The 72,089-nt window shown below is 38.5% G+C and overlaps 1 long non-coding RNA gene across 1 annotated transcript; it reads left to right on the top strand.

The window, feature by feature from the left end:
* The first annotated feature begins 41,036 nt into the window (after positions 1 to 41,036).
* LOC107651813 (uncharacterized) lies at positions 41,037 to 56,754 on the top strand. Its single transcript, XR_001628890.2, has 3 exons — positions 41,037 to 41,216; positions 41,800 to 42,011; positions 56,467 to 56,754. It is a non-coding gene; the product is annotated as an uncharacterized LOC107651813 (long non-coding RNA).
* The last annotated feature ends 15,335 nt before the right edge of the window (positions 56,755 to 72,089 follow it).

Raw genomic sequence — 72,089 nt, 5'->3', positions numbered from 1 at the left:
AACTCAGTACATTAAAATGATTCCGTGTAACAGAATAATATTGAATGCAGTAATATATGAATTTAAAATCACGAAGTTAAATCTTAAACAAAGCAAACAGTAAATGCAATAGAATACAGAGATTTGTATAAACCATTGGAGTCTGAAATGCCTTAAAAATATAACCTCCAGTTTCTTTAAAGTCCCTTGGGTTTTTCCATTTAGATGCCTATTGTCAGAATGCAGAAGATTGGTAAGGGGTAGGCAATGGGGGTTAAGCGATCTGTCCAAGGCCACACCACCAGGAAGTGTCTCGGGCCAGATTCCAACCCAGGACCTCCCGTCTCTAGGCCTGGCTCTCAGTTCACTGAGACACCCAGCTGCCTCCACAAAGTTAGCTAAAGGTTTGTATGGAGCTGAATTTTTTCCCTGACCCACTGGTGAAGTCAATAAAAGGATCAATGCAATTAAAATATATCCTTGTAAAATAGCCATGCTTTTAAGTTCCTGTTTGAAAAAATCACTTTCTTCTTTCCCTCTACTTTCTCCCCTCCTAAGATACCCCCAGTCCAGTGGAGGCTTAATCTTAGCCTAAGGGAAAATTACCCTGTTTTTACCAGCTGGTAGAAATGAGTCCTGGGCAATGAGCATCTGCTCCAAGGCAAGAGTTGTGCTGGGGCCAGTGGGTGGGTCACCAGGTGATCAAGATCTGGGTAGAATCAGGCGGGCTAGGTGAGTGAAAGACCAGGTGCAGGAGCCGCCTGAGAAACAGGCAGGCAGAATGAAGCAGCCGGGAACTAGGTGAGCAGCAAACAGCAAACAGGTCTGGAGTGGGGGCTGCAGGCAGGAATGAACACAGGCAGGGAGAAGCAGCTGAGCCAAGCTGGGCAGGAGGGAAGGGCTCAAGAAAGTCTGAAGTGGAGTTTTCTAAAAAAGCATCTTGGAGAAACATGGCTTAAAAAAAAATTCTAGGCGAAACAATTTGAGAAGTTCTCATCCAATCTAGTGGTCACCATAACTGTAACAAAGCATTCTGGGAAGTGAGTAAGGACTTCTGGGGACTGGAAAAAGTCTCCATTTTTTACAGAAATAAAAAAAAAACTGTGTTTGCCCACTGATATATTTTACTCCATACCCTCCCCCAAAGTGGCTATCATTTTAGAAACTATTATTGTGAAGGAGTCAGGAGGAGTACTTCTATATCTGACTCTGTGAACTCAAGTCTGCCCACACTCTGGAACCAGTTTTCAACCCTAGACAAGTAGTAAAAAGCTCCTTCCTCAGAAAGGTTATTATTAAGTATCATTCTTGCTGCTGGTGCCACTCAACTATTATTTAGACCCTGACTATGGAATACTCAGGATTTTTGTTCTGAGTTATAAGCTTATATGATCACTTAATTTAAAATTTAAGGCTGGGTGAAACCTCAGAAGCCACTTAGTTCAGATTTCTCATTTTATAGATGAGGAAATTGTGTCCCCAAGAAATTAAATCATTGACTCAGGGTCATACAAATTGCAAATAAGCTACATTCAAACCGACATTTTCTGGTTTGTTTTCCAATGGTCTTTCTAGTGGGCTATGTTGTTTCTTAGCTGTTCCTAGAACAAAAGTCCAGGAACTCCAGTTTCTGTCCTTGGCTGTGCCACTCATTTGTCTGACCCTACAAAATCCCTTTATTTTAGAGTCTGAGCTTTTTCCTTAGTAGGAAGATGGTTTCTGGCATTAACTGGAGAATTAAATTCAATTCTTGTTTATCAGTGCTTTTCAGGGGCTAGGAATAGCATTTCTGTTCTCAAAAAGCTTACAACTAAATAGGAAGGATTAAAAATGTACCCAAGAATGTATGAAAAAAATTTAGAATGCAATAATGGCAGAAGAGAAACCCCAAAATACAGGCACAAAGAATATTTGAAGAGATCTGGCTCATTTTCAGCTAGAGGGCTCAGGGAAGGTTTCATGGGGCAAAGGGTACCTGAGGTGGACCTTGAAGAAAGAGAAGGATTTCAACTGGAAGAAATGAGGAAGAATTGCCTTGCTGGCCTGGGGGATGGCTTGTGTAAAGGGAATAAATGAAGGCGCATCAAAGGTTAGAGAGAATGGTCAGGGATGCAGAGTGATTGAGAGTACCAAGTTTCTGTGACTACAAGTAGGCAGAAAAGGCAAGAGACATCTAGTATGAAGGCAACACATTTTATGAAGGGGAATAAGTAGGTAACAAAGCTGAAGAGAAAGCCGAGCCAGATTATAGGGGGTTTAGAGCTAAGCAGGATGTTTGGTCATATTAAAGCCTTAATTTCATAGGTGAAGAAACTGACTCAGAAAATTCAAGTGATTTTTCCAAGATAAAATAGGTAGCAAGTTGCAGAGCAGATTTGAACTCTGATACTGGTATCTTATGTGATGTATTGCAGGGAGTCACTGAAGGGTCTCCTCAAAAGAACAGGGCAGTGAAATGGCGAGACCCATCTGAATGCACAGAAGTTGGAGGATTATTTTGGCAGCTGTGTAAAAAGATGGGTTAGAGAAGAGAGACCGGAGGCAGTCTCCATTACTGAATAATGTATGAGTTCAGAGCATGTGCAACAAAAGAGACCGCCTCTAGTTGCTCTCCTCTCTAATCCATCCTTTACACAGCTGCCAAAATAATCCTCCAGTTTCTGTGCATTAGCACAGGTCTGATCAAGATTGATTCCTATTGCATGCCCTTCCCAACCTTGGACCTTGCAAGCCTAGACTTTTAGCTCCTGCCTATTCCTGCCTACCTGTACCTGCCTGTACACACAGCCTACCCACCTATGCCATGAAGTACCTGCCTGCTGTTTTCTGTCTTAACTGACCTCTTTGGACTTGACTTTCAACTTGTCTGACTTAAAAGTACCTTCTGGACTCATCCTCTCTTCAGTCAGACCCAAGACCGGTCTCTTTGGACTAGTTTTTTCCTGCTAATTCCACAGATGCCTAGTAAATGCTTATTTTGTGTCAGTCTTTGTGCTAATTCCAGCGGATACCAAGCAAAATAGTGAATTTAAAATTTGTGCAGCCCAAATCTTGGAATTCTTCTTGGAATTCTTGCCCTAACTCTCCTTTGCACTGTTGAAGAGTCCCTAGCAGGTTAGCTAATTCCATCTCCCCTCTTGAATGTATAAGGGTACTCCTGAGGAGCAGGAGGAGTTTTCTAATGCTATTAGCTTAAGGTCTCATTCTGGGGTGCTCTCTCCATTTCCAGGGCCAGTCAGTATCTCCTTAACTTCCCCAACACTATTGATTGAGGCCCCAGTGTTATTTTACCAACCACCATCAATTGAATGATAGGATGCTTTGCTGAGAAGACAGAGTAAGGATAAAAAGAAGCACAAGCATATTCCTCTGAGCTGGGGGCAAACTCTATCACTTTGGCCCCTGGGAAGAGAAGGCTTACTTATAGGAGTTGCTACAAATCCTTTCCCCCACCAAATTCACTTCTGAATGCAGCATAGTCAATGGATAAAGTCAAAGGTGCCCCTTTGTTTGCAGAGAACACTTCTGGCCTGGGTTAAGGGAGGTCACTTGGTGCTTCATTCCTCACCAGACGCACAAACTCTAGCATGGACTTTAGTTCTAGGATCCCTGAGGCTCTCTTGGCCTTTTTGAGATTCACAACATCACATTCTGGTCCATTCAATCTTCAATAGCCTTCACTTAACTTAGGGCAAGAGAAAATAGATATTACACAGACAGAAGCAATAGAAAGTCTCTGTTCTCCTGACTTCTTGTAGACTTGGGTGGGGACATTAGGCCATTGGTATTCTCCCCACCAGAAGGCTTACAGCAATTACTGCTTCCTTACTCAGACACAGTCAGGCAGGAAAGAGACTATTGCCTCTGTGAGAGACTTTTATATGTAGCTGGATTCTGGATCAGCAGCCAATCAAAAAATATGCTGTAAGTATGTGCCAGAAACAATTACAGAATACCTGAACATGCTCCAAAATTTGTGTTGGAATTACATTAGGCTGAACATGCTCATAAGGGCTAGACTCTTGTAGGTCAGATTTCTGTGCTTACAGAATAATCACATAGAATGTTAGAGTGATTACTCAATGCCCATTCCTTACTTGACTCTACCTACTCAGAGCAGCAAGCATGAGCCAGTTCATAGACTCGTGCCAGGACATTGAAGCAAGAGCAAATTCATAAGTTTGGACATTGTCCCTAGAGTAGGAAGTATCCTCTTTCCTATCACCCTTAAGAGATAGATGATAATTCCTTTCAGCCATGTAAAGGAAAGGAGAAGAGTAAAAAGGGAGAATCCAGTAAACTGAAAATGCCATCAAGGACAACTGCTTTGAGTAAGATGGGGATAAGACCTGAGAAACCGGATCTGGAAATTCCACTCCTTCCTAACCCTCCAGGGTTAGACTCTTCCTACATGAACACCTTCAACCTTTATGCCATAGGGAGAAACAAATTTGGTTTTTCCCTTCTGTGTGAAAGAACGGAGAAAGATTGTAGATAATGAATGGGCTAAAATATATATAGCAAGAGGTGACTATGTCTGACCAAAGAGAAAGAAAACTAGAAAACAAGTTGGGTATATTCTAACTCGGTGACTCAGAGCAGAGATCTGAGAAAGTTTTCCCTCAAGCAAGGCAGAAGCTTGCCTACTGAGGAGGGGGAATGAGTAAAGAGGGAATGCAAGAAAAAGTCAAACAGAAAAAGATGTACAGAGGAAAAAGTCTTAAGAAAAGTCTAGTACACATACAGAAAAACCAACAGAGAGGAAAAATGAATAAAACTTCATTATCTTTCCTTGACCTGTTTTCCATATTAGTTTTTTTTCCAATGAGATAGTTCACATTTTTTTTTTCTATTTTGTTCATTCTTTTGACTTTGTTTTATTGTTTCTTGATGTCTTATGGAGTCTTTATTATCCAATTCCTAAATTTTGTTTTTGAAGGTATTTATTTCTTCAGAGACCTTTTCTAATTCTTTTTCCATCTGGCTAATTCTGATTTTTAAGGAATTCTTTTCATCAATGAAGTTTTGAGCCTTTTTTTTTTACATTTGGCAAATTCTGTAAAATTCTGTCAAACTTCAGAGAGGACTTAATATTCACTTAGAAAATATTATAATATGAAAGTGAACCAATAATGTCTGACAAGATAGAATATCTAGGGAGCATAGAGTATTGGAAACTCCATAATGGTTCAAAAAGAAATATAAGAGGGAACTTAAATTAATATTGATCATGAAAAAGATGGGGAATCTGTGAGGCAGATGTGAGAAAGGCATTTATGGGGAGACAGTCCATACCAAGGAGTTAGAGAAGGGAAACAGAAAACTGAAGACAGGGAAGAGTATCCAGGCTAGTTTGGCTGAAATGTAGAGTATGAGAGAGTGATATATAATAAAGCTGAAGAGGGAGGCTGGAGTCATATTATGAAGGACTTTAAAAGCCAAGCAAATGAGTCTCAACTTTATTCTAGAGGAAATAGATACCTTTGGAACTTTTTAAGATAGGAGAACAATATGGTTAGACCTATGCATTAGTAATATCAGTCTGGCAGCTTTCTGGAGGGTGGATAGAATGGAAAAGGGTGAGCCTGGATATCAGAAAAGCATTTAGTAAGCTATTTCAAAAGTTCAGGCAATAGTTGATGAGTAACTAGACTAAGATAGCACCTGTGTTTGCACTGTACTCTCTCTTTCTCTCTCTAGGACAGAAAGGGAAGGGAGAAAAGTTATATTGCAGAAGTAGAATGAATGAGACTTATAGGCCAGCTAGGTAGCTCAGTGGACAGAGAGCCAGGCCTAGATGGGAGGTCCTGGGTTCAAATCTGGTCTCAAACACTTCCTAGCTATGTGACCCTGGGAAAGTCACTTTGCCCCAGTTGCCTAGCCCTTATCACTCTTCTGTCTTGGAACCAATACCTAGTATTGATTCTGAGACAGAAGGTGAGGTATTTATAAAAATAAGACTTATAAACTATTCCTTTGATATGGGGACTATTCTGTAAGAGATAGAATCTGAATAGAATGATATCTCCTCAGAGGAGGAGGGGACCTGAGTAATAATGAGAAGGATGGTATGGAAGTGCTCCTGAAGAATGAAAATCATGCCTATTTTTCCTCCTGATTCAGTGTGTTTGGGACATGACTGGAGGTACATCTAGTACTAGAGATGATAGCCAGAAAACAGCATCTTCTGGGAGTTTGAGGCAAGGGTGGGGTGGGAAGAGCCAGGTTTCCATGACTATAAGAAGATGGAAGGAGTGTAAGAGGAAGATATTAGTATGAAGGATAGCAAACAGCAATGCTTCCATAAGAATAATGGGTGGGAAGGAATTCTATGGCTCATAAAATATAGGGCAGACACAGATTGATGAATAGATGGATGGATATGTGGTAGCTAAGGAAGGGAGTTTCTGCCTCATTACCCAATGACTCTGAATCACAAGGATTCTGAGTGGAGCCAGAGAACAGTGAATTGTCATGACACTAGCAAGAGTATAATTGACTTGATTTTCAGTCCTTGAGCAAAAGATAGAGCATGGCAGTAGGAAGGGGAATGAATAGCCTCTTGTTTCCTGATGGTCAAGACAAGGATCAGTTGAGTCCTTGGATCAGGTTGATTATAGAGAGGTGAGGGATAGTGGAGGTACTCAGCTCCCTATTCACCATTAGCTCTGCCCTAGGACTTTGCTGGAGCTCAAAATGTGGATCATTTAATGATCAGCTTTATGATCCAGATGAGCGTCTACCAACTGAGCTAGGCTAGATATTCAGGTTACATTCATAGAAAGCCATCACAAGGTTTGGATTTGAAATAACTACTACTTATGCTCAACTGGCATAACATATAAGAATTTAGGGTTGCCTTTATGCCAGGATGAGGCATTAGGACAAGACTTCAGGGGAAAGAAATATCTTCAAGTTACTATGATAACAAGCCAGGAATAAGTTAATTTGGGGAAATGCATAGGAGTGAGGCAAGAGATTATGTCTATTTGACAGTAAATATCTGGATGAAAAGAAATTCAGTCTTCTCGATATTTAGTTCCCATGAAGGCACATGCTCAAATACTTGGAAAATACAAGTTTTTATTTTGCTTTTGCTTTTCATCTAGATAATGAACAACATAGAGTTGTAATCTAAAGGTTATTTGTAGTAGAATAATTTTAGACAGTTTCATTGAAGTCACAAAGCCAGCCCTCAGAAGTATCTTTATTAGGCATATTATGTACAATAGCTGAAATAAAACATAGAAATTGTTCCCCAAAGAGCCATCTAAATTCAAAACAAACTCGTATAAAAATTGTTTGTTTTAATGAGGAACATGGCCCCTTCATTGTCTGTAACCATTACTAAAATGATACAATAGAATTTTCCCTTTCCCAACATCACACACACACACACACACACACACACACACACACACACACACACCCTAAGAAAGCAAAATGAAATGGAACATGATAACCAATCTGTCGTTAGGCTATATTGAGTCTTCTCAAAATTACTGAAACTGCATTTAAGAGCCATAATATATGCTGAAGTTACTTAGTGTGCAGCCATCAATTGTAAACACATAGGTCAGCTCTGAAGTAGATGGAGGATAACATTTAGTGTTGCTGTTGAGGCAACATAATCACATGAAAAGTCATTCTTTGCAGAGAAGCACATATTTATTTATTTACTATGCATAAATGTTGGGGAACCCTCTTATCGGTATACTTAGTGGAAGGGTGAAGTAAAATTCCAATCTAGGATCTAAGGATGGATATTAAAAATAGAATCTGATTACTTTGATTCTAATGGGAGATGTCTTGTCAATTATCCAGTAGAAAATATTCCTTGGTGCCATAACAAGACAGGTTAAAATTCACCAAAAGCTTTCCAAGACTCACTAGGACCATAGAAGGGCTGGGGGTTTTGGTAGATCAGCCTGAGACCCTGCTGGCATGTTAGTGCAAGGTAAAAACAGGGAATCTAAGTAGGTGCCATAAGAGACTGAAACTTGGGAAACTGTTCTGGATGAAACAAATGATGAAATTTCTTAACACATCTTGCATCTTGCTTTGTGGTCCACTTACTTCTCATCCTAAATCTTTTGCTCCTGCAATTGCTTTCTCATTTACATGACAGCTTCTCAACTTCGGCACTCTGAAGATATTTTGGAACCAACCTGGTCTGGATCAGTCTAGACTGAATCTAGAAAGCATGTGCCTAGTTAATACAGCTAGCTTTGAATCTACCTTTCTTATTTGGGTTGAGCTGTCCTGATTGGTGAGTAAGTGCAAATTGACCTAGTTTACTACCTAGTCATCTAAGGGTCAAGGGCTCAGACAGCTAAAATGTTTTCTGGACTATAGCAATGAAGGATAACTTGTTTTATAAGATATCTCCCATTACAATCCAGGTCGTCAGATTTCATTTTTAAGTCTTCATTCTTAGATCTAGAAAGCAAAGGTACAGAATGATACAGATCTCCAAAGGAACACAATCACTATTGTAGCGTGCTGCCCCCATAATACACAATATAAACTTCGGTTTTGACCAGTGCTTGCTTAAATGGATCACCAAGGCTCAATAACGTCATTTTGGAAAATGTAGGTGAAACTTCAAGAAAAGCAGCTTGGGGTTAATGGAATGTAACTGTGCAGGAAACCCTAGGGAAGGCAGCTGGCCATCATGATGGTTCATAGACATGGAATTTTCATTACAATTGACTTCATCATAATGTGAACTGCTTCTATGTGTTTAAATAACTATTGGCTCTGAGATACAATGTGGATTAGCAGAAAGCACATGTGCTCAGGAGTTCTGGAATTTTATTTTGGCTTTGCCATTGACTTGTGGTGAGACCTGGAATGAATCTCTTAACTTCCCTGTACACTTATTTCCTTTACTTTTTCATTATCTTTTCCTAACCCTTTTCTTCTCAGTTTCTCCTTCACAAAATAATATTACCCCTAAAAGCTTCACTCTTCAGGTCTTTCCTGTCATCCTCTAAAACACTGTTTCTCTTCCCCATAGTGCTTTTATTCTGTTGTGCTCATCACCACTGCATTGAATGCCTTCAAGAGGCAATAATAGTAAGTTTTAGGGTCTTTGAAGCAAAATAAGTCATTCAACTAAATAATACTGAGTATGTTCTTGTCTCTATAATTTTTTTTTTTGCTTTCTATCTCCTATGGACAATCCAGAGTCCAGAGCCAAAGAAGGAATTGAAATCCATTAGGAAAAAGGAGTCAATTTCATTCTAATTCATCTGCACTTAAAAGAAAAAAGCCTAAACTAACAACTATTTATGTGTAGAGAGCTGATATAATAAAACTGATGCTATCCAAATTCATTCAGTACCATACCAATGAAATTACCAAAGAATTACTTTATAGATCTAGAATAAAATAACAATTCATCTGGATCAGTGGTGTTAAACTCAAATAGGAATAGGGGTCACTATTCCATGCATAAGGATTCCTGTGGGTCATCTATTGACTTAATGGTCAGAGAGCCAGGCCTGAAATCAGGAAGTCTTGGGTAAAAATATGGCCTCAGACATGGTGATATGATTGGGGATGTAGACTCTAAATGATCACCCTAGTGCAAACAACAACTTGGATATAGGTTTTGTTCAAGGACACATGTAAAATGCAGTGGAATTGTGCATTGGCTACAGGAAGGGGTGGGGGGAGGGAAGGGAAAGAATATGATTCTTGTAACCAAGGAAAATGTTCTAAATTGACTAATTAAATAAATTAAAAAAAAAAGAAAAGAAAACCTCAAATGAATCACAAAGAGTTGAGCATGACCAAAATGACCAGACATTTTTAGAGTGTTGTTATGCCTGGAGATACATAAAGATCAGTAAGATATTGACTCCTCTCGAGGAGATCACATTCTAATGGGGAAAACAGTACATTTGGAAGCCTTCAGCTACAAGTCATAGAAGGATTCTATGGTCCTTCAGTCCTTCTTCTTTAATATCACTTTCACTTAATAAAATCACATCAGTTTCTGATGTACTATTTAGCAGTGGATCTCTGGATCTTCAATAGATGTGGCTGTAGCACCTAAAGGTGCATATCTAAGCTAATTTCCACCTGGGTTTTCTTGATAGAATGTTGACTGAGGGCACTGGACTGGAGATATTGCTATGTCAAAGACTCTTGGGTTCAGGTCCTGGGCTGTATCACCCAGTCTGGGTCTAAGTGAAGATGTTGGCCAAGGGAGTAGAAGTGGTCTAACTTACCTGGTGCACACTGTCTCCTGTCTCTTCCTCAGGATGCCTTGCTGCTTAAGCTGGTCTAGCTTGCCTACTCTGTGAATGGCAGTTGGATGGTCATCACCTTTTGCATGGGAGCTGCTTCCCAGGAAGATTGATGCTTGTGAGAGCTAGTCTGGAAGCAGGACTGATGATCTGTGGGTGCTATCATTTTGAAGGATCATGTATCTCTCTACCTGCCTATTAATGGCAGCCTGCAGTTGATGGTGATGAAGACGATGGGTCCCTTCTCCACAATGATTTCCCCCCTCAATTATAGCTACAATAACTGGGCCAGAAGCAGGTCAAGTGGTCGAGCGAATATTAACTCTTACGCTCAGGGTCCTAGGCTACTTTTATTAGGATTTGAGAGGCGATGGTGATTATAATGATGGTCATGATGGTTTAACTAACCTGGCATATGTTGCTTCCTGTTTGCCCCTCATAGTGCCTAGTTGATTCAGCTAGACTGGTTTGTCTGCCATGTATGAGGCATTTGGTGGAGATGGCTAGCCCCTTCTTCATAGGAGTTGCTTCCCCAGATGATGGCAACTGTGCTGAGCTAAACCTAGTTTTGTTCAGATTGCTTTCTAGTTTTCTCAGAAGTTTTATCAAACTATGAGTCAAGTAATTTGGATCCTTAGGTTTATCAAATAGCAGTTGACTGTTTTTGTTTCTTTGTGTCTATTTGGGTTTCACTGATTAACAACTTTTTTATAAAGCTAGAACCAAAGCATTTTAATAATTATTGGTTTTTAGGGTAGTATTGAGATCTAGTGCTAATAAATTCATGTTTCCACTTTTGAGATTTTTAACTTTTCATTCCTTGATATTAATTTTACTATTATATTTATAGTTTTATATGTGTGATTTCTTTTATCTTACAATTTTGTCGAAGTTATTCATTATTTCAGCTAATTTTAGTTGATTCCCTAGGTTAGTATTGGCAACCATTCTCCAGATCACATGCCCAAAGTACAACTTTAGGCCCCTGTGAGCTCCACCCTTATTACCCCAGACAGCAGAGGGAGGAAGTACTTGCATTGGGAAATTGAACAGAGAGGTGGGGCATGTGAGAAATGTCCTTGGAGAGGGGGAATGAAGTAGCCTGCTCTGTACTACTCCAGCACTCATGCTACTGCTTCACCAACATGGCCCTAGGTTCTTCTAAGCACATCATTATATTATCTGTCCAAAGGAATAATTTTTTTTTCTGTTTGCCTATGCTTATTCCTTCAATTTTTTTCTTTTTCTTTGCTTTCACTGTCCCTTTCTGTGTCTGCACCTTGCTCTTTGTCTCCATAAAAAGTCTTTAGAGTTAGGTACTTTTTATTGTTTGCTTATTTTTCCTATCTAATTATAGGTAGGCTCTGTTTTCTGGAAAGTTGTTGTCCTCTCTTAAACTTCAATCCTTCCTTGATGTTATTTTTGACTTATTTTCTGGGTTATTACTAGTTTACCAGATGGTCTGAGGGCTGAGAGCTCTGAGCCCCTCCCCCTGCTGATTCAATTGACCCTTGAGATGCTGATAGCTTAAAGACTTTCTTCAAGCTTAGGTGTAAGCTTTTGAACTCAGTCTAAACTTGATCAGGTCAGGTGCTGATCAGATTCTAGCCCCAGGCTTAGGCTCAAGGTTTTTGGTTTCAAGGTGTTCTTGATTCAATCAGGCACACCCTTGCTTGCCCTGTCCAGAGCTCCACCCTTAGTTTTGGGCAAAAAGATCTCAGAGGAGGCTTCCCCTGAGAACTGTGTCCTCACCCCAAACTCAGATTGGGATTCCTGGCTTCACTCTGGGCCCTTTCTTATCCCAGATTGCCTTGGGCTGGGATTCCAGACTTCTCCACAGTATTGTGATTTCAAGGGGGTATTAATTAGTTGGCTTGGATCTCTTTTTGCTCAGGTGGATCTCAGGGTCTGACATAGCTTAGACTCAAGTTTGGAACCTGTGAGAGCAGATGTGTGGGTAGTGGGGGTGTAGTTTGCTCTTGGCTTACTATTCACTGACTGTTATGCCACCTGCCAGTTCTGCTCCCCTCTTACCTCAGTTGCCCAGATGATCTCTACCTACCTTTTGGGTTTTTCCTTTTTTTTGAAGGTTGTTTCCCTCTGTTTCTGTTGGTTCTTCCATTCCTGTATTCATTTTGTGGCGATATTTTACTCTTGATCAGAGATGATTTTCTTGGCTAAAGGGTGAACTGCTGCCCTAGTTACTCCTCCTGTATGGTTCTAAGTGCTGAAAATACAAAGAGAGGCACGACAAGTCCCTTTTCTTAAAGAAATCACATTTGAATTAAAACTACTCCATCCAGCTATATATAGGACAAATTGGAAATAATCAACAGAGGGAAGGCACTAGAATTAAGGGAGATCAGAAAAGGCTTCCTGTAGAAGGAAGGATTTTAGTTTTAGGGACTTAAAGAAAGCCAGGAGTTGGAGATGTACTCATGAAAACACAGCTTGCAATTTAAGGCACAAATGAAAAACATGGATGAAGAAATAAGATCACAAAGGGCTAAGGAACTCAGAGGGGAGAGAAATTATTGTTGGATGGAATTGTCAGGGTGAGCTTTAAAAAGAAGATGGAATCTGAGGTTGATCTTGAAGGATGGATAGCTGAGAAGTAAGAGGGAAGCCATTTCATTATGTGTAAAGTAAAGCTGGGGTGGGGAGACACAAGAGGGCAGGATTTTAGAATTTTGAATGAAAGCAAATAGTCCAGTTTTTCTTCAGCAGAGGGCTAATGTGGCAGAGTTGTAGGAGTTAAGATTTATTAGATGGTTTAGGGCCATATTGTAGAGAGGACTGAATGCCAGATCAAGATGTTTAGATCATATAATATAGATATGCAATGATAAATCTCTGAAGTTTTGGACCAGAAGACTAAAGTGTTTTAGGAAGATGAATTTGGAATCTCTTTGACTTCTTAAGGCTCATGATCCTCAGTAATATTCTTTGTGGGAAGAGAATCTTGCAGATTACATTATGGATGATGCTTTGGTCCCATGTGGTAAGATGACTTCCCCAAGTCATATAGGAAATAGAGTGAGCATTTGAACTCAGGTCTTCTGAATCAAAATCCAGGTACCAAGTTGCTACTTTGACCTTATTTAGGAACAACAAAAACAACAACAACAACAAAAATCTTCTCAGGATGTATGTAGCTGAGGGCAGTTCTTTTTCCCAGGCTTTTTGTTGACCTCATGGAATTTAGGGCTTTTAGTTGTTCAAAATCATGGTCATTCCATTGGCCAAAACTTTTGTCTTGTCTTCAGTGGAAAGACATTTCTACCCCACTATAAAAATGAAAAAGCAAAGCAAAGCAAAACAAACAAAATTCAACAATCCCCTCTCCCATCAGATCTCCTCAACAATCCATCATTCCTCTCTGTTTCCTACAAAGCACTGTGTCATCTTCAGATCTGGGGACTTGAAAGCTGAAGCCGGTCGCAATTTCCGATGGACATATTGTGCATTTGGAAATTTTTTTCCACATCAAATTAAATCTGTCTTGGACCAATTTCCTGGAAGTGTTTTTTATTAGAATAATAGACCTCAGCTGAGAGATCACAGAACCAGATACCACAGATGGGGAAACAAAAACATTGGATCATCAAATCCAGGGACAGGAGGCAAGTGGAGCAAAGGAAGCTAGATGGTCTTCTTTGTTAGTTTTGCTGGACAGTACAAGTTCTCATTGTAGAGCAGGCAGGAAAGTGGAAAGTGGGATTGGAAACTGGGGGATATGTACCAGTCTACCCTATGCAGAAAGAGTCCAAAGGGAGAACATCTCACTTATTTTTTTTTCCCCACTGAAGTCTTAGAAAAGGAAAGTAGGGAGTGGGTCTATCCCCTCTATGGTGAAAGTTTAAGATGACTGGCAGAATCCAGTGCCAGGAAACAAAGCTGCAGCAGAAGTTAACACATCCTCCTGGTATCCAAGAAGGTGCTTTATTGTAATGTGCCTATGGTGCATTTTGTCTGACCTGACTGAGGCCTCCAGAGATGAATTGGGGAAATCCCTCAGAGTTGTGTGTGTGTGTGTTTAACTTCTACTCTCTCTGATTCATTACTTGTTTACTGCAGGCTATTAACAGCCCCAGGATTGGCTTTAATCCTCAGCCAGAGTCTTTAAATATAATACATCAATAACAGGTAATTATTCACTTTGAACTCTTCTGCTCTCTCTTCTTTCCGGGTAGGGGGAGGCCTTTCAAATACTCTTAACAGATTCTTTCCATCAAGGTGTCAAAAGTAGGGATATGAATGTCAGGGAATTAATTGGCTTCCTCTGAACATAGGGAATTATCTTCTACCTTCCCTCCCCTACTTCTTCCCTTGTTTTTGCTTGGACTCTCCCACAGGCATTGAGGATTGTTGAGTTAGTGGATCTTTTTCATTTATTTATTTTGTATTTTTTTGGGGGGGGTGTTTGCTCCTGCGGAATCCGTCTGTTCTTATGGACATGTCCTGTGTGTACCTGACCTTCTTGTAATTAGAGTTGCACGAATGGGAGACTGGTGCTTCTGGCCTCTCATGTGATTCCTGTTTTGAACATGTCCAGGAAAATCCTGTCAAATTTGGAACTTCCTTTTGAAAAAAAAAATCATCTTTGATCTGTGAGGTCCAGGCACGATTTGATGCTGAGCTGGAGTCTACTTGGGCAAATGTCTCCTGGTATGATATCTTTGTTTATGAGCTCCACCAGCATCCAGGAACAGCTCTTGTGATTCCCAGGGAAGCTCTACTGAAAGCAGCCTCTGTGTGAGCTTCGCCCTTTGGAGCTATAATGGGGGGGACTAATTCACTTGCTACTCACTGGTCCAGGGATGGCTCTTTGTTCACACTGGGAGCTAGAAGCTTCTTCTAGTGTGTTTTCACTGGCCCCTGTTGGCTCCCATGCCCTCAGGCATTCTTCCTCTGTGCTTTTCTTCCTCTAAAATCTCATGTACAAGGAAATTGTTCTAATAGGCCAGCTAGATCTATTGGAGCTTTTGATAATTATAACCTTGCCATCCATCCCCTAAGTGCACATCCAAAAGAACTGGGGGGGGGGGTGGCAATTAGGTAAAGTGACCAGGAGAGAGAACAGTTTATTATTAAGCAGGTAAATGACTACTAGCCTGTGGCTACAAACTAGTTAGAGGCAGAATAATAGATTCTCTGAAAGATACAAGAGATCTTAAGAAATTATAAGACCTTTATCCCAGCTTTTAGGTCCAGAAGCAATAACTAGAAATTCTGGCACTCAATAATAATATAATATAATAATAGCTAACATTTATATAGCACTTTAAGGTTTACAGAGAGCTTTGCAAATGTCTTATTTTTTCCTCACAACAATCCTGGAAGGTAGATGCTATTATTATCCATATTTTACAGCTAAGGAAACTGAGGCAAACAGAAGTTGGGTGACTCGCCTGAGGCTTTGAATCTGATCTCAGGTCCAGCACTCCATCCTTGCTGCCATTTTGGATAAATTCAATTTTAGGGGGTGAGGGAGACTATAGTGGTGGTGATAGTAGAAATAGGTCCTAGAAGAGAGTGGGACCATGAATACAGTTGTGCCTCTCCCTTTCTTCTCCAAAATGTTACTAGCTTAGTCTTTGCCTGACTAACTCTGTTTCTTCAATTTCCCCTGAGACTTATTTCTCCCCCAAAGCCTTGTCATGTGATGGGTTGGCAAAGGACTGTGAAGAATTGGGATGATGCCAGGGGAGGAAGCACCACCTAGATCTTGGTTCCTAGGATATTTCCCCACCCTAGTGATGGCTCTGAAGACACTAGACAATGTTTGCTGTTTTAAAATACTACTAGAAAAGGAAAACTTCCCCACTAAACCATCCCAGGGTCAGGAAATTCTCTCGCTCCTATCCTCAATCCATATGACTAAAACATTAACCCAAACCCATTTCTTGTTAGGTCCCTCAGTGGAAATGGGGAAGTCTGGTCAATGGTGATATTCACTATCTTCCTCTTCTTATCTTAGCATTCTTCTTGGTTAGGAAACTGGATCCCTGCTAAACTAGTCATAGGGTTTATGAAGTTCCACCAATTGTAGGATGAGATAATGAAAAAGCTGTTTGAAATCCAACTAGCTATTTCCATATCTCTTCCAAAAATGTTCCAAATCAACTAATAAAATTCACTGGTGTTAGTTGTTTTTTCTTTTTTACCCTTGCTAAGGTTTAAATTGTTTTGAATTAGAAAAAAAGACAGCATAATAAAACGTATTCTGTAGTCCGAGGAGAGAATTATGACTTGGGATCTTGGAGCCCTTCTTCTTTATCTAGCTTTACCACTGGCTGCCTATGTGACTTCTGGCTGATTTCCTTTCTCATCTAAAAAGGGTTAAAACAATACCATAAAGTGCCACTTAATAGAAGGCATTGGGTTATTGAAGAAAGTAGATGAAATTCAGTTTTTCTCTACACACTAAACAGTGAAAGAAAGATTAGCCTGTTGGTTTACAAAGAAAAACTTCATTGAATCAGCTATTTGGGCAATATGTGAACAGTTTGCCCTATATAAAAATATACTAGCAATGAATAAAGTTCAGGGTGTCACTTTCAAGGAAAGGGCTATTTCTTTTCTCAGGAATACATGCTGCATCAGACAGCCTTTGGAGCTCTAAAAGGAATTTGGTTCATACACCCTGTGGAAGGGGGACTTTGGGAACACAGGGATATCTGGAAGAGATGATAGCCATAGTGCTTCCTGTTCCTGTGCTTTGTTTCTCCCATTCCCATCTCTTTGTTGTTCTTTTCCCCTCCCATTTCAGATCCACCAAAGACTGTGTTTCACTGGGAAGTCCTCACAGAATAGGGGCACAATGATAGTATGTCACAGGAGGGAAGGCACTTGGGATCTTTAATTACAGAAACATCTTGTTGATCTGGGGTGATGGCTTAGGGGATCTGACTCTCCACAGCTTTGTTACAAAACCATAAGGAATTTTTAAACCATAAGGAGATTGTGATTTTGGATCCTTTTTCAAATGAAGAATGGAGAAGAACTGGGAACCCATCAGGTTAATTTCTGAAGAAGAATTTTTTTATTTTTAAAATTTTATTGATTAATATAGGATATTTTTCCATGGTTATATGATTCATGTTCTTTCCCTCCCTTCCTCCCTCCCCCCTCCTGTAGCCAATGAGCAATTTCACTGGATTTTACATGTATCATTGTTCAAAATCTATTTCTATATCATTAGTATTTGCATTAGAGTGATCATTCAAAGTCAACATCCCTAATCATATCCCCATTGAACAATGTGATCAATCATATGGTTTTCTTCTGCAGGTCTATGAAGTAGTAATTCTTGAGCAAAAGTGAATAATGCCCACATATATCATCAGATTAAGTTGGTGATATTTAATTACTTCAAAATATGTGAGACTTCTTGATTATACACATGATGTAGTCGGTGGAATGCAGGATAGATCTGGAGTAAGAAAAAACTGGGTTCCAGTTCTAGTTTTGCCACTTAAAACTCATGTAACTTGAGGCAAATCACTTGGCCTCTCTAGGACACTTTCATCATCTTCAAAATAAGGAGGTTTGATTAGATAACTTCTAATTCTATGTACACATAGAATACATAATTCTATGTATTTTGAACCATGATGGGGAGTCATCTCCTCTTCTACATTTTAGCAGATGGCATTTATGAGATGTTATGACAAAACAAAGTTCACCACCTATTGGACAATGTTCTGGTGATATTCCTTTTCCAGTTTAGCCAGACTAGTTTTCACACATAGCCACAATTCAATGCTAGGACTCAACTAAAAGTATTTCATTTTGGAAAGAAATTAATATTGTGTAGAATAAGCTTTCAAATATTCAAACTCACTTGCTCACTACAAAGAGGCATTTGAGCAGAACTCAGTAGAGATATGTCGATGGAAAAGACCTAAACAATTTGTTTATCATTATCTAAGACATGTCTAAGTAACACTTCAAAAGGGTGTTAGGGAAAACAGAAATTTAAGCCAGCTCTTCAGATTACTCAGTCTGAGTAAACTCATAAAGGCTTAGTCCAGAATAGAGCAGTCACCTTTTAAGAGAGGTTCCAGAATGGATTCAGGGTGATCAAATTTCTTCTGAAGTAAAAACTATTGTGGATTTAATGAGGAAAAACAAACATAACACTCCCTCCAAAATCTCTCTTTCCTCTTCTGCTAATGACAAACATAGGAGAAAAAAAAACCCAACAACCTTTGCCCTGTGCTAGAAGGTCTAAAGTTAGCAAGATCTGGTTTCAACCTTTCTTGTCTATTAGATACCTAGCAAATTGTAGATATCTCCAATTCAGGGACATCATACTTAAAAACATCCCTTAGAGAGGATGCGAGAAGAGATGCACTGATGCATTGTTGATGGAATTGCGAATGAGTAAAATCATTATAGAAATCAAGTTAAAATTATGCCAATAAAGTAGTTAAAATTTCATATACTGTGAAACAAAAATTATAATAATGCCAGTCATATGTCTTAAGGTTGTCAAAAATAATTACATATTTGGCATTATGGCAGCATGTTTTGTGTTAGCAAAAAATTAGAAACAGACATGTCTGTTGATTATGGAATTACTAAGCAACCTGGAGATCATCAATGTATTGGAATAATATTTTCCTGTAAGAAATGATGAATGTGATTAATAGAAAGAAGCATGAGAAAACTAACCTAAACTGATGTAAAATGAAACATGGAAAGTAAGAAAAACAATTTTAAAAACCCTAATGACTATGACAATGGAAAAAAAATTGTAAAACAATTGAAAATTAATGTTTTAGAGTGGAAGGAAAAACTTTGATCCCAAAGCAAAATTGTAAGAAAATAACTTCTCTCCCACTGCAAGGGAGTGGGAGGTATTGGGGGATCCATAGGTGGGGAACATTGAATTTCAAGAATGTTAGATTGTTTTTTAATGGAGTAATTGGTTTTGATGAATTTTCTCCTTTTTTGTTTTATTATTTGGCATAAGATAAGACTTTCTGGGATGGCAAAGGAATATGGGAGGGAATGTAGGTGATAGAAAAACAAAAGATTTCAATAAAAATCTATTAAAAATACCCTCTCAGGGGTAGCTAGGTGACTCAGTGGTTGAGAGCCAAGCCCAGAGATGGGAGGTCCTGGAATCAAATATGGCTGTGTGACTCTGGGCAAGTCACTTAAGCCCCATTGCCTAGCCCTTACAATTCTTCTGCCTTAGAACCAATACACAGTATTGATTCCAAGGAAGGTATGGGTTAAAAAAAAATAAATAAATAAAAATACCCTCTCAGAAATCATTGAGCTTAGAAGAAAACAAGTCCAACTATATTTGGTGATGTTCAGGCTTTTTTCGGACATTGTTTACTTCTAGTTGCTACATTTTAAGTGGGATAGTCACAGCTTAAGTGTCCAACATATCAAGAGCATTGAAAATCATCTCATAGGAAGCACTGTGGTTTCCACTGAGGGACCCGGGGATGTTTAGGTTACGGGGCAGCCTGATTTATTTTTAATCAAACATTTGAAATATGGTCCTATAGAGGAAGGAGAAGACAAAATACATTGTGGAGAGAGAGCTGGACTATGAATCCAATAACTTGGAATCTGGGTTGTGCAGTGGAAAGAGTGATTATATTGGAATCAAGAATGAATATGCAGAGACCCCAAGTACTATGGTGTGAGATGTTATGAGGGAACCCAGATTGCAATCTTTCTGACCATGATTAAAGGTCCTTTATATAAAAAAATGACTAAGTTTAACTCTGGACTTAGACACTAGTTGTGGAACTCTAGGCAAGTCACTTAATCTCTGCCTACCTCAGTTTCCTCATCTGTAAACTTGAGATAATAATAGTACTTACTCTCAGAGTTGTTGGGAGGATGTAATGAGATCATATTTGTAAAACACTTTGCAAATTTTAAAATGCTATTTAAATTCTAGCTATTACTGTTATTATTATTTGTCACTAATCAAGTATGTGCGCCCATGAAAGTAATTTAATTTCTCTAGACTTAAGTTTCTTAATCTATAAAATAAAAGGATTGGACTAAATAATAATTAAGTTCCCAGACGTTTTTCATATTCTATTATCTACTGGGTAAAGGGTGGGGGGAATAATTTATACTTGATATTCAAAGAACTTTCCTACTATAATTATCTAGAATAATCATATAACTGGTTGACTCATGAAGAAGTGAGCTCCTTGTATGGAACAATATACCTGTCAGATCTATGGACAAGGGAAGAGTTTATGATCAAACAAGAAATAGCGAGGATGATAAGTGAAATGAACAATTTTGATTACATGAAATTAAAAACCCTATGCAGTTAAAATTAGAAGGAGAGTGGAAAATTTGGGGAAATTTTAGAGCAGATTTTTCAAATCTATGTTTATCAAATACATAAGGTACTGAGCCAAATTTATAAAAATAAGAGTTATTCTCCAACTGATAAATGGTCAAAGGATATGAACAGGCAGTTTTCAGAAGAAAACATCAAAACTACTAATAGTCACATGAAAAAATGCTTTGAATTACAATTGATTGGAGAAATACAAATTAAAATAACAAGTACTACATCATATCTGTCAGATTGGTTAACATGACAGAAATGAAAGATGACAAATGATGGAGGGGATGTGGAAAAACTGGTACCCTCATGTATACTGTTGGTTTATATCCCATAGAGATCAAAGAAATGGGAAAAAGATCTATTTGTATAAAAATATTTATAGCAGCACTTCTAGTGGTGGCAAAGAATTAGAATTGAAGGGGATGCCTATCATTTGGGGAATGGCTGAAAAAGTTGTGATATATGATTGTGATGGAATATTATTGTGCTTAAGAAATGAAGAGCAGGATGGTTTCAGAAAAACCTGGGAAGACTCATATGAACTGATACAGAGTGGAGTAAGTAGAAGCAAGAGAACATTGTATATAGTAATAGCAATATTGTAAAGATGATCAACTGTGAAAGATAACTATTCTGATCAAAATGATGAACCAAGATAATTCCAAAGGACTCCAAATAAAAAATGTTATTCATCTCTGGAGAGAACTACTCAACTCTGAGTGCAGATTAAATCATACTTTTCCATTTTTTATGTTTCTTTTTCTTTTTTCTTTTTAAAACTCTTACCTTCCATTTTAGAATCAATATTGTGTATTGGTACTAAGGCAGAAGAGCAGTAAGAGCTAGACAATGGGGATTAAGTGACTTGCCCAGGGTCCACCCAGCTGTTCCCTTTTATTTTTTTTGTAACAAGGCTAATAAGGAGATGTATTTTGCATGACTTCACACATGTAATTGATATCATGTTGCTTTCCTTCTCAATGGGAAAAGCTGGAAATACAGAGGGAATTTGAAAATCAAAATCAAAATCAAAATTTGAAAAAAATTAAAAATAAAGAAATAATTGCTTCTTGTTATTGTAGTTAATCAGAGAATCAACTGCTTCTTTATTTTCAAATTCTTTCTTAGTAACTTAGTAAAACTGCCTCCTTTTTGTTTTTCTTCATCCTTTTAATTTTATTTGTTAAATAAATCTCTCTAATAAATGTAAATAAAATTATGTCATTTAGACTGTTTCTGATATATTGAGAATAGTGATAGTAGCTTAAGATAGTATCAAAGAAAGGATAGTCAGAAGTTATGAAGTAAGTTTGGAGATCATAAAGAACCAGGGCCATGGACCTCAAAAGACTGCAAATATTCAGAACTCCCTTTCAAAATTTTCCCAAATTGTCTAATATTCTTACTTTCTATTAACTAAATCCACTTTTCCCTCAAAAGAGAATCCATGTTGTCTTCTAGACAGTGACATGCATTTGGCTGGACAACTCATAGACCTCATTCATTAGAAGAAGTATCTCAGACAGGTTTTATGGATGTATGACAAACTGAGACCAGGTTTGAACAGGAGGAAAGGAGCAGACTGGATTGCCTTTAGGGAATTGTGTACTGCTTTTAATAACCCCAAGGGTCTCCCTGAAACAAAGACCCATCTTTTTTTAACAACAATATACTTCCAGTGATGTTGCATAGCCATGAGTCATGAAATACCAGTTTTTAAAGAATTAAAATGGAGGTTCATCCAAAGGGCTATGGAGAGGCACATGGTGGGTGTGAACAGGCTGATTAAGAGCTGTGCCAGAGATGCAGTACTAATGTCCACTGGGATCCATGCAATGTCAAGAGAGCTAGAGGAAGATTCCTAATAGAATGAATGGAGAAATACCAAAAAATATGGCATCTGAAAATGTGAGACCAAAAAAGATTAGTTGGTCACATGGCATGAACAAAGGATAACTGACTGATAGATGGTTAGCACCATTGGGATCCATGTGAAGTAGAAGACCCTTAGCATATTTGGTGGATTCCTTTGAGGGCACTCAGTCGTACAAGATGGGCAAATATGAATAGTAGTAATCTGAGTGATCTGGGAGGCATACACACCTCAATGAGATCACAAATCCATCAAAATATCAGTTTTTCTTCAAAACTCAGCATTCAAGATAAGGAACAATTTCTTATTTTTCAGCTGTTGCCCAAGAAAAGCTTGGTCCCCCACAAAAAGCCAGTAACTAACACCATTGATTCATTCATATTTATAGACAATCTATTGCCCTGATTGCAGATTTAAAAGCCTGAGAAACCACCAGTCAATTCTCCACTTATACATGGACCTCAGTTTTCTCGTCTGTAAAATGAGTGTTGGACAATATGATTTCTAAGGTCCCTTCTATCTCTGAAGTTCTGTTATTCTCTGTCTGCTTAAGTTCATTTGTAAATGAAGTGAAATGGGAGGTAAAATGCCTTTTCAAGAAGAAACAGTATTAGAAATGAGCTAGCCCACTATAAAAAAATAGACTCGAACTCTGGACTTCAATCCTCACAAGCCTTTGCTCCACTTCCCCAGAATGCTTTGTAATCTCACAGAATTCTGAGGTGGGTGAGATCGAGAAGGAATTTAAGCTTATTGCAAAGGCTTTTGAGCTCTTTTTGGGACTTCCGTTTTGGGGCAGACGTGGCTCTTTCCATAATGTAGGTGAGGTCTTGTCTAGGCCTCTCGGCCTAGGCACGTTTTCCTTATCCTGTATTTTCTTTAATCCTTAATCTTCAATAAACCTCTAAAAATATAATACTCCTTGCAGAGAGAAACTAATTTCTACCTGCCTCAGTCTCCCCTAAATTTTAATCTTTACACCACTAAAAGCCCATTTCATTCATAATGAAGCTGGGCTGCTATCAAGTTGAAATAAAATAATAGAAAAGAAATGTTAATAATTAAATGAAAGTGAGTTAGAGATTGCCATTTGAGTGCTTTGGGGAAACACAAATAAGGAAATAAAAAGGGAAATAAGGAGGTAGAATTTTGATCCAGAAATTTTGAAATGAACTTCTGACAACTTTCAAGATATTTGGACATTGATACTATTGATCCCTAACAATCCCCCTCTCCCCCCCCCCCCCAATGACTGTCAAGTTATTTGATTAAGCTCTCATCATTTTAGTTAGTAGGTCAGTTGGTTTCACAACCCAGTCATAAAGGACCTCGGGGGAATAAGAGAGTCATCCTGAATAGATAGCTAAATCTCTCCCAGATCTCTCTTACATAAATGTGAGAAAGATGCAAGAGATAGTATACTTAATTGGAGACAATAAAAACATTATAAAGAAAACTTTGAAGGACTTGAAAATTCTGATCATTGCTTAGCCTTTACTGCTCTTCTACCTTAGAACCATTACATAGTATTGATTCCAATATAGAAGATGTTAAAGAGGAGAAAAGCCCCATCATCCCCCAAAGAGATAATGTTTACTTTCAAGTATAAATAGATACATGGATCCATATTCTGTTGAATATAAAATATAATGACTTACCCCCTTTTGGGGGGAAGAGAAATTTAGGGAAAGAGCAACTTAGGGGAAGAGTATCTAATTATGTGGGCAGCTAGGTGGATAGGGTTCTGTGTCTAGAGTCATGAAGACTTATCTCCTTGAGTTCAAATTTGACCTCAGACACTTAGCCTCGTTGTGTGATCACTGGCAAGTCACTGAAGTCTGTTTACCTCAGCTCCGAGTCTATAAAATGAGCTGGGGAAGGAAATGGCAAACCACTCTAATATCTCTGCCAAGAAAACCCCAAATGAGGTCACAAAGAGGCAGACATGATTGAAAGCAACTGAACTACAACAAAATTATCTAACTATGATAGAATGCTTGGTAGATTTTTTTTTAAATTTGCTTTAACTTTGAACGTTTTCAATCCAGTCCTTACCTTTATTACAGTTTGCTGGCTCTATCTTAGAATACACTCACCGTTACCATAATTAAGCAAAGTCAAAAATCATTTAAAGAAAATTGTAGGAGCTTACAAGCTGGTAAATTGATTTGGACTTTTTGTTGTTGTTTTTAACATCATCCCCTTCACTCCCTTCTACTGCACTGTGAATATCAAGGGACTCATTTTTTTAGACATTTAAAAGAGGGCAAGCACAAAATCGATCTTACCTATAAAACGAGGTACTGGAGAACTTTATTTGATTATCAAAGAGCCCTCTTTGGACTTCTATTCAGAATATGATAATGTGTTGACACATATGTAGAACAGCCATGAAATGCTAAGACTATTTCCAGAAGTGCTTTGGGTATTGCCATCTCTCAAAGAATTGTAGTCATCACCTGGGTATTCTTAAAGCCACGTCTATTTTCTGCTACTGCCTGACAGTGAAGTCTGTTTCCAAAATGCCTGGTAGAACCTCAGCCACTGCTTGGAATCCCATTGACAGCCTCCTGAACTTTGAAGGCCATAGTATTTTGGTCACGTAATTGTATCTGGTGCCAGCACCCTCCCCCCACACCCCACCCCAACCCCCCTTCACATTATTATTAACTCAGCAGTAAAGAGTGGAGACTGGCTGACAAAAATGGCTTGGATCCTTTGAGTTTGGGGTTGTTTCCCCCCCCCCCCCCCAGATTTCACAGCCTTTTTAATTTGAGCACAGAGGGTTAGCTGTTATGGCCCAAGTATGGCTTTATCCTGCCCTGTCAGCTGGGCTCTATCTGCTCAAGAGTCAGAATTGGATTAAAAAAAAAATCAACTACGACTATATTGGTCTGTGTGGGACACTAAGAGACAAACCTGCCCAATGAGCTCTGGATAGGTGTCTATGGCCAATATCTCAGTCTTTTACATCTGTGGCTCTAATGTGGCAGTCACCAATTTGATGTGATTTGACAGTGAGATTGCAAGATTTCAAAACATACTCTGTAATTCTTTGTAGTGAAACCACACTTTTTAGCACATTGGATATAAAGCAAACTTTGGACAGTCTGTTTTTTCAAGTCTAGCTTTGATTTGTTTTCAAGAGGATTTCAATTATGTACATTCTCAGTCCTCAGAAATCTGTTTATCTCTATATTTTGGGTACATTTCTGTACCTTTCATGATATATGGCATAGAGCAAATCTCTGTTGCAGTAGTCCATCTCCACTTGGGAATTTCTGTAATTTCAGAATAATTTTGTTTCTCAGTATGTCATTGGAATTTGCCATCCTAGTTATCAGAATTCATCATTCTTCCAAAGGAGACCAGACTTCTAGGCCTACTGGATAAAAAAAAAAAACAAAAAAAACCCTCAAAACATCTTTTTAGGGACTAGATATTTTATAGCTAAATAAAGATGTCCAAAATGATAAAGGTTTACTTGGTCATCTTCTGACAATTATCTTGGTATAACCTTCAAAGAAAAAGTGAGTTTCATTGGTAAAAAAAAAAATCATCTTTCTCCAGGTTTTGGGTACTTGTGTCTTTGTCTTGTCATGCCAAAGTCAAACTCATTGACTTATAATTTGCAGCCCCTGCTTTCTTCTCTTTTCTCGAAAACTTGGGCATTTGCCCTTTTGCAAATCTTGTGGATTTCTCAGGCTTTTTCTCTGATCTTTCAGAGATCACTAACAGTAGCTTAGCAACCACACCTGCCACTTTTTTGGACCGGAATATAATTAATCTGGGACAGATGACCTGATTTTTTAAGGACCATTAGGTGCTCTCCTACTATCTCCTTACTTGTCTTGGGTATCTCTTCTCTTAGTCATTTGTGTTCTGTCCTTTCTACTGTCCATGTCATTCTCCTGGATAGAGAAAGCAGAAGGGAAATAAGACAGATGACCAGAGTTAAGAACTAAAATTGGGACCTATTTCTTAGTTTGTGGAGGAATTTAGAATGGTGTGAAGTTCATGACCATGGTTCTCTTTGGCTTGGCTTCCCCAGGGTTTGCAGAGATTGGATGGGAATGCCTGCAACTTGGAAGGAGGGTTCTTTTAAGTCTATGAATGTGTGGCTGTATATGTGCTCTTTGTGTGGCTATTTATAAATTCACTTATTTCTTAGTAACTGTACTATATGAAGATATAAATATTTTACTTCTTAGCAAAAATGAAAATAGTTTTCACAGACTCTTGGCAGGCAGTAACACAACATATCCTGTTTCTTTCATCCCTAGATCATAATGTAATAAAAGTATTGATCTAGAGAACAGAATTTGTTTCAGGGCTACATTCCCTGAAAAGCAGAAAACCAGATTGACCAGGGCAAATGGGTGTTTGGCTCCACCTTAAACACTTTGGATTTTTATTAATGCTTTGTTGAGTGAAGCAGAGATATGCAGTGATAACAGAGTGAAAGACATTGGACTCTTCTTAGGTTAAAGGAACCTTTATGGAGAAGGATTTCTTTGGGTTGGTTGGCTGCCATTTCATTGTAATTAAAGAACATATTTTATGTGGTGCTTTTCTGCTGGCTTGTATATGCTATAAACTTTTAATGCCTTCAATAAAATTTCTTTGGTGAGAAACAGAGAAATCCTGTTGCTATGATCTTTCCGGAAAAAAAAAATACTTCCATGATGGTTTAGTGGCTTTAGAAAAGAACCAGAAAGCAGGAGGGGTTCCTGATCCAAGACGAGATGGGCAAAAACATCCAAGGCAAAGGGGTCAAAGAAGAATTCAGAGCACAGGAGACAGAAAAGACTTTAAAGTATTGGTTAGTGCCTCTACCTGAGACATCATGAACACTGAGGAAACAAAGTGTTAGAGGAAGCTTTGAATGCTTGAGGGAAGAAGGAATATCATTTATAGAAAGGATTTTAAAAAAAAGTTAAAGACAAACGTGAAGGATTTGCTGCTTGTGGTTTCCTATAAATGTGTGGGAACTGAGGTCTGGCAAAAATGGTGGGTTGGGCCACACCAAGGAAATGGCATGTGTGGAGGTCAGAGGAGGCTGCAGTGTTGGCAATCAGGCTAGCAAGGAGGCAGCTGTTCCCCTAATGATAAAAACAGTCTGAGACTCACTGATGCACAATCAGTCCTCAAGCAGCTGTTGTTCCCCAAATCCTAGAAACCCAATTTTATCTCTGCTTATTGTATGACAGTCAATTGTCATCTTCTTATGGGAAAGATATATGAGGATTAGATGAATGGAAAGGAAATAAACACATCTGTCATTTTCTTTTTTTTACAAAGATTTGATCTTTATGTGAGGTGAGTGCTATTACCATTCCCATTTTATAGTTGAGCAAACTGAGGCAAAGGACATTTTATGATTTTTCTCAATGTCTGAAACTGCCCTCTCTCTACCGCTTCAGTGTTAAAATGTGAAGAAGTCTCTAGCAGAAAGTCTCAGGGCTCTGTGCTATTCAGTACTCATGTCAATGATTTGGATAAAGACATAACCAAGGTGCTTGTCAAATTTGCAAATGACACAAAGCTGTGGAGATAGCTAACATTCTGAATGACAGAATTGAGATCCAGAAATATCTTTAGAGGCTTTGAGGCTGGATTGAATCTAGTGAGAAGAAATTTAATTTGGATGAATTTTAAATCTTATATTTGCATTTGAAAGAAATCAGCATCAGGAGTTAAAGATGGGGACTGGGGGATGGCAGAAGTGTGGCTAGAGAGCACTTTGGAAAGGAGCTGAGACTTCAGTAGCCTACCTCTAATACATTCCCTGTGTGAATAAGGGCAAATAAGTTAACCTTTCTGAGTCTCCATTTTCCTCCCCTGTTGAATGAGGAGGTTGGAGGCCTCTGACATCTCTTCTCATTCAAGATCTTGCATCCCATACTGATGGCCCTATTACTGAAAGCTCAGTATGAGTCAATAGCATGATATAGTTAAAGATACCAAACTAATCTTAGACTTCATGAAGACAGACATGGGCAGCAGTGGATTGAGAATGGAGTTAGGAAGACCTCAATTCAAATCTGACCTCAAACACTCATTTGTTGTGTGACCCTGGGCAAGTCATTTAACACTGTTTATCTCAGTTTCCTTATCTGTAATATGAGCTGGAAGAGGAAATGAAAAGAAGCTCCAATTGAGGTCATGAGGAGTTGGACATGATTGAAAAACTACTGAACGACAACAAAAGGAGAGGTAGAGGAATGTCTGGTGACAGTCCTGCTACATTTGGGAGGCTAAGGATAGGCTCCAGATCATACGAAGGATCACTAAGGTGGTCAAGGAATTTGAGCATGGCACATAGAAGAATCAGTTGAAATATCTCTAACTATCCTAAAGAGGAGAAGACTTCAGAGGAGGCAGGATAATTGACTGAAGTATTTGAAGGATTATCTCAATGATGAAGGTATAGCTTAATTCTGCTTGGCCACGGAGGATAAAGGTTGGAGTTGCAAAGAGGCAGATTTAGGTTTGACATGAGGAAACAATTCCTAATGACTAGAGTTGTTCAAAAGTGGAATGAGCTGCCCTGGGGAGGTCATGTACCTCTGTCATTTGAGATTTTCAGGTAAAGGTTAGATGACCGTGTCTAGAATATATTATAGAGGTAGCTAAGTAGCACAATATATAGGTTATTGGACCTAGTATCAGGAAGATCTGAGTTCAAATCCAATCTTGGATACTTAGTGCATGACCCTAGGCAAGTTACTTAACTACTGTTCACCTCAGTTTCTTCATCTGTAAAAGGGGGATAATAATAGCACCTACCTCCCAGAGTTGTGAGAATCAAATAAGAAATAAATAAATCATTTTGTCAACCTTAAAGCCCCAACATAAATGCTAGCTATTATTACTATTATTATTATTAGAGGGGAATTCTTATTCAAGTATGTGTTATAATAGAGGATCTTCCAATCCTGATATTCTTTGAAATCACATCATAGATGTTAGTGGTGATTTTTTTCCCATTTCAAAGTTTCCTTTGCTAGTCATCTTTGTAAATCTGGTTCATATATTTAACCTCATTTCACCTATATAACAATGGTGGAGAGGGTGTTCATAGTATAATAGGCTTATATCCTTTCTCTAAGATATATCTTATATCCTTCCTCTAAGATAAAAGGCAATCCTTTTTTGAGTGCGTCTTGGGGAATAGTCAGAGATCAAAATGATAAACTAGTATCTGATGTACACATTGTCCAAACTGTAAGCAAAAGAACTTAGAGCAATGGATTTCGAATCAGAGGTCCTAGATTGAAAGACAGCTCTGGATTTTGCTGCATGCAGAATCAAATTATTTAATCTCTCTAGACCCAAACTTCATCTACAAAATGGATTAGATATAGCTAAGTTTCATTCTGGCTTAAAATCTATGATGTAAAATAATTTGGCATAAAAGATATTCTTGTCTAAGGCTTGTAGTCTAACAACTCCCAAGTGAAAAACCTGCTGCTCCAGCATGAATTAATTTAGTGTGTGTATGTATGAGAGAGAGAGACACAGACAGACAGATAGAAAGATAGATAGATAGATAGATAGAGAGAGAGAGAGAGAGAGAGAGAGAGAGAGAGAGAGAGAGAGAGAGAGAGAGGGAGGGAGGGAGAGAGAGAGAGAGAATTTTGAAAATCAACAGAATTGAGACATTTGAAAGTGTGACTGGGCATTTTGGCAGTTCAGGTAAACCCCTAAGTTTTGTACCTTGTTTCTTTGAGAAAGGTGAAATCAGTTCTCTGCTCCCTCAGGGCATTGCCATGAAGTCTGGTGTTACAGAAATTTGCCCATCTTGCTTGATGTAAATTGTCCACCTCAAACTCAAATGGAAGAAAATTATATAGGGTGTATTCATCAAGCATTTAAATATTTGAAGTAAATACTAAATTTCTTTTAGAGTTTAGTGGATATAAAAGATATAATTTTCCCCATTCAGTTTCCTAAATGCCCTTAACTCCCAATTTTATTTATCAAATTTATCTAATCCAAGACCCTAATTTTCTTTTTTTTTTTAACAAGATTAGTTTATTAACAATGACAAATAGAACTGTTACAAAAGCGGCTCAACTGACAATCTCAGCAAAGCCAGTGACCCCAAAAGGAGGAGAGGTTTTTCTTTATTAATAAACTACAAAGAAGGGGTCTTCTTAGTAGGCATGGAAAAAAGGTGATACATTTTGGGTTGGAGCAGGAATATTATTAATTCTCATACTGAGAATAGTATGCTGTCATACAGGTGAGGTTAATCAAGTCCCTCTCTAACAAACAAGGAATTATTGTTTTATGGAACCACCTACATCTTGCTGTCTTTTCCAGGGGATCACCACTAATAGACTTGCTGTCTTCATGGAAGAGAGTAAAAACTCCCATACCTACATAAAGCTGAGAAAGGACAGACTACATATCTTTTGGGGATGGTAATTCTGAAGGGCTTAACAAACAGATACCAAGGAAGTATCTTAGAGGTGAGCAGCAGTAGAAAACAAAATTGAAAAGGCAAATTTGGCAGCAGAGTGTGAAAACCAATCAGGAAAAAGTACATTGAAATGTAAATGTGAAAAGTACAATGTAAGAGGCTGGGGTCATAGGTACTGATAAAAAAAAGGAGAAAGAAAGAAACAATTCTTCCTCTTGAGGAGTTTACATACTAAAGAGTATTTAATTTATCTAAGAGGCAGTGGAGAGACCTGGAAGTCTCTTGAAATGAAGAAAAGTCAAACTGGGCTTTAGGTAATTAGTTTGGTCACCTTAGATGAAAGAAATGGGGAAGTAGGCAAGGACATTACTACAATAGTGCAGGTATGGGGATGGAAAACAGAAGAAGGACATTTATCTACTTTTCCTCTCTGACTTCAATAGCATTTACCTGACATTTTAGGGAGGGGCACATTGAAAATAAGTCAAATAAAAGCAACCAGTTTTTCTGAAATACTCTAGAAACTCAGTTTTGTCACATACCTAAAAAAAGGTCTATGCAGCAAAAGCTTGAAGAGAAGAGATCTGATAAGGCAAGTTTGCCACACATGCATCAAAGAATGGTAAGTCGGTTTTCAACACATCACCAACCATTACTTGAAGTTTGCTTGCCTGGGGCGTTCCCCCGACTCTTTTGTGAAGTTCAGCTACTAGAAGTGGGTCAAGTTCACTTTTTAGTTTTTTCTAGTAGTTTCACAGTCACGTTTCCAGTTCCAGGACCAACTTCAAGGACTACATCTGTTGGTCTTAAGGCAGCCTTATCAATGATGCTATTAACAATGAGAGGATTTTTCAAAATATGCTGTCCAAGTCCAATATTAAACATGACACCGCCAGCACTATTTTGCTCCAGTCGCTCCCGGCGCTGGCTCCTGGTCACCGACTTTGCCTTCGGCATCTTGCTAGGGGAAGCGAGGTCAAGAGACCCAGCCGAACCACCACTACTCCCGGAAGACACGTGGGGGAGGGGGTCCGGGCAAAACTCTAATTTTCTAAAGAAAAATTGAGGTCCAGAGATTAAGTGACTTGACCAAGACCACAAGTACGTGGTGCCAGGATTCAAACCTGCCTCTTGTGACTTCAGATGCATTGTCCTTTCCTTCGCACCAGGCAGAAAGCATGTCCCCATTTCAGAGTGGTGTTTCAACTTCTACATGAGTCTCATGGGCTTGGTTCCTAGCAATCTCACAGCTCTTAATGTATTCAGTTCCACTTACCAAGCATTTATCAAGTACCTACTGCATTGTAAGAATTGGGGATATTGAGAAACAAAAAAGAATCCCAAATATCATTAAGTTCAAGGAGGACCAAAATGTCATCACAATGTCTGGGTCAATGTACAGTGTGTCTGACTGTGGCTGATCAAGTCACAAAGCAAAAGCCAGAGAATTAGCAAGAATAGCCTTAAAAACAGGCCTCATAGCAAATGAATCTTTTGTTAAATATACTAGGGGCTGAATGAATCAAAGAAATAAATTAGAGGCTAGAGTGCTATTGATATTTTAAGTGTTTTTATTCTATTTTAACCTTTTCCATTTTAATGACAAAAAGAAGAAAATAAAACTTTTAATTTATTGATTAGTCATTTCAGTCCTGTCTCATTCTTTGTGACCCCATTTGGGGTTTCCTTTGCAGTGAAACTATAATAGTATGTTATTTCTTTCTCCAGCTCATTCTATAGATGAGAAAACTGAGGCTAATAGGAATGCTTTGTCTGATGTGATTTGAGTTCAGGAAATAATGACTCTTTCTGGCATTAGGTCTGGCACTCTATCCACTATACCATGAAGCTACCCACAAAGCTTTTATAAGTGTACACTATTTTGGATATTTCAGTACTCCTTTAGTTTTTTATTGCCATACTTTCAAAGTCTGAAGTGTAAAATTTTAATGTATGTTAAATATATTTTATATTATTTTAAATTCTACTTATATTTTATTTCTCTTCTAATTCCAACAAAATGGCCATCCAAACCCCTAATCCTGGCTGCAATTAATAGCTTCAATCTTCAAATACTACTTGCGCCTTATTCATTTAAAAAGAAAAATGGCTAAGCCACATGGGATTGAAAGCTGTAGGGAAAGCAGGATGTAACAGTGGGCTGAGGATGGGGGTAGAGTGATGAAGGTCCTTTGAACAAGCAGTTTCTGGACCTTTCTTGGAGGCTTCTTGTATCATCTCCTAAAATGTCTTATCCATCCAAATATTTCACTTTGGGAAATGTGCTGCCCAAAATAGTTCACTAGTGTTTCTATGCCCAAAACTCACTTAGGCAGGCTTACAGACCTTAAAAGGAACTCTCTGGGCAAGCTAAAATGGCCTTCCTCATACTGAATTTGAAGAGGCACATTTAATGGCTACCAGGGCTACCTCCCCCATCCCCAGTTATCCTCCTTTCTCCTACAGTCCCAATGTCAGACTCAAGAGGGCAAACACAGGAAGATGGCTTCACCGGAGTGCTCACAAAAACACAAGAGATCAGGCAGCTAGCTCCCCACCATGCTGAAGTCTTGATTTCTCTCAGGCCATTTCTGTTCAGTTCAATTCAATAAACTTTTATTAAGTCCCTGTTATGTGTAAGGTAGTGGAGCTACAAAGATTTCATGTCTGATTTCTCTTCTGTGTCTTCATTAATGCTGTGTCCTGACATGCCCCTCCCTCTTCTCCTCTGCCTAGTCATATCTCACTTATCTTTCACCTAATTCAAGTTTCTTCTCTTCTATGAAATCTTCTTTAATTCCTTCAGTGACATTGATGTCTCTTTTTGGAACTACCATGACCCCTTTAAGTTTGTATGTAAATATGCTCTTTATCATGTGTTTATATTGGTCACTTCTCCTATGCTTTTCTTTTTTTCCCTAACTAGATCTTCCCTAACTAGGGTAAAGACAGTATTCTAAAGGGGATGTTATAAGGAGAACTCACTGTAGGAATAGTGAATAGGGAGTGGACCTATGATATTTTAGTAGAGAACTCCTGGATGAGAAAATTTCCTCCACCAATGTAGGCCAATACCTTTTTGGTGACTTAAAATTTCAAAAAATTGCTTAGAGTCATGATGGTGAACATATAGCACATGTGCCAAAGTGGTCATATGAGTCATAACACTCTGGAGCCACTCCTTCCCCTTCTCCACCATGCCTCCCCACCCCTCTGCCCAGCAGCCCAGTGGAAGTACTTACTCCCTTCCCTGAACAAAGTGCTGTGCAGATGGAAAATTTGCCACACCTGAGCTACATTCCTAGCATCCTTTTAAATTAAGTCCTTATTTTACATAAGAATGCTTAGGAGATAAATTTAGCTGAGACCCACAAGGTGGGGCTCTTTTTTCAGAGCTTGTACTTTTTATAAAGTGTTTCACCTGTGAGTCTCTGGCTCTCTTTGCTCTGCTCACTTGACTGAAAGAACTTTTTTCCCCCTTTCTCTCTCTTATTATCGTTATTAAAATCCTACAGTGCCCAGGTTATTCCTCTCCCTTTCTCCTTTCCCTGTCTATGGTAAGGTGGTGGGGGGAGGGTGAACTTAGTGGTGAATACAGCACAGTGTCTAAAAGGTTCACCATCACTGACTTAAATATACTGAGAGGTTAACCCTAGACAGGGAACTGTACTTGTACTTGTACTTTATAAAAAGTACAAGCTCTGAAAAAAGAGCCCCACAGTGTGGGTCTCAGCCAAATTTATCTCTTAAGCATTCTTATGCTTGGTCAGTCACACAGTCAGAAAGTTTCAGAGATGGTAAGTAAACCCAAGCCTTCCCTATTTACCATTTTATCCACTATAATTATTTGCCTTTGCAAACAAAGTGTTATAGAAATGTGAAAGTGTTCATTTTTTGTTTATCCATCCATCCATCCATCCATCCATCCATCCATCCATCCATCCATCCATCCATCCATCGATCGATCGATCGATCTATCTATCTATCTATCTATCTATCTATCTATCTATCTATCTATCTATTTTTTTTGTATCTAGTGTTTATAACATTGATGATCACCTAGAAGTTCCTCCTGAAATATTAGTCCAGAGTAAGGATTTTATTCTAAAAAAAAAAAAGATTATTTAACAGTACATTGGAAAGTACTGTGCATTTCCCATTACCTTGAAATGTCTCTTTGCATGATAGGGGTAGGAGGAAATCCTTTTATGAGTATCCATTTCTAGGCAAAGGGTTCTTAACTTTTCTTTTTTTTTTTTTGTCATGGATGCCTTGGATGATCTGGTGAAGTCTAATGACTCCTTTCACAGACATACATTTTAAAATTAATAACATAAAAGATTACCAAACCCCACTTATAATGAAATAGTTATCAATTTCTTTTTTTTTAAGTTAATGGACCCCAAGGTTAAGAACCTGTTCAAGGGTCAGCCCCTCTTTTTCCTTATGATAGCTAAAATATCTGAAAGTGACCTGTTTTAGAAATGCTCTTCTGAGATTCTAAAGAATCAGTTTACTGAATGAGTGCTTAAAAAAAAAAAAGTCAGACTTGTGAATAATCCCTAAACCACATTAGAGTACACAGCAAGCCAACACTCACACACACATACACACACACATTGTCTGGAGAACAAAGAGTTAAATTAGAGTAAGGGGAAAAAAGGGGAAAAAAACCGTTAAAGACCTTTTAAAAAGGGAGTCACTTTGCTGGGGAGCCTGAAAGCTTCTTTCCTAAGAACAGGCAGTTAACAGAAGCCTTATCTTTGGAGGTGATCACCTAGGAAAGGTTGTAAGTTTTCTGCACTACAAAGACCCTGTTTTTTCCCTCTTCATCTCTGGGACTGAAGAAACCTGTTGGCTCCAGTTCTTTAAAACAGAACAAAAAAAAAGTGCAGATAAAAGCTTTGATTTGTTAATTAAATTTTTACTATCTGCATTTGATATCTTGGCCAAATTGTATCCGCTGCAGGAACAACAAGAAAGCCTCTCACATCAAAGGGCACCTCCACCTCCCTGACCTGTAATTATGGAATTTACTGCTTGGTGACAGGCCGGCTGAGGTGCACCTGCCCAGCCGCCCCCGCTGTGCCGTCGGAGGTACCCACCAGCCGGCCAGCCTGTTGTGGGGCTCACAGAAAGCTGGGGAACCACTGTCTGAGAGCAATTCTGCCTGAAGAGATAAAGCTGAAGGAGGCGGGAAGGGGCCAATGGTCTGGGACACACCTGGCCATTGGCTGCTGTTAGGAAGTAGCTCCTTAGGGCTTGGGCCACTCATTGCCACTTGCACCTTTGCAGTCCTGGAAGAAAGAAGCCTTAGGACTTCCACCCCCAGTAACCTGAAAAGAATGGGCTTGTTGGTTTGTTTTCCAGGGTGGATATCTAGGTGAAAAATGCCCCTTTTTAATGAGAAAAGTTGAAAGCCTGGAAGCCTGCTGAGGAAAGTCACCTATTTGCTTTCTCACAGATTTCTTACCCTCTTTACTCCCTCCTGTTTTGTGAGGGGAAGAATGAGCTTGACCAGACCCACTCCTGCCTTAATTAGTTCAGCCCCACTGTTCTTGGGTCCTTCTCTGTCTCCTTATAACTTGGACACTGGCAAAAAATGTTTATGAGTTCAAAAATCTTAGAAGCCTTTTAGTCCAAACTTTTTACAAATGAGGAAACTGAGGCCTAGAAAAAAATAAATAACTTGTCCAGGGACACATAGGTTATAAGTTATGGAGTCAATGATTCAATGTAGATCCTCAGCCTCCAAATCCAGTGTTTTTTGCACTGGACTATGTTGCATCTCTCTATCTGACCTTTGCCTATATCTAAAGAATGGAATTAAAGAATCAGTTTTCAGTCAGTTTTCTGGAGACTAGAACTAAAAACATCACAAGTCTAAAAGAAGTTAAAAAAGAAAAAGAAAGAAGCAACTGGCTCAAAAGTGTGAATTTCACTTAAATTGGATTTGGGGTCCATACAGCATTGAGATAACTGGTTTGTCTAATTCTTCTATTCTCCTTACTCCTAGCTAAGTGACTTAAGTGATCTCTTTGGGATGTCTACTTAGTGGTAGTTCTCAGTAGGGGTGGATCTCAAAGGGAGGGATTCTTAAACTTTCTTGTATTATTAATCCTTCTGACAGCCTGTAGAAGACTATTAGCCCCTTCTCAAAATAATGCTTTATTTAAGAAAAAAATCTTAATGAAAGAAATGCTAAATTTCAGTTAGAGGCTAGGGAACATAAAGATATAAATGTTTTCACACTGAAGTTCACAGAACCTTTGAGACCTATAGGGGTCTATGGATTCCAGGTTAAGAACCTCTGTCCTAGAACAAAGGATGTTCATTCTTGGATGGAGAAAGTAGGGAGAGGGAGCAGAGGGAGTGACTTCGGGGCTTTTGATAATGAACGGAGTCCCACTGTGAGATGACAAAAATGATCACTGAGCTAGTGTCAGGGGCATGAAGCTTCAAACAAAAACGATCATCAGACAAGATTCTTCTTCTTGTGTCTCTTTCAAAAAGTGCCCAACTGTATTCCATCAAAGGGTCTTCATCTGTCTGCCTGAGCTTTCCTTGAAGGAGGAATCTTTGTGCTGGACCAAGACAGGCTTCCTCTGTATAGTGACCTCTGTGTGTGCTTCATGACAACTCCAGGAGGGATTTCACCAGTCAGGAACTTAAAGGCAAGAGCAAGTTCTGTGACAAGGGCTTATTGTATGTGCTCCTCACTTCAAAAAAACCCCATCAGAGCATCCCCTCCCTACTTGCCACTGCCTGTGCCTGGAAGCCAAATAAGAAGGGGCAATTTTAAAGGGGGGGGGGGAGGGAGGAGCTATAGCAATGAGCCAAAAGAAAAAGAAATCAAAGGCAAGAGCTTAGGAATGGCTTCTGGAAAGGATCTTTCAGAGACTGGTGATATAACACTATCTAGCATTTATAATTAACTTATAATGCTATAACAGCTAGTGTTACTGTGTGATTTATTTTTGAGCAAAGCTACATAATTTGGTTCAAAATATTCAAATAATTGAAAATTGTTCATTATAAAACATGAAGACATCTTTTCCCTTTCTCTAAAACTGTAAAATGCTCATTTTTCCCCTTCTGAGTTCCACCTGAAAGACAGATTATCCCGAGAAACAACACTGACTACCTTTAAGCATCTATAATGGAAGTAGACTCATTGTACCAGTAATTCTTTCTTGCCTTGCCCAATATTAACAATTATAGAAGATATATATGCTTGAATGTTTCCAAAATCATTTTTCTGCATTAAAACTTTTATGTTACATTATTTAGGTGTGGTTATCTCCATTTTACTGATAAAGATACCGAGGAAAGGTTGGGTGACTTCCCTATAATCATATAGCAGTGAAATGAGAAGCAGCAGTAAAGCCCAGGTTTCTCCTGATACTGCCTAGCATTCTTACCATACTGTTTCAACATATGAGTGAGCTATTGCTGGCAAGTTGGCTACAATGTGTTATTTATTCTTGCTAGTTCATGAAATGTTATCCTGGAGTAGTCAACAAAGTCAGAAGGGCAAGAATATTTCTGGAAGAGAAAAGGAAAAAAATTCAATCTAGAACAACTGGAAGCATTTAATAAAATTTGTCGGATACCTATTTATGAAGGCAAAGGGCTGGTTTCCCATGAAAGAAACATGAAATCACATCCTGCCTTAAATGTACCAGTTGTGTAGCACTGGGCAAATCATGTAACCTATCAGTGCCCCAGGCAAATCTCTAAGACTGTGAGTTATACATAAATTGCGCATCTGCATTTGGAGAAGGAGTCTACACACTGAGCATTCCCTGTGATGATGAAATCACAGGTGGGGAATAGACAAGACCAGGCATTTACTATGTGCAAAGCAGGATGCTAGGTGCGTTGGTGCTGAGGACAGCATACAGAGTGCAATAAGGCAAGGCGATTATCCTCATAAAGAGTTTACAATACAGTTGAGGGGCTTACCCCCACAATAATGAAAAGTCCAGTTGTCTTACTGGAAGATAAATGTTTCTTTTTTATTGTGAAGGAAGGCCAGACAGAACATGTTGAAGAACTGAAAATTAAACCTAAACATATGAAATCTCTTGATTAGCTCCAAAAGTTAGTTATTTGCCTATTTCTAGTTAAGTGTTCAAAGCATCCTCTTTTCATTAAATGAAAGCCTTCCTGTGACTTGGTAGAAAATGGGAAATGCTCCCTTCAAACACAAAATTTGCAAAAAGATATATCTGGTGTGTTTTCCATAATGAGTCTTTTGTGTGCCTCTGGCTCCAGATGTTGGCTAATTGACCATGCCTATTGTGAGTGTTAATGTAAATATTGTAATTCTGTTTGTCTAAAGCCTGCCAATGTTCTAATACATACTCTCATCAACATTTCAGTATTAAGGCATGGCAGACAGGCCTTACTTTGTTTATGGATGTTGGATGAGATCAAGAGTGTAGGGGAACCCTGAGGTGAGACACCCTGTCTCTCAATACTCAAGAAATGGCATTTCCACTGGAGTGTTCAGAGATAATACCGTCAGAGGAGCCTAGAATCAAAAGTACCTCCTTTTTTCCTCCTCCCCTGAACATACAATCCTTCCCTGATTTCTACATTTTGATGTTATCATTCGTTTGTTTCAGTTGTGTTCAACCCTTCTAAACTTCATTTGAGGTTTTCTTGGCAAAGATAGTTCTCCAGATCATTTTACAGTTGAGGAAAGTGAGGCAAATAAGGTTAAGTGACTTGCCAGGGTCACAAAGCTATTGATTCTCTGGGGTTAAATTTGAACTCAGGTCTTCCTGACTCCAGTCCTGTGCTCTAAACACTGGGCCACCTAGTTGCCCCTTCATATGGAGAAGCATTAAATAGATAGTTCCATATATAAAAAGCATTAAGTAAAACAGAGCTAGGTAGGAGAGAAACCTTTTAGAAAATAATCAAATGTTCCTGAAGTTCAGTTGTCTAGCCCCATGATCACATGGATCACATGGAGAGTAAGGGACAAAGATCTCTAGCCTTATTCTTACAACTCCAAGTCCAGATCTATTTTCTAAGGAAACTGACTTTTTGAGAGATTCATATTCTGGAAATGTAAGGATGGGGAGTGGGGATGAAAGATAGGGGGAAAGAGAGAAGGTATTTCTGCAAGGTAGAATGATGAAATACAATGACACCCCATTTTCCTTTGCTTCTTTTTCTCAGTTATGAGGACATACCTTGATTGACATTTAACTACCTCAGGTTTGGATAGGAAATGGTGAGACAGAATAGGAATAATTCCTGGATAAATTCTGCCACTTTCCAGCAACTTCATTAAGAGTCCTTTGATGGATGCATTAGGTGGTTATCTTCTCAGTCACTCAACAATAAAGACTGGAAAATGTGATGGGACACATTATTCTTTGCAAATCCTAGGAACCAATGATAAAAATTTGAAACCTGTTTAGTTGGTGATCATACTAATGGATTGACATGACAAATGGAGATGTATTCAGATGGCACGGGAGCAATCTGTGATTGATCTGATAGCAATCATCTGGCTTTCCCAGTCTCCCCATGGCCTTTAATGAGGTGGCTTGAATGTTCTAATAAAACATGGCAGTGGAATGCTTCCAGATGTCTCTCAGCCAAGCTAAAGCAGAGCTCAGAGCCTCTAACCTGCAGATGATCGACTATATCCAGTTAACAACACCTTCCAGAATCACTCTTCCACTTCAGTTTCCAGGGAGGTTAACAAAAACCTCACATGCCTGTTTTGACAAATCCTTTCAAATCATATCAATTTCCTAGAGAGGGAATGGGGGAGACAGGGCTGCTTTCTGCTTTGTAAGTTCTGCCAGTCTTCATTCCTAGAGCCCTTAGGGACACAATTAGCTGCTTTGATAGGAAATTCTCAGCAAGGGCCACTTTAACTACCCCCATTGAAAATGATCAGATAATACAAACTTGCCTTCCTTAATGGTAAAGTGGACCAAATTGCCCATTGAGGTATATGTGTAAAAGGGGATAAGGAGACTCAATTAGAATAGGCAAAAAAGCCAGCCTCTAGGGAGGTTCAGAGGGGAGGGTTGATGAATGAAGGGAGGTACAGATTGCCATTACAAATCAGAGAAGTGATTTATTTATTTTATGTTAAGCTTCCAGCAATGGTCAATGCTTAAACCTCAGACAAAGCCTCCACTACTCCACCTTTCCAGTTTTCAGAAATGGATTTTGAGCCACTTGGATTCTTCATTCCCCTGGTACCATGTAGCCTCTTCACTTGGCCGTTTTCTGTCCTGCCAGAGATACACTCCCCTTGCTCAGAGAATTTTAACTAAATCAACAGTAGCATTGTATCTGGAAAGGGTGAGTCAAAGTATGCATGAATACATATTAAATTATTAGTAAATATACATTAGAATATACTTTAGGGTGGGGACAGCTAAGTGACCTGGTGAATTGAGAACCAGGACTAGAGATTAGAAGTCTTGGGTTCCAGTCTGACTGCAGACACTTCCTAGCTGGGCAGCCCTGGGCAAGTCAATTAACTCCAATTGCCCACCTTACCATTCTTCTGCTTTGGAAGATAAAGTTTTTTTTTTCTTCCACAAAAGGAATATATATTAGTGAATACATATTAGAATAGGGACTTCCCTATTGTTTTATTGGCCAATTTCTTCCAATAAGTCTAAGAGTTTGAGTACAATCAGCCTGATATTGCAATTAACTAAACATGGGATGTAGAGAAAGAATATGTTCTTCTTTCCTGGAAAGGTGGGAACCAGCAGCCATCTCAGTTTCTTTGTTCACCTACTTCCTTCAATGGAACACAGACAAATGCTGTTTACTTCAAGGGAGGGAACTAGTATGATATCTTTGCTCTTACACTTACTTGCTGTGTGTAAATCATTTGATCTCTTTGTGTCTGATTCCTCATTTATAAAATAAGACGCTTGTACTAGGTGACTTCTGAGCTCTTCTAGCTTCAAATTTATGATCCTATGATATTGCCCTGCTGATTTACACTGCAAGACTCCAGAGGAATGAAGAGGAGCTGGCTGGAAGGATGCTCCTAGGACTATGGACTATATGGGCTATGGTCCCTTGTTTTGGAAGCAGGAGAGTTACTATAGCCCACAAGTTTTTGGATATCTCCAGGAGGTAACAAATGTTATTTCTTCTTCCCAGAATCCTTAAATCCATGGAATTAACTCTCCATAATTCAAATTATCCCTATTGCCATAGTGAATTTAATCCTTCCTTTTGGGGGAGATAGAAGGGGAAGGTTGCCATTTACATGGCCATTTCAGGGTTAAATGAAAGCTTAGAAATCCCTCCATTTACCATATGGTTCTGCTTAAGCCACTAGGTCCAAGCTGGCTCTGCTGACTGGGGCTGAGGGGGCAGGGAAGAGAGCTAGTGCCCATGTGGCAGGTTTTGCCTGCTGTGCCTTCTTAGAAAATCTCTGCTCACATTGTGGCAGAGTTTGCCAATGTGTTTGTTTTTTTTTTAAAGATATATTGATGTCTTTTATTGCTTATACCATTTCTGATTTCATACCATCATTCTCCTCTCCATATACCATATCTAGTCACCAAGAAAAATAGTTAAGAAAAACCTATGAACATTGATCACATGACCCATAGTTATCTCTCTTTCTGTCAAGAAGATGGGTATTGTCCACTTCATTTAACCTAAGATCAGCTGCCTTGGAAAATTGATTTTATTTACATTATTATTGTCACTGAGTATATTGTCTATTTGATTCTGCTTTCTTGGTTCTAGATCAGTTCATGCACTAGTATGTCTTTCCATGTTTCTTGGAGTTCCTCAAAATTCTCATTTATATTTTTATCCTTCTTACCCAAATTTGTTCAGCCATTATCTAGTTGATAGATATATACTTTCTTCCTATTTTTTAGTTACCATAAAAGTGATGCTATGAATATTTTGGTAGCTATATAATAGCCACTGTACTTAGTTCTTGTTCATTTTTCATTTGTGTCCAACTTTTCCAGATCCCATTTGGGTTTTCTTAACAAAGATACTAGAGTGGTTTACCATTTCCTTCTCCAGCTCAGTTGACAGTTGAGGAAATGGAGGCAAATATGGCCAAGTGACTTGCCCAGGATCACATAATTAGTAAATGTCTGAGGCTGCATTTGAACTCAGGAAGATGAGGCTTCCTGTCTCTGTGCTTGATTGTTCTACCCTCTGTGCTACCTAGCTGCCCCAATGTACTTAGTACTTTATAAATATTATCTCACAACAATCCTGGGAGGTAGGTACTATTATTGTCCTCATTTTAAGGTTTAGAATATTGAGACAAACAGAGGTTAAGTGGTTTCCCCAGGGTTATATAGTTAGTAAGTGTCTGAGGTAAAATTTGAACTCATATTTACCTGACTCCACGCTTAATGCTTTATTCACTATACCATCTATCTGTCTCCTATAGGGTATTTCTTTCTATCCCTGAATTTTCTGGGATGTAGATCCAATAGACGAATCATTGAAGGATATGAAGAAATTAGTTACTCTTCTTGTATAAGTCCAAATTGCAGTCAGGATACAGAGCCAAGCTTACTATTTTTCACTTTAGTTTATTTATATTTCTTTTTCTTGTTGGGGTGGGGGGGTTGGTTTTATATGAGTATTCTCTTATAATAATGACCATTATGGAAGTACATTTTTCATGATAATACATGTATAACTAAGATCAAATTGCTTTCTTCTTCTGAGACAGAGGATGAAAGAGAGTGAGTGAGAAAATTTGGATCTTGTAATTTCAGAAAGTATGTGTTGAAAATTGTTATTACATGTAATTGGAAAAATAAAATGTTTAAAAAATAAGTCCAAATTGTTTTCCAAAACAGTAGGACCAATTCGCAACTCCACCACCAGTGTGAGTACTTTCAAACATTATTGATGCTCTCCCTGTTTCTGGGGCATATATAATTTTTGTTGTTCAGGGGAACTTGGAAAAATCAGAGTGAAACTCTTTTCCATGTTACACAGAGAAGCAAAAATCATTGTAATATAGATGCAAGAAGAGTATTGGGTTTATTAAATAAGATTCAATCAAATGAGCACCAAACATTATTTAGTCCTACAGTGTGTTAGGTTCTTTTCCAGAGTGTAGGATTGTATCACTAGAATGAAATAATTTCTGCTTTTAGGGAGATAAAATTCTGGGTTAGAAAACATATAGGTTGGAAATTAATTACAAACCATAGATAATCAATGGTAACATTGTGAATCGGAATTCCCTATTTCTTTCAAAAATATGATTCTTCAAACCATCCATATCTCAAATAATTGACAACCTCTATTTGGTCTTTTCTTTGATTCTTTCCTTTCTCTCCATTCTATATCAGTATATCAATTGACAAGCCCTGTGGATTCCTCTGCACATTCTGCTACCGTCCTATCATTTAAGCCTTCTCTAATTATAGTTTCTTGCTAGCTAGTCTCTGTTCTGGAAAATTTGGGTAACTTCTGTGCTTTCATACCATTTTTGTGCCTTTGTTCTCACTATTTCCTAGATCTGGAATTTCCTCTTCTCAAATTTCTCCTTGAGACAAAAGTATCGTATCTTGATCTTGAGCACAAAGAGGTATAGCTTCCAGGAAGAAGAAAGTGATGAATTCTGTTATGCCCTGCTCTGGTCAGTCCTAATATGGAGGACTGATCCATATATAGCACCATATTGCCCCAAGGAGATTAGTAAAGTGAAGAATATTCAGAGGCAGGTAAATCACAGTAGTGAAGATCTTGAGTTCATACCAAAGAAGACATTGTAGAATAGTGGAAGGAGCACTGGATTTGGAAGCAGAAGGTCTAGATTCCTATCCTAGCTATCACCTACTATCTGTGTATGTGTTGGCAAAGCACTTCATCTCACTGGGTCTCAGTTTCCTCATCTGTAAAATGAAGAATTTAGTATAGCTGACTTTAAGATTCCTTTCAGTTCTAACTTTTTGATCTTATACGAGGATTGTTTAGCTTATAACTAGGTGGTGTAGCAAATACTTGCTAGGTCTGGAGTCAGGAAGACTCATCTTCATGAATTAAAATCTGGCCTTGGATACTTACTAGTCATGTGACACTGGGCAAGCCATTTAGCCTTACTTGACTTAGTTTCCTTATCTGTACAATGAACTGAAGGAGACAGCAAAGTACGTCAGTATCTTTGCCAAGAAAACACCAATGGGGTCACAAAGAAATAGGACACAAGGAGGCAGCTGGTTAGCTCAGTAGATTGAGAGCCAGGCCTAGAGATGGGAGGTCCTAGGTTCAAATCTGACCTCAGACACTTCCCAGCTGTGTGACCCTGGGCAAGTCACTTGACCCCCATTGCCTAGCCCTTACCACTCTTCTGCCTTGACAGAAGGTAAGGGCTTTTATTAAAAAAAAAAAAAGAAAGAAAGAAATAGGACACAATTGAAAAATGACTGAACAAGAACAAAGCCTGCAGCAGAGAAGGTCTATCAACAGCAATGATTTCTGTCTTCCAGTATTTGAAGGGTTCTTATGTAGGATACAGATTAGACCTGCTCTGTTCTCTCCACATGTATCCCCACCACCACAGGGATAGAACTAAGAACTATGGGTCGATGTAACAAAAAGGTCTATTTATTGGAACCACCTCCAAATGGACTGCGTTTCCTCTGGAGGAAGAAGATTCCCCCTTATCAGGAGTTTTCAAACAGAGTCTAGGTAAGTGTAGAGGAGATTGTTTTCTAGATATGAGTTGGACAAGATGACCATAGAGCTCTTTTCCAAATCTTATGACTATTATTATTTTTTTTAAATCCCTTACCCTCCTTCTTAGAATTAATACTAAGTATTGGTTCCAAGGCAGAAGAATGGTAAGGGCTAGGCAATGGGTGTCAAGTGACTTGCCCAGGGTCACACAACTAGAAGTGACTGAGGCAAAATTTGAACCCAGGACCTCCTATCCCTGGGCCTGGCTCTCAATCCACTGAGTCATCCAGACATCCCCCCCAACTCTTATGATTTTGTATAATTACCCCTTTTAGACCCAACTGAAGTCCTTCTTCTCCCATGTAAACTTCCCTAATCAGATCCAAGTGTTTTCCCCTCCTTAGACTTTCCAAAGAATTTTGTATTTATTTAATGCAGATATCATAGTTTTTAGAATTATTTGCAGTATCATTTGATTAGATTTAGGGGACAATGAAGACATGCACTGTGCCTTGTTTATCTTTGAATATCTCCCCTATTTCCCATGGCACAGTGCTAGGAAAGGATACAGTAAACTGTCTTGCTGAAGTCAAAATGACCCACAAAGCTTAATGTGTTAACCCTCTCACAAAATTATCATTTTAAATACTGACAAAGCAAACAGCTTAAATCCAAACAATGAAGTTCCCTTGGTGGAATGTGTGGCATTGGGGAGGGAAAGAATTTGGAGGGAAGAGAGACTTTTAAAAAAATGTTATTTTTCCCAAGTCTCATGTAAAAATAATTTTTGACATTTGCTTTTCATAATTTTTTGCATTTTAAATTTCTTCCCCTCCTCCATCCTCTTCTCCTTTCTTGAGAAGGCAAGCAGTTTGGAATAGATTATACATATGCAGTCATACAAAACATTTCCATGTTAGCTACATTGCAAAAGAGAAAAAGAAGGGGAGGAAGGAAGGAAGAAAAAAGGAAGAAAGGAAGGAAAGAAAGGAAGGAAGGAAAGGAAGGAAATAAAAAGAAAGAAAGGAAGGAAGAAAGGAAGGAAGGAAGAAAGAAAGAAAGAAAGAAAGAAAGAAAGAAAGAAAGAAAGAAAGAAAGAAAGAAAGAAAGGAAGGAAGGAAGGAAGAAAGAAAGAAAGAAAGAAAGAAAGAAAGAAAGAAAGAAAGAAAGAAAGAAAGAAAGAAAGAAAGAAAGAAAGAAAGAAAGAAAGAAAGAAAGAAAGAAAGAAAGAAAGAAAGAAAGAAAGAGGAAGAGGGAGGGAGGGAGGGAGGGAGAGAGGAAGAATAAACAGTATCTTTCAATCTGCATTCAGACTCCATTTGAGGAAGAGAGACTTTTTTGATACTCCTGAAATTATAACATAGTGATGATGTGGCACAGAAGTCCAAAAATATCTGAAGATGGGCTAGAGAATCTAAATAGGATGACAATTTAGATCAGGATGACTATTCTGAATATGGAAGAGAGATGATTCTAATAAGAACAATAGTTACTATTTGTATAGTGTTTTATATTTGACAAAACACATACATTGTTTCTATTACCTAGGGTTCAAGGGGCCTGTCTTAAGGGATGCTAGATGCATACAGGCCAATATTCAATTGCAGGAGCCTTCCTTATTCCACATAGGTACTTTTTTCCTGGCTTATTAATGCTTTAACTTAGATTACTATAGGAAAATATATAAAACAAAGTTTAGAGATGGTCCAGGTCTAGGGTCTTTCCAGAAGCAAGTAACATGTCCTGTTCCCCCCGCCCCCCACAAAGGTACCATATTGGGTATAGGACACCTTTTTTATTTCATCTGTCCTGGGAAATTTGTAAGATGAAAAAAAGACTCAAAGATGTGCATAAATGCATATAAGAAACTAAAACATGCAAATATATTATACTAATTATATTTCCTCTAAAATGCAAAGGTTTTTTTGACTGTTGAGATATTTCATACTTACCTTGGACCTACATTGTTTGAACAAATTCACAGTAAATATCATGGAGGTTTGACAAGACCTAGATCTCTGGACCTTTGATGTTGTCAATGCTTTGAGAAGCATGTTTGAGGAAATCATCTTCATTTGAGAAGGTAGCATAGAACTCTGGATCTCAGAAATTCTCAGTCTGAGGATTACCCATGAAGTAATCCCAAAAGCTGGAAATGCCCAGTTCGCAGTTTTGTTAGTCACTCATCTATTCTCAGAATAGGAGATGGAAGAAGTCAAGAAGTCAAAGAATCTCCCGTTTCAGTCTCACTTGAGCAACCATGGCTCTCATTACTATACGCTTCTGCTACAAGTCACCTTTGCTGGTGTGGGAGAAGAGAACTCTACTTTTTTTCTTGCTGAAAAAGACCCCCCAACAATTACAAGGGAGAAAAAGTGTAAAAAAGGGAGAATCATCTAATTAGTTTGAAGCAAAAGCATTTGATAAAAACATGTAGTAAGAAAAGTGACAATAGAAAATTCCTTCATAATTCTGGGATATATTCTATTATAAATATAAATAACATCAGAGAGGGCATACCTAGGGAAAAGTCATGGAAGGGTGCATATATGGATTACACATGTTGCTAGCATGCATATGATAAGGAGTATTTAAGTGGCCAGGGAACATAAGGAGCCAGAGCATATACAGACAGACCACACATAGAAAATTTATATGGCAAAGGAAGTCATGTGGAGGGAACACACACATAGAGAACATGTATGCCCAAGCAAATGTACATAGAGAGACCTTTGATGCTGTAGGGTCACCAATATCTTCTGTGATGCCACTATGCTCCTCTGACAAGACTTTTCTCTCTAGTTGTCTTGGGTGGCTTCAGTTAGAATCAGAGAGAATGTATTTAGAACTCAAGGAAACCTTAAAGTTAATCTGGCTGAACCCTTTAATTTTACATATGAGTAAAATGAGCCCCAGAAACATTAAGTGACTTGCTTATGGTCATATAATTTGTAGGGATCAGAGCCAAAATTTGAATTCGGGCCCTCTGACTTCAATTACCTCCATTCCCTCAAAACAAAGATAATAATATCTACCTTTCAAGACTGAGGATAAAATGAGAGAATATTTGTAAAGTGCTCATTAGCACAGCACTTGGCACTTAGCAGGTGCTTAATAAATGTTTTTCCCCTTCCCTTCCTTCCCATCCTCAGTGTTCTTTCCATTGTACCTCACTGCCCCCTTCAGTTTAGATTAATTAATTAATTAAGAGAATGGATTATGCCAGCTTTCTTTGAACTCATTGCCTAGATAATTAAGCTTCAAGTATTTCAGTGAACCAGGTAGGACATTTCATATCCAGTTTTAGACCAAGGAGACATCTTTAATTCTTTATTCTTCATAGGAGAAAGATAGATTGAAAGGCTTTAGAGTTGGAAGTTTTTGAGGCCATCAAGTTCAATCCCCTCATTTTACAAATGAGAAAATTGAAGCCCATATAGGTTAAGAGAGTTGTTCAGGGTCATACAGCCAGCAAATGTCTGAGGTCACATTTGAACTCAGGTGTTTCCTCACTCCAGGCCTAGTGTCCCCCCACTTCATCAATTCGCTGTCAAAATCTTAGGTATCTTACTTAAGACAACTAAGTGGATAACTTTTCTTTCCAGATTCTTTTCCATTTGGGCCAGACTGAAAGCATTTAATTTGTCTCAGAACAGAACCCTACTGAATCTTGATCTGAATCATGGTCAATCATGGTTATTGCAGATGACTTTTAGGATTAGGAATTTCTCATAACTTTCCCCCTTTGGGACATGCCATGCCTTCAAATCTATTTCAGTAAATCGAGGAGGATCTTTTGAAATCCACAACAATATCTCTGGATCTTCAGCACCAAAATATTCCTCTGGGCCAATATCCTTTGAGTTTCCTGTGCAAAGGAAGGTCAAAATAACAGCCTCAACCCAATAAGGCAGCTAAAGCCCCTTCAAAGTTTCGCCCTCTACCTTTATACATAATTCCAAGTTTTAGCCTTTATTATATCATATATGTAGCCTTTATTATGTTACCTCTAATATATTATATTGCCTATTATAGTACTTTTATTATTATATGTTATATCTATGTGTGCTCAGCAACAGCTCTTGCAGATTTTGAGTCAAAGCACCCTATACCTGACTAACAATCCGATATGTAAAGAAAACCACTAAATTTTCACAGTACAATAAATCTACGGAGAGGTAAGAGCTTTGAGTCCTAGTTACTTTAGAACTTCCTAAAATGGGTCCAGACTGGACAGATTGTTCATCTTTGACCGTATCTGCTAGTGGAAAAGAAATATTTCCTAAAACAGAGAGAACTGTGACAGGAGAGGTCAGAGCAATTCTGAATGGCAACCTAGGCAAATGTTCTCTTCAACTAACTAACTGTAGCTCTCCTTCCTCCCTCTGCCAAGGGAGCCCTCCACTTAGGGTCCTTCTCTTTGCAAATGGTTTCTGTTTAGCTTTCTGCTCTCAAGAAGTAAGCACATAAACCATCAGCCCCTGGCCAGATTCGGCAGGGTAAATATTAACTAGATATTGACCCCTGGGTCTTTCACATCTGGTGAGTCATGTATTAAACATTCAAACTGAGTTCACTCTAGACTGGAAAGTCTACATTAAACTTTGGAAGAGTATAGAACAGAAGTGAGCTTGGGGGTGTTGGGGGCAGCTAGGTGGATAGAGAGCCAGGACTAGAGGTGGGAGGTCCTCAGTTCAAATCTGGCATCAGCTGTTTTATAGCTAGGTGATCTTGGGCAAGTCACTGAACCTTAGTTGGCTCACTCTTATAGCTCTTTGGTCTTGGAGCTGATATTTACTATCACTTCTAAAACAGAAGATAATGGTTCAAAAAAAAAGAAATGAGGGAGTGTGTGGCATGTGTGTGTGTGTGTGAGAGAGAGAGATCTTGGGAGTGATCAGGGTTTTCACATGTGTCATTGGCTTGATTGATTCAAATCCCATAGGTTAAGGTGGAGAGGATGTTTTGGGCTTCACTTTTGTCTGGTTTATCAGCTAAACAGACTGAAGGGTATCTAAGAGTTTATTTTGGAAGTGGATAACCTCTCTGTGTGAGTCAATTAATCAGGTCTGTACTACTGACACATCAAAAGGTCTTCTCTGTGGGATGGCTTTTCATCTTCTAGAGCTGGCAGTGGCCCCGAAGACTCATGCCCTCCAGGGATCCTGCTCCACCTCCTAGCTGAAAATAGCCTGTTATGGATGGGGAATGTCCTGTGGAACAGGTGCCAGGTCCCTCTCAGTGACATGTTTTGTGGTTTACCAGGCAGGATTATTGGTATTTTTTAAAGTTTAGAGCTCTTTTCATGATACAAAGGGATTGATTTAGTTATAATAATAAAAAGCCAATGTTTTCATAGGGCTCTCTTGTTTGCAGAGTACTTTGTAGTTATTTGATCTTTACAATCTCCTCATGGGAGATTATCATTATTATTTAGACAATATATAAATATATTTTATAATAATAAACTTTTATTAATAGAACATTAACAATACATCATTAATATATTAATATAATATTATTTATAATAAAATTAACAGAACATTACTAACAAAGTATCATTCATATAATATTAATAATACGTTATTGATAGAATATTAGCAATAGAATGTTATTGATAATAGAATATTAATAGAATATTATTTATAACAGAATATTATTAACAGGTTGCTATTAATAATATAACATTATTAATATAATAGTAATAATAAAATGTAATATTATTATCCCCATTTAACAGATGACAAAACTGATGGACGCAGGAGGTCCAGTGATTGCTAAGGGACAGACAGCTAGTAAGTGTCTGAGGTAGATCTAAATTCAGGTCTTTAAGACTCCAAGTTCAGTATTCTAGTCACAGAGTCACTTAAGCTGCCTCTAGGAGAGTCACACACAAATGGCTGTTTATCAGAGGAATAACAGTTAGCTTTTATATTGCTAGGGGATCAAGGTGGCACTGGGCACAGAATGCTGGGAGTCAGGAAGATTCACTTTTGTGAATTCAAATTAGATCTCAGACACTAGTGTGATTCTAGGCAAGCCACTGTAAAATGAGCTGGAGAAGGAAATGGAAAACTACTCTAGTATCTTTGCCAAAATAAAAACAAACTCAAAACCCAAATGGGGGTCACAAAGGGTTGGACACAACTGAAATGATTGAACAACAAAATTTATATAGCACCTTAAGGTCTATATAAGCACTTTAAGAAAGGTTTGTAATCCATGTTAACCCATCTGATTTTTACAATAAACCCATGAGGTAGGTGCTCTTACTAATCCCACTTTACAGATGAAGAAAGTGAGGTAAAGAAATTTAATGACTTTCCCGGTCACTCAGCTGTTAAGTGTGCAAATTCAGGACTTACTGACCCCAAGTCTCAATTCTATCCAGTATGCCACTTAGCTGGTATCACAAAATGATAGCAAAGGAGTTTTTACATAACTCTGAGGTCTTAGTAGTGAAATCTTAGTCCTTCTGTTATTTATTTATTCATTTAATTAATTAATAAATTAATTTTACAAATAGGCCTTGAACTGACTTTTCTTTTTCTTTTTTTATTTAAATTTTATTTTATTTAAAAATATTTTCCATGTTTCCATGATTAATTTTCTTTCTCTCTCCTCCTTCCTCCCCCCTTCCAGAGCTGACAAGCAATTCTACTGGGTTGTACAAATGTTATCATTTGATACCTATTTCCACATTATTCATTTTTACTATAGAGTGATCTTTTAAAGCTGAAACTCCAAATCATATACCCATATAAACCAGTGATAAGTGATGTCCTAAGTTATTCTTTTGCATTTCTACTCCCATGGTTTTTTCTCCTAATGTGGATAGCATTCTTTTATATAAATCCTTCATCAATGCCCTGGATTATTGCATTGCTACTATTAGTAAAGTTCATTACCTTGGATAGCTCCACAGTGTTTCACTTTCAGTGTACAGTGTTCTCTTGGTTCTGCTCATTTCACTCTGCATTAGTTCTTGGAGGTCTCTCCAGTTCATATAGAAATCCTCCAGTTGAACCAACTTTTAAAAGTTGTCTACTCCTCTTTGGAAAGATTAGAGATCTTTCTCAAAACTTTAAGATATGACTTCCTTTGAGCCTCAACAAAAACCCGTCTTTCCAAACACTTATATAGCCTATACAGTAGGATATTGTTTTACTCAAGCTGAAAACACACAAATTCAGGTATATGGCATTGTCAATTAAAAGAAACAAAGGCATAAAAATACATAAAACTGATCACGTGCTACATCCATGCCATTTTCTCAAGAGTCATAAAAAAGTCTTGCCACACTCTCTCTGAGACGCGTTAGTATGAGTCATTACACTGTTTTGTACCAAACATCAGCTCCAGCATCAGTCCTTTGTCTGAAGTTTTCACTTGTAACAAGTTGGTTGGAGCAGGGATTCTTGTTTCATAAATGCTATTTCATTATTAATGATCCCAAAATAAAAGAGTAGTGCTATTGATAGCTCTGATAAGGCTAAGAAGAGTCAGAAAATGCCTAGGGATGTCTGTATAAGAAATAATTATTAAATAATGTTTCATTCTTAGGTCCAATCTTCAACTTACTTGAAGGCTCTTGGGACATATTAGTTGAATAAAACAAGGTCCTACAGTGTGTAGCTTGTTTGTAAATATCTGCTTGCTTACTGTCTCCCTTAGTAGACTGTGAGATCCTCGAGGGTAGGACTGTCTTTTGCTTCTTTTTGTATCCCAAGACTTAGCCCAGTGCCTGGACAACAGGTGCTTAATAAAGGTTTATTAACTCACTATAATTAATACTCCTAAAGTTCAGTTCTGACTTGGCACTCTCTTACCAGAGAAGGTTATCTTTGGGATATTTTACAAACCTCTATTTTGGCATTTAAAGCCCCTTAAAATTTTGTTCTAGCTTACCTTTCCAGGAGTATTGCACATTATTCTGCTTTGCGTGCTTTAGATTCCAGCTATAATTGCCTTGTTTACTGTGCCCTGTCGACCACTTTCCATCTTTCATCTCTATGCCTTTGAAAAGGTTGTTATCCATCGATTCTCTTCTTATCTTTGCTCATAGAATTTCTAGCTTTGTTCAAGGCTCATTTCAAGGACTACCACCTGTAGGATTCCTAGGCAGATCGCTTGAGTTGCTAGTATCTTCATGGTCAAAGGATATGAGCAAATAAGTCTTAAAAGAATTGAACACTCTGAACTGGTACATGGGTCCCCAGAGAGTAGTTATCATGGAAGCAAAAGTATTCTTTTGGTCCTCATTCCTAAAATTATAGCATACAAGCCATCATGAATGCATTTATTCCTTCTCCCAAAAGCTTACTTTTTGACTTAGAATTAATACCAAGCATTGATTCCAAGGCAGAAGAGTAGTAAGGGGTAGGCATTGGCATTAAGTGACTTGTCCAGGGCCATATAGCTAGGAAGTGGTCTGAGGCCAGATTTGAACTCAGGTTTTCCTGTCTCCATCTATCTGGTTCTCTATCCATTAAGCCACCTAGTTGTCCCAATGGATTTACTTTTAAAAGTCAGCAGTAGATCCAGTTAGCTCAAACAAAGGTATTTATTAAAATGGCAGAGTATTAACAGTTACTACAGAACATTTGCACCATTAACCTGTAATGTATTGCCTATTAATACAGATAGTAACAATGACCACTAAATTAGAGAAAACAGGCACACTTTTTCAGCTGTGTGGTTTGGTCAGCTGGCCCAGGTCCTCTCAGTAGCTTGACTTTCAATTGCCAGGACTGATTCTCCCTGTAATCTATAAATTGCCCTCTTTACTGTCAGGATTCACCTTCCTCGAGGCCAGCTAAACTCTCTCTCTCTCTCTCTCTCTCTCTCTCTCTCTCTCTCTCTCTCTCTCTCTCTCCTTCCTTCCTTCCTTCCTTCCTTCCTTCCTTCCTTCCTTCCTTCGTTCCTTCCTTCCTTCCTTCCTTTCTTCCTTCCTTTCTTTCTTTCTTCCTTCCTTCCTTCCTTCCTTCCTTCCTTCCTTCCTTCCTTCCTTCCTTCCTTCCTTCCTTCCTTCCTTCCTTCCTTCCTTCCTTCCTTCCTTCCTTCCTTCCTTCCTTCCTTCCTTTCTTCCTTTCTTTCTTTCTTTCTTCCTTCCTTTCTTTCTTTCTTTCTTTCTTTCTTTCTTTCTTTCTTTCTTTCTTTCTTTCTTTCTTTCTTTCTTTCTTTCTTTCTTTCTTTCTTCTTTCTTTCTTTCTTTCTTTCTTTCTTTCTTTCTTTCTTTCTTTCTTTCTTTCTTTCTTTCTTTCCTTTCTTTCTTTCTTTCTTTCTTTCTTTCTTTCTTTCTTTCTTTCTTTCTCTCTCTCTCCCTCTCCCTCTCACTCTCCCTCTCTCAGTCTCTTTCTTGTCCCCCAGTCCCACCCCCCCCATTACATCTGCCTATGGTAGGGCTTGGAACTAACTCATTTTCATTATGTATAGGATGGGGAAAGGGCCTTGGAGAACAACTATTCCAACCTCACTGCCTCCCTTCTCTAATTTATGGATGAGAAGACTTAAGGCCAGCTATCTAGGGTCTGAACCTTATCGCTAGAGTACAGATGACTGAATATCATATACAAAGAACTGACAAGTGGCTATATACTTGGTGGTCCCTAGCTCTTTCTCTCCTGATGATGGATCTAAGTCTCAAACCAAAGCAAGAGAGGCTTGTTCTCTGACATCTCAAATCCTAGGGCCAAGCCTAGGTTGAGATGCAGCATCTAAATCACAGGGTCCAGACTATTTGATATATGGAGGAAGGATGCTGGAAAGGGAAGAGACGGGGAGGAAATAAGCATTTATTAAGCACCTGCTATGTGCCAGATGCTAGTAAATGCTTTTCAAGTATCTCATTTGATCATCACAAAAGCCCTGAGAGGGAGATGCTATTTTTATCCCCATTTTATTGTTGAGAAACTGAGGTTGACAGAGATTAAATGACTTGCCCAGGGTCACCCATGTGATAAGTTTCTGAGGTTGGATTTGAACTAAGGCCTTTTTGAATCTGGTTCCACTGATGTATCCATTGTACCACTCAGCTAGGGAGAACTGGGAATTAGTAGATGATGTTTTTGGTCCCAGGTGAAGGGGGGGTGGTGGTACAAAAGAGATCTCAGAAACTGTCCAGTTACCTCATTTTAATAGTTTAGGAAATAGTTCCAGAGATGGTTAGGATGGCACGGTGCCAGGCCCAGAATCAGGAAGATTCATTTTTGCAAATTCAAATCTGGCCTCAGACGTTTATTAGTTGTGTGTTTCTTATTTTTATTTTTTTTATATATTTGTATGATTAAAGCAAGGATAATAATTCTGATCTCCCTGCACAGGAATTGCTTTGTAAATCAATTAATGAGTGTTTGAAAAGTGATTTTGAAAGGTAAAGGACTTTATAAATCAACTAAAGTGATTATTTAAAGCACTATCAGTCTAAAAAAGTCAAGGAGTTCTCATGCTATCACAGAGATTATCTAAATTAAATTCTTTCTGTAATATTACAGCAACTCAAATCCTGAGAGAGAAAGTCTTGGGATAGTAAATAGAGGACTAGCTTCACCTTTGTCCATAAATCCCCAGGCTAAACATCTGGGTGGAAAAGTGGGCAGAGCAGAAGACATCTTCCTTGGTTCAAATCTGGACTCAGATGCTTCCTGCCTGTGTGATCCTGGAAAAGTCACTTAATCCTGTTTACCCCAGTTACTTCATATGTAAAATAAGCTGCAGAAGGAAATGGCAAACCACTCCAGTATCTTTGTTAAGAAAATCATGGCATGGTCATTAAGAATTGGATATGACTGAAATGATGACAAAGACAAGAAGAATCATAGAGATTACTTCTCCTTAGAGTGTTCCTGATTCCCCTCCCACCCCACACCCTCCACTAATTACTACCTTCATCCTACTTGTGTTGTATTTACAGATTCATAAAATCTGAGAGTTGGAAGAGATCTTGTGGCCATCTAATCAAACTCATACATGAAAAGAACTCCCACTAAAATATACAAATGGTTGTCCAATTTGCATTTGAAGAACATCAAGAAGATGGAACTCCAGACACATTACATATGTGTGTGTATTTGTATATACTTATATATGCACATCCTGTCTCCTCTGATAGAATGTAAGCTCCTTGAGGGCAGACACTTTTCATTTTTGTCTTTATATCCTCAGTGCCTTGTATTGTCCCTAGCTCTTTGTAGGTGATTAATAAATGCCATGTTGATTGATTGTTTTTAAAAAAGTCCAACGTTATTTATTCCCATTATTTTCTTTGCAAGGGATAAAGGACAGACTACAAGGTGGGGGGGGGGGGATGGCTGATTTGCTAAGTTTGAGATATTAACAACAGAAAATTCCTCTAGAAAATGAAGAGGAAAAAGATCTCAATGCCAAAAATTCACTTACTTCCAAAAGCAAGGTCTAACTATTCACCACAGAATCCCAAAAATGTGAAAGTCAAAAATGGCAGCCAGCCAAAAAGCAAACATGGTTAATGTCTGCTTGCATGTGGAAAAATCAACTTGACTTGAGTTGCATGTCGAAGACATGCAGGAATGACTTGGAATAGTCAGAGGATTTGAGCCTATAAGATTTTCTCTCAGGTGACAGGATAGTTGTTACCCAGATCTTTGCATTTCTATGACTCTCTAGTGACTTACTAACAGAGGAACTCTATCTGAACATCCAGGTTACCTTTAAGAAGTAAAAAGTGCCATGTCAAATGGAATATCTGCTTTTGATTTCATTTAGGAAGAGAGCAGCCAGGAAGGAGACAGATACAAAGGGAAGTTTCTGAAATCTTCCCAAATTACTCTATGACCCTTTCATACTCATCACAAATGCTCAAAGTTCTTAATTCCAAAATCTAATTCTTATTACAACCTAAGGTGAAATTGAGACTTGGGGTGGGTGAGGGTGTGAGTGAATAATCACTGTCTAGGATGAATGTTGAAAACAATTCAAATTGAATGTGTGACCTTGAGCAAATCTCTTCACCTTTCTGTGCCTCAGTTTTCTAATTTGTAAAATGAATGGTAGGGTATCCTACTAGATAGGGACATGCCAATAAATATTTAGCAACTGGATCTCTAAAAATGAGCACATGATGCATACTTTTAAATTTAATTATTTATTATTAACATTTTTACCATTATTTCTTTAAGTCTATACAATCAGCAAAAGGATAAAAGTCTTAATTTGTGGTTGCCGATTGTCTAGAAATAATTTTTTCACACTGAAAAATTTAACTGTAGACTCTTCTGGCAGTATGAACTTACCCTACATTCCTACTTTAAGTTCTAATCTCTGACCCTGTGATACTGTGCCTCCTTGGGACTTTTTGAATCCAGAACTTTTATTTCTTTATTGGCCCTCTGATTTCATTGGGGCAGGAAGTTCCCAGTGATAATATTCCTCTTTCAACACAGATTCAACTTACAGACTCAGAAAATTGTCTGGAGCACTAAGAGATTCTGTTAATTACTTAGCCAGTAAACACTTATTAAGCACTTACTATGTGCTAAGCTCTGAGGATACAAAGAAAGGCAAAAGATGACCCAACTCCGAGGATCTCTCAATCTAATCCGAAAGCTCACAGTCTAGTGATTTCATGGCTTGTCCAGGTTCACCGAACCAGTATGTGTCAAAGGAGGGACTTGAACCCAGCTTTTCCTGACTCTGAGGACTACTCTCTATCCACTGCTCTTTGATGCCTTACAGAATCTGGGGCTTTGGAGATAGGTTAAAAAAAAAATACCATCCCAGACTAAGTAACAAGGAAATAGCAGGGAAAGGGGAAGAAATGTAACAGTATATTACTTCCCACTTCTCATTAGAAATTGAAATTCACTTAATTCAATTAGATTAAGATTTTAGATACCACCTCCCTCTCTGGTTGCCAACACAAATAGCTATCACCATACATTATAGTGGATGTGAATAAGTAGAGTTGGGATAAAATGCATGAGAGGCAGCCTGAATTCCTCAGAACCAGTTTCTTAGCTTCTCTTTTAAGAGGCAAGAGGAACACTGTGTCTGATTAAGGCAGTGGAGATCTGTCCTGGGGCTCCAGATGGCTCTGGGATCTGGGTTCACTTAGGTTTGCCAGTTTGCTTTTTTGATTTCATTCCTTTAAAGTCAGTTCACTCTTCCATCATCCCCACAAATAGGATCATAGGCTTTACGGTTAGAAGGAAGCCTTGGAGGCGATTGTTTAGTCCAGCTCCTTTCAGAGTTGGAAAGGGATTTAGAGCTAATCCAGACCGTTGTTTAGTCATTTTCAGTCTTTTATCTGACTCTTCATGACTCCATTTGGGGTTTTCTTGGCAAAGATACTGGAGTGGTTTGCCATTTCCTTCTCCAGCTCATTTTATAGATGACGAAACTGAGGCCAACAGAGTAAAGTGACTTGACCAGGGTCACAGAGCTAGTATATGTCTGAAGTCAGATTTTAACTTAGGAAGATGAGGCTTCCTGACTTCAGGCTTGGCACATTATTCATTATATCACCTTACTATCTCTGATCCAGGTGCTTTCTCCCCCTACCTCTCTTCCTGTCTCCTTCCCTCTCTCCCCTCCCCTCTCTGTATACACACACATACATGTGGGTACACATCCATGCATATAAATGCATGCATGTGTGCATGCCTATACAACACATATTTATATACATATATACACATACTACATACATTTCTATGTACCTATTTATGTATCTATATTTTAAACTATCTATTCATCCATCTATCCATCCATCCATCCATCCATCCATTCATCCATACATCCACCCATATATCCATCCATCTATCTTTCCATTTATCTATCTGTCTGTCTGTCTATCTATCTAAAATCTTCTTTGTATAGATATGAAAATCAAGATTCATCTTCCTGAGTTCAAATCTGACTTCAGATCCATACTACCCATGTGACCCTGGTCAAGTCACTTAACTCAGCTGGCCTGAGTTTCCTCCTCTATAAAATGAGCTGGAGAAGGAAATAGCAAACCACTTCAGGATCTCTGTCCAAAAAACTGGGGTCATGAAGAATCAGATATGACTGAAAATGGCTAAATGGTGGCCTGAATGATTATTTCTAAGGCCTTTCCTAGATATGAAAGGAGTTGAAGATCAAGAAGGGAAGAGATTTGCCCAAAAGTCATGCAAGCAGTAGATGGCAGAGATCAGCCTTGAACCCAGGACCACTGACTCGAAATGCACTGGCTCGTGTCATGAACTAATTAATGTCCAATGTTTCAACTGCTCTCTACACTGATCACACTGAATTAAAACCATAACTTCATGCTCAGGATAGTCACGGGTAGACCTGGGATAACTATCCAGGGCCACTGGGCAATGAACAAGTCTGGAATGAGAACACAGTCCAGGGAACGAGGCAGCCAACACTTTGCAGAAAAACCTCTGGTATTCAGACCGATGCTACAACTTCACATCCATGTTGGTGGTTTGACTTGGTTTGACTCAGATGTAGGTTATCCTTACACTGGCTCACCTCTTGCAATGCAAGGCATGGCGGTGGGGAAGACATTCTCCTAAAATGAAGAATTCTGGTCCAAAAGGAATCTTTCCTACTCAGATTTTGGTCCAAAAAGCTCTGCTAAGCTATAGAGCCGGATGCTCCAGGGACAGACTGCCAACATATGCAGAAACTTAAAAGCAATATACAGCTTGAATTAATCAAACATGAATGAAATCACAGTGAGGGTAACTTTTGATACCTGAGCTTTCCACTGGCAACTGAAAGTCATAAAAAAGCACGTTGAAGGAGGGCCAAAAGAGATTGTTAAAGAAAATATAAAAGGAATTAGAAGGCTTGGAAAGTACTTTTTTTTTTTAAGGGTCCCTGACAAGTGTTGATGGCTAAATGAAGATGCAATTGGCCATATGTGCCTTTAAGACAAAGGGCTGGTAGACTAATCTGCAAGGTTAGAATGAAGCCTAAGGCAGGCAGATGAGGAGAATCTCCCCCATGCCTGAGCTCTGGAGTGCTGATGCAATGACTAGGTAGCCTGAGTGGCCGTAGAGAGACTGAAAGGGTTGGAGAATGGGGAGGAGGGGTGAGAGAAGGAGGATGTACTGCTAAGGTAGTCCAGAGGCTCATAGATCTACCATTGTTCTACAACTCAACCACCATCATCAAGCTATGGAGACTAGGAGTCTAGAATACTTCCTGGCTTCTAAACACACATATCTGCTGGATCTTGTCCTTTTGAGATTTATTCTCCTCATCTTTCCCCTTTAAGATCATCTTTGATTTTTTTAAACCACATCTTCCTGTATTATGTTTCAGCCTAGGTCTCTTGCTCTCCTGCTGGTGTTCAGGCATTTCACTTGTGTCCAACTTTTCCTGACCCCATTTGGTTTTTGTTTGGCAAAGATACAGGAGTGGTTTGTCATGTACTTCTCCAGCTCAGTTAGCAGATGAAGAAACTGAGGCAAACAAAATTAAGTGACTTTCCAGAGTCACCTAGCTAGTAAGTGTCTGGGCTAGAATTGAATTCAGGAACAGGAGTCTTCATGACTCTAGGCCCAGTGCTCTATCCACTGAGTCACTGAGCTGCCCTCCTACTTCTCCAAGGGGCAACATTATTGATAAATGTCTATTCATGGGAAGAGTGCCAGAGGGCATGTGCCAAAAAGACTCTTCTTTAGAGAAGTGTCAAATGACACCTGAATATGCTAATTAAATATGCTTAATTTGACAGATTTAAATTTTGAGAATGCTTCTTTGTTAATAGTCAGAAGGTAATCTACATTCTAAGGCAGATTACTACAGATAGTCAGGATCCAGGGATCTCAGATACAGAAGAAAGACAAGTTCAGGAAGTATTGTCAAGCTCTTGATTGTGGCTGAACTTGTTTCATTGATACCAAAAGCTTGTTTCCTCTTTCCCTTAAGTCCTTGGAAAATTTGCTGAATAGTCTGGAATATAAGATATGGAAGAGTTGGAGGATGTGCGTATATATATATATATATATATATATATATATATATATAGAGAGAGAGAGAGAGAGAGAGAGAGAGAGAGAGAATTTAGTGCAATGCTGGCACATAGTAGGTATTATATAAATATTAAGTATTATTTTATACAGTTAATAAATATGTATATATGATCTATCTATCTGTCTTTCTCTATATATCCACCCCCATCTATCTATCTATCTATCTATCTATCTATCTATCTATCTATCTATCTATCTATCTGTCTGTCTGTCTTTCTATCTGTCTCTGTCTTTCTCTCCACCTATCTATCCATCTATCTAGCTGTCTGTCTCTGTCTGTCTATCTTTCTCTCCATCTATCTATCTATCTATCTATCTATCTATCTATCTATCTATCTATCTATCTATCTATTTTTCTATCTATCTATCCATCCATCCATCCATCTATCTATCTGTCTATCCATCCATCCATCTATGTAATACACACACACAGACATTCCAAAGATAAATTTTAGGGGGCCTTTGAGGTTGGACAGGAAAAAATTTACATTCATATATAATTTACATCATATATATATATATATATATATATATATACATACATACATATATAATGGACAGGAACAGAGATATATAGGGAAAGCCATCACATATCTACACCCACATTCTTATATAATATGGAGGCTTTTAATCTGCCTTTTTCTGTTTTTTCCCTTTCTTCAAGGTACAGGGATTCATATAAATAGGCCAATATAAAAAAAGTATTGGGGGCTACTAGGTGGCTTAGTGGATTAAGAGTCATGCAGAGAGACAAAAAGCCCTAAGTTCAAATGTGGCCTCAGCTACTTCCTAGCTGTTGACCCTGGGCAAGTCACTTGAGCTGCATTGCCTAGCCTTTACTGCTCTTCTATCTTAGAACCAGTATATCTTACTGATTCTAATACAGAAGGTAAGGGTTTAAAAAAAAGGATTGGTCATTCCTGCTTATTTCCTGTTGGTTCCTGCTGACCCCAGGGCAGGTGAAAAGTGCTTGTCCTGGTCAGAGGTATTGACAGTAGCTACTGCCTTGTTGCTATCACAGGTTAGCTGCTCTGACTTCTTTCTCACAGCAACATGGTCATCCATTCATTAAAGAAAAATTTGTTGAATGTCTACTGGTCTCTCCATTCTGTGCTTTAAAGGTTAACAGGACTAGCTCTTCCCTTAAGGCTATACTAGATTTGAGGCAGTCAGACTCAGTAGAGAATAAAATTATATTCCATCACAGTTCTATTCCAATGTCTCCTTGTGGTTTGAAGGTGCCCCTGAGTTCTTGCAGTCTGTACCAGTAGAACACACATTTTGGTGGACCTTACCAAGCTGGACTCTACATACAATGATGTGTGAAACCGTCATTTGAGGATCAGTCTGCCTTAAGGAAGATTACCACTAAAGAACTAATTATTAAGTGATTTCTTTGGCTACACCTGAAACTATTTTTTCAGGTGCAAAGAAGTTATGTTACAACAGTGATGGTGAACCTTCTAGAGACCCAGTGAACAAACTGCAACCCTCATGCCTCATGTGAGCCCCCACCTTACCCCAGACAGGGGAGAGAGGAAGCACTCCCATTGGCTGCTGGGCAGAGGGACAGGTCATGTGAGAGATGTCCTCAGGGGCATGTGGGGAGGGGGAAAGAAACAGTTCCCCCTCCAGTACATGTGCCATAGGTTCACCAACATGGTCCTAGAATTATATAGACCTTAAAAATTCTAAATCTAAATTTTGGGGGGGGGTCTGTGAATGTGGACAGGAAAAAATTTATGTCTTTATTTCAATATAATTGATTTCCTTTGTAATCCTAGATATGAGAAAGGAAGGTGGCGTAGGAGACAGAGTGTTAGACTTGGAGTCAGAAAAGTCTAAGTTCAAATCTGTCCTCAAACACTTAGCTATGTGTCCCTGAGCAAATCACTTAATAGAAGTGTGCCTCAGTTTCTTTAACTGTAAAATAAGGATAATAATATTGCCTATCTTCCAGAGATGTTATGAGGTTCAAATGAGATTCTATTTTTAATGCCTGGCACATAGTTGATGTTGTATAAATGCTAGGCATTATTATTTTATTTTGTACAGTTAAAAACATTATTCTGAGGAGTATATAGGTTTCTAGTGAAATGGATGCATGATTTAAAAAAGGTCAAGAAGTCCCGGGATAGAAGGAATTTCAAATTGTGTGGGTGAAGGTAATACTCAGACTAATAAAACATTGGATTCTTGGTGTATAAATCAAAGATAATAAATATTATAGTAAAGTGCCCCCAAAGTGGATAGCACAGATAAAATGCCACAGGACTTCAGAGAAGAGAAAGATCAATGTAGGCTGGAATGGCCAGCGAATGCTTCACAGAGGAAGTCGAGCTTGACCTGGACCTTAAAGGATAAGGAGGTTTTTGGACATGCAAAGGGGGTATGGTCAGCTCTAGGGGAGGGAGAGTGAAGATGCCTCTGAAGTTCTTTTGGTATTGTGAGTCCAAGGGAAGAGAGGAGGCATCTCTCTGGAACAAGAGACTAAACTCTCAGCTATGGACCATAAAATGAGCAGTAATTATTCAGAAACTGAGGTGGGTAGGGTCAGGGGAGCATCTATATAGTGCCTACTAGGTGCCAGGAATTGTGCTAAGTACTTTTACTAATATTATCTATTTGATCCCAAAAGTTGATACTATTATGATCTTCACTTTACAGTTGAGGAAACTGAGGTAATCAGAGGTTAAGTAATTTAACAGAACCCAGGATCACATAGTAAATGTCTGAGGCTGCATCTGAACTCAGTTCTTCCTAACTCCAGGCCCAGCTGCCTATTCATCGTGCTGCCTCAACAGAAAGATTCTGATATCATACAGTCCTGACTCAGAATTTAGAAAGGATGAAGGCAATTAATATTCTGTGAGATCATCTTTAGAAATAATTCCCACCTGGGGCAGCTAGGTGACTTAGTGGAAAGAGAGTCAGGCCTGCAGACAGGACGTCCAGCTAGGTGGCTCAGTGGATAGAGAGTCAGGGTTCAAATCCAGCTTCAGATATTTCCTAGTTATGTGACCTTGGTACAGTCACTTAATCTCAATTGCCTACCCCTTACCGCTCTTCTACTTGGGAAACCTATACTTACTATTGATTTTAAGACAAAAGGGAAAGATTTTTAAAAAAAGAAAGTTTCCACCTGACAAAGTTAGAACTATTGAACTTCAGAGGAAGATGAAATCCCTTTTGTATTGAACTGGCTCCACAAAGTAATTAGATGACATAAAGAATAGCCCAAGGCTTGGGAAAAAGCAGAGAATACCTTTCAGAAAATGATTTCATTTTTTTCTATGTTATTTCAATCAATAAGCATCTTTTCTCCCTCCTACCTCCCCTCACCTCTGGGGAGGTAAAAAAAAAAAAACAAAAAACAAAAAACAAAATCCTCTTAACAAATATGCATAGTCAAGCAAAACAAATTCCCATACGTATTCTCCATGTTCAAACACACACACAATACGTAGGTATATGCATATCTCCATGCACACACATATACATATATATGAATAATTCTGCATCTTGATTCCATCACCACTATATTTTTTGTGGGTAGCCTGCTTTATTATCGGTCCTCTGGAATTATGATTAAGCGTTGTATTGATCAGTGTTATTAAAGCTGTTTATTATTATTTTATAAATTGTTCTGGTTCTACTCCCCTCATTCTCTATAAGTTCATACAAATCCTTCCTGGTTTCTCTGAAACAGATATTTTCCCTATTTCTCATGGCACGACATATTCCTTTGAATTTGGATACCATAGTTTGTGCAACCATTCCTCCATTTATGAGAGACCTTACACATGGGAAACTGCAGTGGGTTGTCTGCCAGTACCCTGAACCTTCCCTTACTTTGTCCTCTCTTCATGTAGTGTTTTCCCCAGGCATGATCCAATTAGGAATTTGGGCATTTTCTGTGTAGGTTAGAACCAGGATCTGAGAGCTAGGACTTGACCTTCAAAGCTCAAGAATTCCATATTCCAATGACTAGAAGGTCAAGTTCTTGCTCTCCAATTCTGGTTCTAACCCACACAGAAAATACCCAAATTCATCATTGGAAGGGAAGAAGAAAATAAAACAGAAGGCACACGAGCAATGCTCAATCAATCAGGCATCATGTTTATTTATTACTGTTAGTGTCTGGTGTTGCCTTTAATAAGTGCTAGGGGATGTTCCAATGCACTATGGAAGACAATAATCTTCTCTACAATATCCCTAATAAAAGATCCTACTGTCCCTGCTTGAGAACTTCCAGGAATAGGGAACACTCTACCAATAAAGTTCAGTCCCATTTCATTTTAAAATAAATACATTTGATTGATGTCTTTTGGTTGTTGTTTTTTTTTACATCAGTCATGTGCAGACACATAAATACATAAGATACATCAAGTGAATCCTCCCTAACAACAAAGAAAAACAATGAGACAAATGTTCTATAATCCCCTACCAGCCAAAAAGAGAATGTTTCCTCACCTCTTTTCAAAGGCAATGATTGCCATTGCAGTTGTTGTTATCAAGAGTTTATCATTACCATTACTCATAGTAAACTTCCATTCTTGTGTTCTTTTCATTGATATATCTTGTATTCCTGGCTCTGTTTGCTTTACTCTGCAATATTTTATACAAAGTATCCAGTGTTTTTGTTTGAATTACTCATATATATCTTTTTTAAGTGGAAGAAAAGTGAATTACATTAATATATCACAGCTTTCTCAACCATTTCCTAATCAGTTGGCACCCCCACTTGTTTCTAGATTTTTTTGTTTGCTTTCTAATCATAGAAAGTGCTACTGTTAATATTTTGGTTTCTGTGGGACTTTTCTATCTGTCTTTACCCTACTTTGGTATGTGGCCAATAAGGGAATCTATATCACTGAACAGTTCAAGGTCTTTTCTACCATACTCCTAAAGTTCTTTCCAGAATGACAGATCTCCATTCCATTTTCAAAGAACTGAAGTTGTTAGAAAGTTCTTCCTTATTTTGAGCTGTAATTTATCTTCCTTTGACACTCATCTGTTGATCCTAGGCTTTGTTTAGTTTGCTACCAAATAAGACCATTTATTTCCAAATATTTTACTGGAATAGCAAAATTACTAGAATAAAAAAGTACTGGAATAACTGGAATGTTAAGGAGAGCAAATATTACCAAGTTTGTAATCCAAATAGTCATTACCAGGATTGCTGAAATAAACACTGGTCACAAACTAGCCCTTTTCATCTTCTCTTTATCTCTTCAAAGAGAAGTATTGGATCAGCCTTCCTTTCATATCCATGACAGCAACAGAAACATCTTAAATTCAACTATTTTAAGTTCACTGTTGCTACTATTGCTATAACTAATTATCACTAGCAATAATTATTACTAACAGTATCCAGGTTTTGCTATTTGCCCACCCAACCCCACATTATCTTTATCCATCCTGCTATTATGGCCATTGGTTTGTTTTAATTCAGGACTGCAGATGTATAAGAACAGAATGAAAAAGAAACAAACTGATCCAAAGACATCAGTGTAGATCTAAGAGTAGCAGAGCATGTTTGAGAACAGGTGAACACATCAAAAGCAGATGAGCAGACTTATGCCCCCAACTTGATTAGAACTTTGTTAGTCTAGAAGCTCTCTAAGAAATGATTAAAGCTTTAATTCTAAGTCTACCTAAGAAAGCCAAACTAGGTTGTAAAAGAAAGAGTGAAGAATGAAACTAAGTGGAAAGAAATCAATTTTATAGAAGAACAAAGAAAAAGAACCATTTTCTAGAAGCTGGGATATGTGGTATAGAAGAAAGAGGATTTGTCGTCAAAAGATATAACCTGACAAGGAAAAAGTACCTACCTCACTCATCCAATGTTGAATGCTTAAATTAGAAAGCATTTCTTAATCATTTACTATATGCAAAAGAGACAATTCCTGCTTTTATTTTAATGACAGCTAGCTAGTGTAAGGCAGTGGTGTCCAACTCAAATAGAAATGGGACCACTAATGGTACATAAGGGTCCTGTGGGCACCTTAGAAAACCATACATCAATATTATCTATGTTATATATATATATATATATATATATATATATTTTGTTCTGTTAAATAATTCTCAATTTCATTTTAATCTTGTTCTGGCTACACTCTGGAGTATTATAAGTCATATTTGGCTTGGCTGTATATTTGACATGTTTAGTATAGAAGTGGGAGCACTTGGCTTGAAATAAAGATGTCCTGAATTCAAATACTTCCATTCACCTCATTCTACCTGATTCCTCATCTGTAAAATGGGGATTACAAAAGCACTTATCTCACATGGTTGTTAAATGGATTTAATGAGATAATATTTATAAAGTGCTTTGTAAACCATGAAGTGTTATATAAATTCTAGCTAATAATGTGGCAGATGATACTCACAATTATTTGAGAGTGGTGGCCAGGGAAGAAAAAGACTGGGGAGTTACAGGAATGGTGACCTGATCCATAAGGCAATAATTGACAACCCTTTATAGGAACAAAGGTAAGATTGATTTATTTATTGAGGCCCGAATAAAAGGTAGAAAGTGACAGCAAGACAGAGATGACCAGATATCCTCTGTGAATGGCTTGATAGAATGTGAAGTATGATTGAATCTGGTCCAATCTGGTGGTCTGGGATGGTTAGATATACTGGACTGATTGAGTTTGTGTTTATTTAAACATCAATCTAAATAGCTTGACTTCCAAGGCAGAAGATCCCAAACTGAGTAGATCAACTCTCTTCAGGGATAGATGACTGATGTTCCACACTTACATATTATTTTTTATTGACTCTCATCTTTTGATTCCCTGAATAAGTAGGACATTGAACTTAATCAGTTACATGAGTTTTGATAGGGAAGATGAAAAGTGAAAAGCACTAAGGAGTCTATGATCAGGGAAAAGAATGTCATCTAGGACAGTCAGTCAGGATCTACTAAAGGCTAAGGACATAGATTAAAGAGCAGATTTAGCTAGGAGCCAGCAAGGGAATAAAGCAACCAAAAAGACAATATAAGTCAGTGGGAATAAACAGTAGATAGCACTCTTCAACCTTGGAACCAATACTTGGCATTGACTTTTATTTATTCTTTATTTTTTAAAAAGTTATATCTTTTATTTTTAAAAAAGTTATATCTTAAAAATATTTTTCTATGTTTACATGATTCATTTTCTTTCCCTTCCTTCTTCTCTTCCCCCTCCCATAGCTGACAATTCCATTTTGTTATACAAATATTATCACTTGACACCTATTTCCATATTATTCATTTTTGCAATAGAGCAATCTTTTAAAACCAAAACCCCAAAACATCTATTCATATAAACAAGTAATAAGTCATATGCTTTTCTTCTGTATCTACAACTACAGTTCTTTCTCTAGATGTGGATAGCATTCTTTCTCATATCACTTAGCATTATACTGGATCATTGCATTGCTACCAGTAGTAAAGTTCATTACATTGGATCATTCTACAATGTCACTTCTGTGTGCAGTGTTCTCCTGGTTCTGCTCATTTCACTCTGCATTAATTCCTGGAGGTCTTTCCAGTTCACATGGGATTCCTCCAGTTCATCATTCCTTACAGCACAATAGTATTCCATCACCAACAGATATCACAATTTGTTCAGACATTCCCCAATTGAAGGGCATCCCCTCATTTTCCAATTTTTTTGCCAGCACAAAGAGTGCAGCTATGAATATTCTTATACAAGTCTATTCCCTTATTATCTCTTTGGAGTACAAACCCAGAAGTACTATGGTTGGATCAAAGGGTAGACAGTCTTTTAGCGCCCTTTGGGAATATTTCCAAGTTGCCATTCAGAATGGTTGGATCAATTAACAACTCCACCAGCAATGCATTAAAGTCCCAACTTTGCCACATCCCTTCCAACATTCATTACGTTCCTTTGTTGTCATGCTAGCCAATCTGCTAGGTGTGAGGTGATACCTCAGAGTTATTTTGATTTGCATTTCTCTGTTTATAAGAGATTTAGAATACCTTTACATGTGCTTAGTAATAGTTTTGACTTCTTTAACTAAAAATTACCTATTGGGGTATGACTTGATTTTTTTGTACAATTGAGTTATCTCCTTATATATTTGAGTAATTAGACCTTTGTCAGAGGTTTTTGTAAATGAAGATTTCCCCCCCAATTTGTTGCTTTCCTTCTAATTTTGGTTGCATTGGTTTTGTTTGTACAAAATCTTTTTAATTTAATGTAATCAAAATTATTTATTTTATATTTTGTAATTTTTTCCAACTCTTGCTTGGTCTTAAAATCTTTCCTTTCCCAAAGATCTGACAAGTATACTATTCTGTGTTCACCTAATTTACTTATAGTTTCCTTCTTTATATTCAGGTCATTCACCCATTCTGAGTTTATCTTGGTGTAGGGTATGAGATGTTGATCTAAACCTATTATCTCCTATACTGTTTTCCAATTTTCCCAGAATTTTTTGTCAAATAGTGGATTTTTGTCCCCAAACCTGAGATCTTTAGGTTTATCATAGACTGTCTTGCTGAAGTCACTTACCCCAAGTATATTCCATTGATCTTCCCTTCTGTCTCTTAGACAATACCATATTGTTTTGATGACTACTGCTTTACTGCTAGGCCATATTCCTTCGCATTTTTTTTCCCATTATTTCCCTTTATATTCTTGATCTTTTGTTCTTCCAAATGAACTTTGTTATAGTTTTTTCTAGTTTGGTAAAAAAAAAATTTCTTGGTAGTTTGATAGGTATGGCACTAAATAAGTAAATTAATTTGGGTAGGATTGTCATTTTTATTATGTTAGCTTGTCCTACCCATGAACAATTAATGTTTTATAATTGTTTAGATCTAGTTTTAGTTGTGTGGACAGTGGAGGGGTAGTATCTCTGGTATGGAGGGCTTGTCGTGCCCTCCTAGGGCAGATCTCCAGCCTCTGACCCCCACCTGACACCCAGCTCTCACTTATGGCTCCCAGTAGCTGCTAGCATGCAGCAGCAGCCACACCCTGGGCAATGGCTTCGACAGGCCGGCTAAACCTTGTGAGGGTAGCCATTGGGTCATCGACCCCTGGTGAACCAGGGCTTTGCTCACCCAGCATGTGAAGATTGCTTCGGTGGAACAGGCAGAAGAAACCAATAAGAAGGTTCAATGGCTGAGATGGCGACGCAGCAAAGCACTGTGGAGTGCTTAGGGAGTGTTGGAGCACAAAGGACAACACAGCCATCCAATGCAGCTGAGGAAGTCTCCAGGTGTAATGACTTTTCGTACCACTGGACCAATGCCGAGAGAGTGGGACTGTCTCTGTGCATCGACTTTTCCACTTAAATCTTCATGCACAAGTGTCTTTGTGCACACTCATCTATCCTAACCCCGTCCACCCTCTTCAAGACCTGCGGCGATGCAACAAGTGGAGGTGACCACTGGAAGTTGTAGTCACGATCCTGCATGTAGGTGGCCCAAGGACCAGTGGTTGCTCGGCCCTTTGGGCAGCAGAGACTTTTGGCAGCATCCTGGACGACTGAGTAGCCCTCTCTAGGACAGCACTGCTCACCCTGATCAAGGGAGGAGACTAGAAAAGGTGTCCCAAACATCACCTGCCCTACAAACACCCGGTCAGCACACCGTGGCTGGCGGGTCATCCCTTTGAGTGGTTGAAATAAAAGAAAACAAAACACAAAGAAACTCCTACTAGGAGCATGGAACATCAGAACACTACTTGATAGAGAGAATACCCCAAGACCTGAGAGAAGAACAGCTCTAATCGGTAAAGAACTGGCACAATATAACATCGACATCGCAGCCCTAAGCAAAACACACTTACCAGAAGAGGGATCACTCAGTGAACCCACCACTGGATACACCTTCTTCTGGAAAGGTAGAGCCTCAAATGAAGACAGAATCCACGGTGTTGGCCTGGCCATTAAGACCAGTTTGCTCAAATAGCTGCCCGACTTGCCTGTGGACATCAGTGAGAGGCTCATGAAGATCCATTTACTTCTCAGCAAAGACCGGTATGCCACAATCATCAGTGCATATGCCCCAACAATGACCATCACAGAGGAGACCATGGAGCAGTTCTACTCTGACCTGAGTGCCGTCCTGCACTCAGTGCCCACAAATGACAAGCTGATACTACTGGGAGACTTCAACACCCGCATTGGCCAGGACCATGAAAGATGGAAAGGAGTGCTTGGCAAACATGGCGTAGGCAAAATGAACAACAACGGCCTACTGCTACTCAGCAAATGCTCAGAGTTCGAACCCATCAGCACAAACACTGTGTTCAGAATGGCAAACAAATATAAAACAACGTGGATACATCCATGATCAAAACAGTGGCATCTCATTGACTACATCATTGTACGCCGGCGAGACATCCAGGATGTACAGATCACCAGAGCGATGAGAGGAGCTGAATGCTGGACAGACCACCAATTGGTTAGAGTGACTCTTCAAAAGTGCATTGTGCCTCACTATCCAAAACGCGCCCAGACAGTTCACGCATTTTACAATATGAGTCGTCTTAGAGATCCA

The sequence above is a fragment of the Monodelphis domestica genome, chromosome 3, assembly GCF_027887165.1.
Source record: "Monodelphis domestica isolate mMonDom1 chromosome 3, mMonDom1.pri, whole genome shotgun sequence".
Taxonomy (NCBI): Eukaryota; Metazoa; Chordata; class Mammalia; order Didelphimorphia; family Didelphidae; genus Monodelphis; species Monodelphis domestica.
This window is presented reverse-complemented; position numbering and strand designations above follow the sequence as displayed.